Source organism: Panthera tigris, chromosome B3, assembly GCF_018350195.1.
Source record: "Panthera tigris isolate Pti1 chromosome B3, P.tigris_Pti1_mat1.1, whole genome shotgun sequence".
NCBI classification, from domain to species: Eukaryota; Metazoa; Chordata; class Mammalia; order Carnivora; family Felidae; genus Panthera; species Panthera tigris.
The window spans coordinates 62,357,767-62,426,528 of record NC_056665.1 but is presented as its reverse complement, the minus strand read 5'-3'; the positions used below and the strand labels follow the sequence as shown (position 1 = coordinate 62,426,528).

The following is a 68,762-nucleotide window of genomic DNA, read 5'->3' as shown; positions in this document are numbered from 1 at the left end:
TTTCTCCAGAGTCTGAAGTTTGCTTGTCTGCTCCCCCAATGGACAGAGGCTCTCTGAGGGCAGAAATGGTATACCGAGTGCCTCCAGATCCCCCGGCCCGGCATAGTGCCCTTATAAACTACAGACCCTCCCCAAGCGCTCGCAGAGCAGATACAGGAGGGAATAACCCGCGCTATCCTGTGCGTGGCTGTGGGTGTCCTATGTATGTGCTTTGACTGTCTTTCTCTCCACCCAGAAACACACCGCAGCGCTGAGTAGTGGTAAAGGCCCCTATGAGGGGTAAAGAAAGGACCCCTGTCTGGGGGAAGTGGGAGACACCATGTCTCTGTTACTCCATGCCACCACTAGGGGACAGCAGAGTCACAAATCCTGATGAGGTGTGGGCTCTCTTCCCCTTCTTCCCTCCAGCTCCCCAGCTCCTCTCCCTCAAGTCTCTGTAATCCCCAGACTAGAGAACTCCCAACTCCGCCATCTTAGAGAAGCTATACAGTTGTAGAAGCCTTATTTTATTGACGAGAAGTGCCAGAGAGATAGCACCACCTGCCCAGGCCACACTGCCTTTTGTGTCACAGGTGAGACTAGGAGCCAAGGCGCCTGCCACCCAGCTGTGCACTTTCCTGCCCCTCACCCCCAGGTGGCCCCCAAAACATTGTTTCCGCAGATTCTTCGCTCTGTGCCCTCCTCTTCCCTGCGCTGAGGCGGACCCATTGTCCTGGCACCTCAGCCATGGGTCCTGGTCAACAGCTCTTCCCTGGCTCCCTTTCGGGTGGCCTGCCAGCTGGGCCCGTGGCCACACACCTGGAGTGGGCTGTATTTGGGTGGTATTCGTGGTCCGTGGTATACATACCCAGAGCCCATCCTGAGGACAAGATGGCTGCAAATCTGGGGATTGTCACTGAGGAGGAAAGAGGAGAGAGGCCTGCAAGGGAGGAAGGGACTCTCTGGACCACGCACCAAGACTAGGAGCCCAGATCTGACAGAGACCCCACTCCTGGGCCTCATTCACTGTTTCCAGAATGGCTGCCCCTGCCCAGGGCTGATTAATAAAACGTAAGCACTCCAGTCCTTGCCCTTCCTCAACCTTGACATAAGATGGGGCAGAGTGGGATGGGGGAGTCCAAATTAACTTCACTTTCATTGACTGTATGACTTTAGGGCAGTCCCTTATCGCTCTGGTCCTCATCTGTAAAATGAGGTGTACCTACTCCTCCAAGTCATTGGCAGATGAAAGGAAATGACACGTCTTATCTATATCTGGAACAACACGCCTCCCAGAGTCAAGCTCAACATAGTTTTCTTCTTGCCTCTGGGAACCGTGATAGCCACCTCGTGGATGCTACCACTACAGCATCCTTTGAGGGGCCCCAAAGGCTGCCTCCTGTCAGCCTGCTGGGATCTGAACACACTGAAGACTTCTGAAGTGTGAGGCCCACTTGTGACCCGATAGGGAGATCCTGAGGCACCCCCTCAGCATCCTCTCTGAGCCTCCCTTCATGATGACCCCTGCCCAGCAAATCCTGTAAGGCCAGGCTCCTGCCCCACCCCCTGCAGGGAGTTCACCTTGACTGCTCCCCTCCCTCATGCCTCGTCCCCTCTGAAGTCCCAGGCTCTGGCTGCCATCTCTGGCCAGCTAGCCCCGATGCTGCCAGAAGTAGTCCCCGTGCTTCACCTGCCTCTGGATCCCACCAGGCCCAGTTCCAGGCTCACATCCCAGTGTCTGGGAACCATTCCGGGCTGGGGCCAAACCCTTAGAGATCACTGGGGCCACTTTCCCCACTCTGGGTGGGTGGTTGAGTATTGAGGAGGAGGGCGGGCAAGGCTGGATTACACGAGCACCCAGACAATAGGCAGGCGACCCTCCAAATAGGGAGAGGCAAGAGGGTGGCTTAAAGCCTCCTGGGTTTCCTTTCCTGCAAACCCACTCTCCATCAGGGCCATTCCTGGCCCAAGAAACTGCTTTCCTGCCTCCTCCTGACCTGAGATCTATGCAAGGCGATGCAAGCCTCTCAGGGCAGACCAGGCCCAGCCCTGGGTGGGGAGGACTCAGAGTACATGAATTAGGGCCAGGACACGCTCTGGGCAGGCTGCAGCCATGGGGGCAGTCTGGGCCTCGCCTTTCCCCAGTACACACATGCCAGAGCAGGGTGGGGCTGAAGCCCTTTAAGGCATCAGGAGGCAAAAGGCTGATCTGGGGACCCACTCCTCCATTCTGCTTTCCAGGGCACACCCAAGGCTGGGACATCACATGCCTTCCAGCTCCTGGCCCAGCAGTGAGAGATGAAGCCCCGGGTTCTCCCTTGTTTGGGGCTCTCTTCTCCATGACGGGTGCAAAGGTGACTCACAGCGTTCTCCCAGGACCCAGGACCCACCCCTGCCCCCAACCCCTAGCCCAGAGCTGCCCACAACCAGAAGCTGAGTGCCAACCTGTCAAGAGCTGGCCCACAACGTTAACGTTAACAGGGTATCTACTGCATACTTGACCTGGCCGAGGCAATGAGGGAACCGAGAGGCGAGGATCCAGACTCCACCTTACCGGCACTTGCCAACACCAGGCCATGTTAGCCTGAAGCCAGGGCAGCACAGGGCACGGGCCAACCGAGGAATTTTCCAGCTGAGCCTCAAGGGGATGAGGAAGACTCAGCAAGGGGGTGGTTGTGAGAGGGCATCCCGTGAATGCATGATGGCAAGCGCAGTGGCACAAGCAGGGGGTTGTGTTCAGATCCCGGAGGGAGGGGTCTGGGCCAGACAGAGCAGTGGGAGTCCAGGGAAGAGTGAGCAAGGGAGCTTCAGGAGGCCTTAGAGCATCAGCATGGGGGAGGGGGCATGGAGTGGAGAGGGGAGGAGCCAAGACAGCATCCAGGACTCAGGCCTGGGGGCCCTCACGAATGTGGGGAACAGGCCAGACTTGCCTGCATGCACCCAGGGGGCTCTTTCCTCTGGGCAGGCAAATAGGTTGGAATGCTGGCATGGGACAGACAGGTTCTCCCCCCACTTGAAGCTCATCACAGGGGCCTCTCATGGGGGTGAGGTGTGGGTGGGGTCATACCCTCTAGGCATAAGGAAGAGGTCTGGCCCAGTTTGGAAGAATAGAAAGAAGGAAAGAAGCCCGACAGAAGGCAGAGGGCTTGTTGAGAGGTGACCTGTCCACTGAGAAGAGGGAAGGTGCCTTTGAAATGGCCAGGGTTGACATGTCCCCTCTCCAGGTGGCATCACCCAACCTGGACGCTTCAAGGCAGGAGAGGACAACCTGGGTGAAAGCACATTCAGGGGCACCTGGGTGGCTCAGTCGGTTAAGCGGCCGACTTCGGCTCAGGTCAGGATCTCGCCGTCCGTGAGTTCGAGCCCCACGTCGGGCTCTGTGCTGACAGCTCAGAGCCTGGAGCCTGTTTCAGATTCTGTGTGTCCCTCTCTCTAACCCTCCCCTGTTCATACTCTGTCTCCTCCTGTCTCAAAAATAAATAAAACGTTAAAAAAAAAATTTAAAAAAAAGAAAGCACGTTCCATGGTCACCACAGGGAAGAGGAAGCAGCCACAGGCTGGAGAGAGAAGTACAGTGACCAGTTTTCCCAGCTTGCCCGGAACTGACTCCATTTTAGCACCGGAAGTCTTGAGTCCAGAACACCCCTCAGTCTTAGGCAAACCTGGAAGTTTGGTCACCTTAGGGGGAAGGAGGGCATTGGAAGAAGCTGGGGCTGGGGGGTAAATGTCTCAGGAGGCTCTCAGTAAAATACTCAGTGATGCCAGAAGCCAAAAGTGGTGATATGTCCCGCAGAAAGATCTCAGTGTGCGCATGGGCAGGAATGATGAAGCCAGGAAGTCAATAGCTCATCAGTGCTAATACTGACAATGATGAGAACACCACGCACTTACAAACAGCACTGCCAAAGGCCTCACACCTGTGATGTCATTTGATCTCACTGAGCCTTGAAATCTGTGAATTAGCCAGGGCAGGTGTTATTAGCTTCTTTTTGGAGATCAGGGTCAGTGACTTGCCCAGAAGTCTCCGTGGTAGGGTGGGGTCTCCCCACTGCACCTGTGCTGAATCACTGAGGCCGATGCCCAGCCTGCACACTCTCTCCAGCCCGTGCCCAAGACCAGCCACCTTTGCCCTGTTGCCGTGAGAAACCTGTCCACCCAAACTGTGTAAAGAAAGACACCTGGTTCTCCTGCCTCCCTCCCCACCCTACAGAGCAGCCGGGGAGCAGGGTGCCTTGCTGGCTCTGCTGACAGGCATGAAGGGTCGTAGAGAGTGACATCCTGTCTTCATTGCCAGTCAGCACCCTCCCCAAGACCCCCCACCCACAGCTTCTACCACTATGGGAGACTTCCTTTGGCCTCTCCTCTCCTCAAGGCCAGAAGCTCCCCCCGGAAATGTCTCTTCTTGCTCCTCAGAGTCCTTTCCTCTATACTCGTGACTTTCTGGCAAGGAAGACCACCTCTCTCAGCCAGACAGTTCATCCAATCACTTGGTGGGCGGTCACTATCTCTAAGGCACATTACCCAAGGAAAGAGGGGACACACCCACAGTTGAGGCTCTGCTCACCTACATCTTAGGGTTGGGAAGGGGAGAAGCCACAAACAGCATCCTCTGCTGTAAATTCGCTCTGCCTTGTCCACCACTGCTACGCACATCCTCCCCTACGGCAGGCCTCCTGTCCCCCCAGACCGCTCAGCCTGTCCTAGCTTCTGTGTCCACCCCTTCAAAACAGGCCTACCTCCTCTGCCCGAGCAAGGCCTCCTTGCCTCCTACCACCTGCCGGTAGGACCTGGATCCCGAGCTCAGACCCTGACTCCGGAGATGGTGAGAACTGAAACTGGAGCCCAGGGCATTGGGCCCCCACTGCCCTCCTCAGCCCTGCAGCCCCACTGTCCCTTTGGAGGTCCCTGAGGATGCAGGCCTCTCCTTTCAGTTTGCTGCCAAAGACTGGGGGTGGAGGTGGGGAAGTCATGCCACCAGGGTCCCCAAGAGGGAAAAGGAGGATTCCCAGAAGAGGAAGGCTTGCAGGGCGGCCGAGGCCGCGTGCAGGGGTGAAGTGTGGGCTGGAGGGTGGGACGCTGCAGGCACCACACCTCTGTAAACTTCCCAGGACTCTGGCTGCCCTCTGTGCCCTGGAGCCCTGAAGGCGCACAGTTGTGTGCATGAACCCCACCTTCCTATGAACCAAAGCCCTTTGCCCATAATGTTACCAAGCAGGCTGGATATTTTCAGAAGAGCATTCCTGAAAGGAAAGACAATGTAGAGAGAAGAGGCCCAGGCGCTAGATGGGGTGGTCCTGATTAGGACTAACTACAACCTGGCTGGGTGACCTCAGGCAAGTTTCTTAACCTCTCTGAGTCCCGGCTTTTTTTTAATCTACAAAAGAGGGAGGGGGGGGAAATAATAACACCTTTCTCCAAGAGCTGATACGAGATCACTGATAGTGTAAAAGAACCTGACACAGAAATACTTTCCTTTCCACCTTGGAAATAAAGGAGAATCACTTTTTCCTTCCCTCCATGTCTCAAATCATTTTCTGATGTGGTCATGTTACTTCTGTTTTTACAGCTTTTAACAGAGACCAAATCAACATACCATAAACTGCACAAACTGTGCGATTTGTTATGTGCCCCATGTACACTCCATGAAACCATCACCACAATCAAGATAATGAACATATCCATCAAAACCAACTATCCGAGTGTCCCTTCTAATGCTTCTCCTAACCTCCCCCCAGTTCCCACCACACTGTCCCCAGGCAACCACTGATCTGCTGTCATTAGTTCACATTATCTAGAATTTTACAAAATTTTAGAATTTTCTAGACGGAACTGCACACCGTGTCTCCTTCACATCCCACGTCCTGCACTCAGTGGAATGGTTTTGAGATGCAGGCGTGTTTTGGCGTGTATCAGCAGTTCGTCCCTTTTGACTGCTGAGTGGTATTCCATTGACTGCGGGCACCGTGGTCTGTTCAGCCATTCAGCCTATTGACAGACATTTGAGAAATCCCCAGTTTTTAGCTACTACAAAGCTGCCATGAACATTCAAGTATAATCCTTCGTGAGGACCTGTTTGCATTTCCCTTTGGCATGTTACTTTTTAAAAATGAGTTTTAATGGGGCGCCCAGATGGCTCAGTTGGCTGAGCGATTTCAGCTCAGGTCAGGGTTTCACGGTTCGTGAGATGGAGCCCTGTGTGAGGCTCTGAGCTGGTAGCACAGAGCCTACTTGGGATTCTTCCTCTCTCTCTCTCTCTCTCTCGCTCTGTCCCCCTCCCCGTTCTCACTCTCTCTCTTCAAAATAAAGAAATAAAAAATTTTTTTAAAGGTGAATTTAGGGGTGCCTGGGTGGCTCAGTCGATTAGGCATCTGACTCTTGATTTCGGCCAAGGTCACGATCACACCGTTTGTGAGTCCGCGCTGACATTGTGGAACGTGCTTAGGATTCTCTCTCTCTGCCCCTCCCGCCCCCAAAGTAAATAAACTTTTTGAAAAAATGACTTTAATGCAGTTCAGGTGCAGCCAGTTCATCCAGGCCCTTTACAGGAAGGCCTGGCAACAGTGGCTGTTTTAACTCCTGCTTCCTCTTGCATACTTCCGATTCCACGTGGTTCTTGTTCTCCTTGATTGAAACGGCCAACCGAGCCCTTTCATCTAGCTGGGGGCGGGAGTGTTAGCATGCTTCAGTTCGGGCCATCGTTGTGAGCCCAAGGGCTGCCAAGGTTTGGGACTTTCCTTGGTTCTATGGCATCTCCTTACCAGACCGATGGGGTAAAGTTTCCATCCTCCCCACCTGCCCCCCACCTACACACCCACACCCACACTCACACATCCTGCTTCCACCTGCTCTTTGCCCAGATAAAGATTAGCCCATCCTCCCTCATTCCTCCACACCCTCTGCCTCTGATCCTTCCAGTGTCCCTGGCCCGTCCAGCCTCCCCACCCTATACAAATACACCTGAGGTTAGACGGAGCCTCAGACTTATTCCCTCTCCTTGCTCTCTGCTCTCAGGTAAGGATCTGCTGGCTGTGGACCGGGGACAGGAGCTACTCTCTGTGAGAGTGTGTTGTGGGTCTATGTGGCTGTGCTTTTTCTGAGGATGTGTGCATGTGTACTCAATTGGTATCTGTGCCTCTGTTTCTGTCTGCGTGGGTGTTGTCCATCTGTGTGTGTAGGTCTGTGTCTCTCATGAGCACAATGTGGGTCTATGTGCTGTATGTCGGTGTATCTGCATACGTGCCTACCCACCTGCCCTGCGGCCACTGCAGGCCCAGCTCCCATGCCTCCGTCATGCCAGGCAGAGGGGTTTCACTGAGGGCTGAAGGGATTGCATTTGTTTCCTTTCAGAGGAACTTACACACCAAACTCCTGTCCTTCAAGCATCGTGGACTGAATAGGGGAGAGAAAGTCTAAGTCTTGTCTTGTTTTTCTTAATCGAAGTTTATTTTATTTCTTTTTTTTTTTTAACATTTATTTATTTTTGAGAGACAGAGAGCATGAGCTGGGGAGAGGCAGAGAGAGGGAGACACAGAATCCGAAGCGGGCTCCAGGCTCTGAGCTGTCAGCACAGAGCCCGACGCGGGGCTCGAACTCACAGACCGCGAGATCATGACCTGAGCAGAAGTCGGACGCCTAACCGACTGAGCCACCCAGGCGCCCCTCTAATCAAAGTTTAATTGACATAGCATTATATTAGTTTCAGGTGTACAACAGTTTGTACCTTTTGGCCTTCTGCACCCACTTTGCACTTCCCCCCACCCTCACCCCCTCCACCCGACTGCCACCAACCACCAGGTAGTTGTCTGTGTCTATGAGCTCTGGGGTTTTTGAGGACTTTTGGTTTTGGCTTTGGTTTTGGCCTTTGTTTTTTTTAGATTCCACGTATCAGTGAGATCGTATGGTATTTGTCTTTCTCGGACTTATTTCACTTAGCATAACGCCCTTAAGGTCCATCCAACCTGTTGCAAATGGCAGCATTTCTTTCTTTTTTATGGCAGAATAATATAACACTATACATGCACATTTTCTTTATCCATCTATGGACACTTAGGGTGCTTCCGTGTCTGGCTACTGTAAATAATGCTGCTACAAACATGGGGTGCAGATATCTTTCCCAGCTAGTGTCTTCATTTTCTTTGGATAAATACCCAGAAGTGCAATTTTTGGATCTTGTGGTAATTCTATTTTTAATTTTTTGAGGAACCTCCATACTATTTTCCACATTGGCTGCACCAATTCACATTCCCACCAATAGTACCTGACAGTTTCCTTCTCTCCACATTCTTGCCAACACTTGTTATTTTTTACCTTCTTGATAATAGCCCTTCTGACAGGTATGAGGTGATAGCTCATTGTGGTTTTGAGTTGCATTTCCCTGATGATTAGTGACATTGGGCATCTTTCCACGTATGCGTTGACCATCTGTACATCTTCTTTGGAAAGATGTCTATTCAGATCTGCTGCCCATTTTTTAACAGGATTGGTTTTGTTTCCTCCAAGGCCTGTCTTTTCTCCTTCTTCCAACCTAGCTGGCCCTAAGGTTGTCCTTATCACTCCCTTCCCTAACCCCAACCTCATGAATCACTTCCAGACTCATTGTTCACCAAGGGGAAGGATCAAGGGTAAGGAATAACCTTGGGCATAGCTCAGAGGCTGACATCTGCTGAACATTGGTGGTATAAGTAGAAGCCAACAAAAGCAGATGACTCAAGAGGTGCAAGGGGCTGGGGCTGTTGAATTAGGGGTGCGTGTGTGTGTGTGTGTGTGTGTGTGTGAACATTTGTGCTTGCATGTTCACCAACTATATGAGTACCAGAGAGCCCTGGTGTTAGGTATTTGATCCTTTTGTGATATACTATAGTCTGGCTTGTGGGTCAGAAAAAAAATGAATGTATTGCGTGTGCACAGGGTCCAGTCTGGGGTTGTCCATTGTGACCTGTGTGCCCAAGCAAGATGAAGCCAGGCACCAGGGCACATCAGCAGCTCCATCCAATGAGAGTGCACTTGCTGGAGAATGGCTAACTGGCTCAGACCCCAAGCCTTCCACGAACTTCCAACCCTGATGGGAGGAGGTAGAAACAAGCAGCTAGGGCCCTGGAAGGCTTTCCATTCCCTTGTGCTGAATCCCCCAGAGGCCCCTACAACCCCATCCTGCTCTTCTCTGGGACCACACTGCTCTCATCAAGCCTCCCTCTCCCACCTTTATGCCAGGTGTCTATACAGGGACAAGAATCTATAGGGACTGGGTACCATGGCCTGACACATGGAAGACACACACGCATAACATGACTGACCTCGACCAAGTAGAATCAAATTAATACAGGATTGTGAGTCTGGGGTGGTTCTGGGGTCATATGTGAGGGTGTGGGGTTTAGGGACCAGTGCATGATACTTTGATGTCTCTGTCTATCCACCATGTGACTGAACCCGTTGGGTCCATTCAACACCAATGCCTGGCACCTACTCAGTGCCCAACTCCATAGTGGGTACGAAGCTATGTCAGTGGGAACAGTTTTATCCTTTGAAAGGGTTGTGTGTATACATTCCTGGGAGGGAAGAAGGAGAGACTGAGATTTGGATTACAGCAAACTAAACTTGACTTGTTGAATCACAGGTGTTCCTTTTGTCACTCCCTGTGCTTGCTGTATAAGGATAGAGTCAGGTAAGTGGCTGGGAGGCTGTGGAGTGAAGAAGGAAGGAGAGTGGTGAAGGCAGAGGCCATCAGTCAACCATATCTACTGCATGCCAAGAATGTGTGTTTGCATGAAAGTGGTGGAGGGTTCCAAAATGAAAACAATTTCTTATATTTTGTAGAATACTTTACAGTTTAAGAAACATGCTCCTACATCCTTCATCTCACTAGATCTTGAACCTCAGGGGTAAAACAGACAGGTGCTTTTCCCGTTGTACACACAAGGCCCAGGGAAATTAGGGATCATGCTCAGGCTGAGTTCGTGGAGATACAGAGGGTCTAGAGCCAAGAACTCAGCTCATGGCAGCTGTGCCCTTGGCTCTTCTCAAAAGGAACAAAAGACTATCCTGGCCCTAAGAAATAGAAATCTCATGGAGCAGATGATTCCCACCAATGGAGCACTTCAGAACACTCAGGACCCCTCAGTTTGGTCACTGCAGAATGAGCCCTCTGGACCCAAAGTGGGCATACAGGGCAGGGTCAGGATGGCCCAGTATTAGCATACTTCCCACAGGAAGGCACAAAAAATCAAGCAAGAAGGATTTCCAAGTGGGAGGAGACATGAGCAAAGGCTAAGAGCTGGGACCAAAAGGTCAAAGCAGGAATACACCAACAACCAAGGGTCTGAGCGGAGACTCGGTTGGGGAAAATAGGATTTGGGGGAGGGGATGGATGGGGAGACAAGGTAGGTCCTGTCTGGAGGTGGAAGCAGAAGATTCAGGATTTGTCATTGTGGAGTGCCTCCCTTAGTGTCGTGGAATTTGGCCTGGGTTGAGAGGGCAGACAGCTGACAGACTGGGGCTAAGAACACACACTTCCTGACTTCACCATCCGCTGGAGGACTCGGCCAGCTCTCGAGCAAATGGGAACACACAACTGTGCTTTGTTCTGATTTTCAATATATCTGTATCTCTTGTTGAGAGAAGGAGGGATGGTCAGGCAAGTGACCAAGTCTGAGGAGCCTTTTTGAGGCTGGGGGGGGTGGTGGTGACCACAAAATCAGCACCAGGGAAAGGACAGGTATCTCACTGCAGAACCAAATGACCAAAGCCGCTGCTTTTTCTCCTTTCCTCTCCCACAGGTCCGAAGGTAGGAAATCTCTCCAGCTGTCTCCCCTTTCTCCTCCCTGCTGCTATGTCCTCCAGACCTCCAGCCCCCTTCCTAGACCTTCAGGGGACAACCATGACCTTCCTGAAATGAAGAGTAGGGAGCAGGCTCGGCCATCAGCCCCGCTGGCAAGCAGGCAGGGGCACTGCGGTGTTCCTCCACCCCCTGCCGGCTGCAGCCTTCTCCTCGGCTCCTCTCCTGTTTTCCCATCTGTCTCTCCTGCTTCCTCACATCCCCTCCCCATATCAGCCTCTCTCCTGCTGCTTCCCCGCCTGTTCCATGTTTCTCTGCTTTCCTGACTACCCCCACAGCCTCCCTGGGTGGCTGGCTTGCTCCCAAACCCCAACCACACTGCAGGGCCCCAATGACCTGCCTCTGCCAGAGAAGAGAGGCTGCCCACCCCCCACCCTCCACTGGCTACCACCAGCGGACGGGGCTCCTAGGCCTGGAACTGGCCCCACTGCAAGGAGAGCCATAGAAGGGAAGGCAGGCGGGGTGGGAAGTGGCTGTTTCCAGACATTGCTGAGCCTGGAGGAGGAAGGGGCTGCTCTAACATGGTCACAGGAAGGCCCCTGGCCCTGGAGCCTGCATCTTCCTCGCCCGTGCCAAGCCTTTATTTGGGCCTCGGAGAAAGAAGCAGATTAGGGATAGGGGCAGAGATCCACCCCTACCCCCTCAGGGCTCCAGGCCCCCCAGTGCTCCAGCACCAGAAGCAAGGTGGTTGGTGTCTCTCTTCTCTTCCCTGGGCCTGTGGCAAGAGGCAAAGAAACTCCTCTGGCCCTGGAGCCTCAGGAGTGGTTCCAGCAAAGACAGAAAGTTAAGTCACACTCTTTCCGGCCTCTTCTGGCTGAGGCAATAAAGACTTGATTTTACTATTTTTATTCTTCCTGGTTTCTTGAGTCTGGCACCTACTCAGGGACAGGCATGGGCTCACACACGCACCCACTGTCATGCACACACAACCATGCACATGCACCCATATGCACGTACCTGTGTGCACAGCAGGCATGTGTATGTACCCACCCATGCACATGTACACAGATATAACTATTTGCACGTAAACGGAGAACACACTATTGTACCTACACATAGACACACACACACTGTACTTACATAGAGAACGTGTACACCCTCACTTTGCTCCCTCCCACTTTTGGTCTCCTCCCACCCTCCCACCCTCCAGACAGCTACCCTTGTCTTCCTCCTCAAATCCTGCATCTCCCCTAACCCTGCCTTTTGTTGCCTCTTTGTCCCTGGCCCTCAGTGTAAGCTCCTTTATAGCCCCACCCTTACTTGTCAGTAGTCATCCTGCAGTTCCTAGCCTGGCAAAATCTCTAATCACTCTGTAAGGGTTCCTGGGTGAGAGAAGGGAGAAGATGAGATAATTCTGCTTCTTACATACAGATGAAAGAAACCAAGGTCCAGGGAGTGGGAGTCATATCTTGACTCAAGGAATAGAAACAACTGAATCTAGGTTCCTCCGCTTTTGTCTGCTTAGTGCTCTGGCTTCATCCCTTGCAGTCCCTGCCTCCCAGCCCTCCACCGCGATCCCCTGCTAGTGCCCAGGAACCCAGAGTTCTCTACAACAGAGGATGAAGGGAAGGGCAGGGAAGAGGGAAGTTGATCTTGGGAAAGACTGGCACTGACCTCTGATTCTAACATTGTTCATTTGGCTTTCCACAGGGGCACTGCCATGGTGGTGGCCATGGCCTTGGGCCCTGTTGTGGGGAAAGGCACCCCCCTGGCCATGGTCCTGGGCACTGTCCTGGGGGGAGCCACTGCCCAGGGCCCTGTGGGCACCCCCCTGGCCATGGTCCAGGGCACTGTCCTGGGGGAAGCCACCCCCCAGGGTCCTGTGGGCACCCCCCTGGCCATGACCCAGGGCACTGTCCTGGGGGAAGCCACCCCCCAGGGCCCTGTGGGCACCCCCCTGGCCATGACCCAGGGCACTGTCCTGGGGGAAGCCACCCCCCAGGGCCCTGTGGGCCCCAACCTGGTCCACCTCACTAAGGAAGCAGAAGAAAGAGGATACAAGAATGGGGAGTGTGAGTGGGTTGCCCTGCTGACCTGGCATGGAGCCTGAACCAGAATCTCCTCTTTCTAATAAACAGCCTCCCAGAAGCCATGTTTTACTCTTAAAGAGTCTGTCTTCCTTCATATCCAACTTGGTACCCAAGTGGCCTTGTGGCCTCTAGTTATACAAGTGAGCACCCAGCCAGGCACTCTCAGAAGCTTGGTTCCCATGGTGCCCATAGCATATGCTTGTATAAGTCCACCCCTCCTTTCCTTTTCACTCTGGCCCTCTCCCATCAAACAGTCTCAACTGTGTCCTCATCATTTAACCCCATCATATACACTGACCTGGACCTGACGGACCTTCCAAGGTTCCATCTAGATGTTTCACTGTACAGATCAAAACCCCTCAACAGATCCCTACTGTCCAGATGTATTTCTCACCATTCTCTGAAAAGACATTGAATTCTCCAGCCTCCTTAACTTTACCTATTTCACCACCACCACCCCTTCCCACTCCCAGTTCAAGAATACCTTCCCTCTCAGCCAGGTGAAACTCCAGCATCAACATGAAGCCTTCCCTAAAGCCCATTAGGAAGAGAGAGGTCCTCTTTGTACACTGTCCCCTTCTGTGCAGCTTATACCATCACATGGGCCTGACCACACCCTACCCACTTAGCACCAACTTATGATCTGGCTTTTTATATCTCCAGCCAAACTGTAAGCTATTCAAGGCAGGTCCACCACTTCTACATATACCTCTAGATTCTCCCACTCCATCTGCTAGTGACCTATGCCTTGCATAGAGTGGCATTTGCACATAACTTAGGGACATCTATGTTCTAAATGCTGGTAGGTTCTGACTCTCTCCCAAGGCCCATTCCTCAGCCACGGCACCTCCCTGCATATACAGCCAGGCTGCTTGCTGTGAAACACTTTCTGTCCATCCAAATCCCACATCTGGGACTCCCTCCAATCCCCAACTCCCAGACCCCTCACACCACCCATATCTATTATTAGCCCTCTACCCAGGCCTGTCCCAGGCCCAGCCCATCATGCCTCCCCTCCCTGACAGTCGTTCCCTGATGGTAGAGGCAGCAAGTGTCCTAAAGTGAGTGGCTATTGAGTACCTTCCAGGCCGGAAAGGGGTGATTATAAGAAAAAGAGCTGCGAATTCTCTCTCTTCTCCCTCTTCCCACACCCCACACTCAGCACTTGAATAACAGAAGCCGGGCTCCACGCCTGAGGGGTGCAAACTCAGGTCCAGGTCCAGAGAAACGTGAAGAAAGACCCAACTTGAATAGTGCTAATCCCATTGGGGAGGAGGGGGTGGTTGCTGAGCAAAGCCGAGAGAAATGTGGAACTTAAACCGCCAGACCTCTCAATCCTTCGGCTTCCTGCACAGTGAAGTGCGGGCGTGGAAACTTCTCCCTCTTTCCGGCTGTAAGAGTGCGTGTCAAGTTGTGAGGCTCTCTGCACGGTGCCTGAAGTCGCGCTTCCTGGTCCCTTACGGGAAGACCGATGTCCCCCTGGGAAAGGCCAATGTGCAGACTACAGCCAGACAGCTGGGCCCCTCTAACAGCAGCTCTCAGACTTGGCCTGGGTAGAGGGGCCCACCACTACCAGTCCCGGGGTCTTAAAAGACTGCAAAGCCTCCAGCGCCAGGCCGCCGCGCGGGGAGAAGCCTCTGTCCCCACCCCCGGTGCCGCGCCCATTGGCTGGGCTCTTGTCGGCCCCGCCCACCGATCGGTCCGCCTGGCGCTGACGCATGCGCGGGAGCCCGCCACCGCCGCCGCTTCAGCACCAGCTCCCGGACAGCGGCGCCGCCCACGGGCATGGACGCTGATAGCGGCAGCAGCAGCAGCGGTCCGGCTCCCTGCCCGGGTCCGGATGAGGAGCAGCAGCCCAAGGAGGAACCCTTGGCCCCAGACGGCAGCTCCCCGGACAGGTAGGGCGGACCGCTCCGCAGACCCGGCTCGCAGACCTTCCCAGCACCCCCGCCTCAGGTATCCCTGTAGCCGCCATATGTCTCCCTCATTCATTCCCCAGCCCCTCCCAGAACCCCTTCCACCGCCCGGAGCTACCGGCCCCCTGGCCACGCCCTCATTCTGCCGGGTCAATTTTCTCTCTCCCTGATACCCCCTACTGTCAGTCCCCGTCGCCCTCATTGCCCAATACCTGCCCCACCCACTGTTCCTACCTTACCTCTAAGGCCGGGGGTTCCTCCGCCCCTCCAGCCCTCTGAGCCCCTCCGTCTAGGCCCTGCCCCCGCATCTTCTCAGTAAGCTCCAAGCCCGCAGCCCGCAGCCCGCAGTCCGGGTTCTAGCATGTCAGTGTACTCGAAGGTGCGTGTGCAGGGTAGACAGGAGGATCCCCAAGGTGTGTGTCCTGGGGAGAGCAGACACTCGCCGCCACGCCAAGGACTGTCTTTGTACATCACTGTCAGTCTCCAGTCTGCCCTGTATGGCCGGTTGCGCACATGTGGGCTTGAGTGCCCGAGTGTGGCAGCCACCGACAGGCCCTGGAGACGCTAGGGTGGGCAGGCTCTAAGGCTCAGGCCGCGGTCAGTACTATCCCTGAAGGAGCCCTAGGCCGGTGGGACAAGAGGAACACCTTCTCTCTGAGGACCCAGATCTTGGTGCCTCTCCTCCACCTTCCTCCACCATATGTGTGAGGGAACAGCCCAGCCAGGTAGCAATATGGCGCAATTTCTGTGCCCTGCCTGGTCTGCCACCCTCAGAATTCCTCCCCTGACATGATACTGCCTGTCTCTCTCTTGCCTGGACTGAAATAAGAGGTATTATTTGGGGGCAAAAAACAGAGATGGACATATGTCTACACTGCACCAGTTAAAATGTACATTCTGTACCTCAGAGCAAAGGGGAGGCCCCACAAGTGGAGAAAAATGTTCTCTTCCCTCTATTGTCGACACATCAGCCTGGATAGATTTAGCCACCTTTCACTCTGAAAGGCACAGAGCTTTCTTCAAGGAGGTGAAATAGGATGGATGTGTTCCCTGGACCAGGGGGGTACCTGGGACTATGGCCTGACCAAGGAGCTAGGGACGGACATGACAGGAGCAGGACACAGCAGGGCAGGGGCCTGGGACCAGGAGCATCCCTAGAAGGGGCTGGAGAGTCATTTGCTGCCTTGGATATTTCTTTTACCAAGGATAAACCCTATCGAGTCTAATCACTTTCCCTGCACATGAGGATCATTCCTGGGCACAGGAACCACTTGCTCTCCTTCAGCAACTCCCTGGGACCTCTGGCCTCTCTCAGCACTTCCCCAGAGACCCTGGGCACTAAGCAGGTGAAGGGACACAGTTCAATTCAAGAAACACAAATATGTTCCTGCTGAGCTAAGGACTACTCTAGGGTTAGATACACAGTGAATAAAACTGCATGTGTGTAAGCACACACAGTCCTTTACTAATGCATTAACTACAGAGCAATTTGAAATAGTTCATTCTCTGTTTCTTTTTTTAATTACCTTTTTATTTTCCTAGTGGCATGAATTGCTCCCTCATCTGTCTAGGCCTGTCTGCGGGATCACATGGATGTCCATATGGCTATGTGTCTGTGGGCCTGGGGGTGCTGTTGATGCACATGTACATTTATCTCTTATGAGTCTTCCATGTGGGGGCTCTGTGTCTGGGGCCCTGTCAGCCAGGCCATGGCTGCTTTAGCCTTGGCCTCTTGATGAAGCCTGTGTCACCACTTTCCATCCCCCTGCCTGCCTGCCCCAGTCACTTGGGTTGCAGGCCAGCCTAGGAAGTTGCTCACCCTCGTCAGAGCGATGGAACTGAGGGGGTAAGAATAAAAGCTGCCTGGGGAGGCAAAGCCTGGGATGTTTAACTTGTATTATCACTAGGTATCCTGGGAACAGAGGGCAGCAGGAGCTGGCAGGAGAAATCTTTTTTTCTCAAAAGAGTGTGGCTCTTCTTCTTGGGAGGGTTGAGTCTGGAATGTGGAGGGTTTCAAATTTTGCCACACTGGCAATGATGGGCACTGTCAAGAAAGATGGGATTTAGAACCAGCTGATCTTAGGTCCTTGGACAGGGATAAGGGGGGTGTAAAAGAAGGGGCTGGGGCCAGGGAGACCCCCGTAGAAGCAAATCAATGGTAGAGGCTGGAATCCCTCCTTGAACAAAGCCAGTTAAAGAACGATGCAGGCTTACGAGCTTTGGCAGACTGGTTAAGGGAGAGTGTTTCCTTTCTCCTCCAGCACCTCCAAAGTGTTTCCCTTCTTGAAGAAAAAACAAAACAAAACAAAACAAAACCAGACACTCCAAGTGGAAGGGCCTGGCTCCTAGGAAAAGCCCAGTGCTCAGCGAGTGCTCTAAGGCCATGAGCAGCTGGAAAGGCCCCCTGGCTGCCCCCCCACCACCGACCCTTGGAAGGCAGGCTTTGATGTAAAGAGGGTGACCAGGGAGCACCTGGCTGGCTCAGTCAGTGGAGCATGCAACTCTTATCTTGGAATTGTGAGTTCGAGCCCCACGTTGAGTATAGAGGTTACTTTAAAAAATAAAATCTTAAAAAAATAATAATAAATAAAGAGGGACACCAAGACTAATGGCTCATATTCATGCCTTCAGGATTTAACCCAGACCAAAAACAGTGCCCAGCATGTGGTAGGTGCTAAAAAAAAGACCTGCAGGAAACAAAAAACACCTTAAAGAAGTACATGTCCACACTTATGCACATAAACCTGGCCATTTATCCAGCTTTATCCAGCCTCCCTTTGGCCCATGGGGAGGGGTCAATAAGGTCTTTTATCTGCCAGGACGCTGGCTGCTATATCAATTCTATGGGTCATCTGAGGTCTTCTTTTAGAACATCTTTGGTCAAATTCCTATTTTTCTAAAGGTTGAGTTAGTTTAAAAATAAGTATCAGTGATTTTTTAAAGTTTATTTGTTTATTTTTTGGGGGGGAGAGAGAGAGAGAGAAGGAGAGAGCCAGTGGGGGAGGGCAGAGAGAGAGAGGGTCGGGGAGAGAGAGAATCCCAAGCAGGCTCCACACTGTCAGTGCAGAGCCTAATGCAGGCTCAAACCCATGAACTGCGAGATCATGACCCAAGCCGAAGTCGAGTCGGACACTTAATGGACTGAGCCACCCAGGTGCCCCAATAAGTATCAGTGATTTAAACCATGAGATCAAATTCTGATGTAGCTTTTAGATAACAAAAAGGAACGTATTTATAATTATATATGTAATGAGATTCTCAAGGTACGGGAAGTTCTAAAATGGAGATACATTATCCGAGGTGCCTAAAGAGGTCAAACTGTAAATATAAATATACTTCTTAAATTATATGCTTCCTGAAGAACTGAGTGTGGGAAGGGGCAGGAAAGCAAATGTATCTTCCACATGCCAGGCTCCATGGCAGGCACCTCACGTATGTTGTATCAGTTAATTCCCACACCCAACGGAGAGGGGGCATTATCAACATACTCTCACTCAATAGGCAAGGATGCCAGCACTCCAAGAATTGTGTCTTTCCCAAGGCCCCAGAGCTAAAGGATGATGGAGCCAGGAGCCCACTTCAGTGCTCCCCCATTTTGCTCTCAGCATGGGGCTCATCCTTTCCCAGACTGCTATGCCAGCCAGTCATCCTTCTGGGTAGAGGAGGAAGAGCTTACCTATTCTATCCACTTCCTCTACTTGGTCTCTGGGCAGAAGCCAGCCTCCCTGGGCAATGTCTACTTGCCACCATGGTTGGGACTCTGGCATATAACCCCTTCAGCAGTGCAGCAGGCAGGGCCAGAAGCCAGGGTTGGCTCAGCGTAAACAACACAACTACACAAGTTCTGGCCAGCCAGGTGAGTCAGTGAATGGGGAGAGAAGACAGAACTCTGCCAGGGCTTCCCAGTCCAAAGCCCCTCTGGAAACCCTCCATAGCCCTCAGCTACTCTGTTCTGTGGACATCTTCTCTCGTCTTAGGTCTGGCAATCCTGCCACTGGGTGGGACTCCACCTCCCCCTGCACCCAAGGAGTGGGGCTGCGTCCATGCACTGAGAGCTGCTCTCATGAGTAATTTTGAAAGAAGAATCTATTGCCAATTCTTCCTTAACAAGTTCCTTGGGGGTCCCAACTCCCTCTCCCAACTGTGCACACTCTTACAAAGCAAACCTTCTGCCCCATGGCCCAAGGCTGGTGGAAGGGCAGCACTTGCCTCTGCCAAACCTTCCCTGAGGTTTGGCATACCCTAAACCTCACACCCCTATCAAAGCTGGGCCTTCCTCTAGGCTCCTTCAGCCCTCTGACTTCCTCTCTCACAGCACCCAACATGTTGGACTGTTGTCAACATCTCCTGCCTACCATGAGTGCCTAGAGGCCAAAGGCCCTATTCATCCCAGGACCACTATTAGCAGCCTATCTAGTGCTCAGTAGTCATTCAGCAAACATTCCCTGGGCACCTTCTGAGTGCAAGTCACTCTTCAAGGCACGAGGGCTGCAGAGATGAACAAATGCACCAGACCCTGCTCTCCTGGAGTTCACATTCCATTTGCGAGCCAGGCAATAAACATGACAACACTATAAGGTCTGGTTGGGGCAAATGCTGTGAAGAAATATAAAGCAGGGTAAGGGGATAGAGAGCTGACAGATGATTATTTAGAAAGGGTGGTCAGAGAAGGCTTCTCTAAGAGGGTAATAGTTGAACAGAGACTAAAGAGGGGCTATGAGCCATGCAGTTATCTGGGGGAGGAGCACCCCAAGCTGAAGGAGGAGAAAGTTCACAGGCTTTAAGGTGGAACCAAGATTGCAGCAGGTGCTCAATAAATGTCCGACAAGAGAATGAACAGATGACTGCAGCCGGAAGAGCACAGGACTGCAAGTCAGACCTGGGTTTAAGGCCCAGCGCTTCATGGCTCACTGAACCTATTTTCAAATCTATAAAACACGGAAAGTATCTCCCCTGTAGGGTTTTTGTGAGGAATACAGGACACCATATATGTAAAAGCACAGTGTTCAGCATGTGCCAGGCTCTGCCAATAACGTTTTTTGAGCGTGTGGACAGATGAGTGAATGAGATAGCAGACCCAAGAGGTAGGCTGGGGAGTAGCCTGCACCCTCCTCACCTCTCCCCCAGGACTAGTAATAGAACAACCCCAAGCCCACGGCTCCTTGCCTCCGACTCCTGAACAATGATGGGGCATGGGATGACCCCCGCCCCCATCACCCTTGTCTCCTCTCTCAACAGGTCCCAAAGCAAGGCTGTGGCCCCTGAGGCAAGCCCAGAGAAGAGCTGCTCTCTCCACAGCTGCCCCCTTGAGGAACCTTCCAGTTCTTCAGGACCCCCACCCACGACTTCCACCCTCCAGCCTGGGGGCCCGTCCAGCCCCTTGGCCCCTGCACACTTCACCTATCCCAAGGCACCACAGGAATACCGGGGGGACAGTTCCCTGCCAGGGCTTGGGGACCGGGCAGCTCTATGCTCCCATGGCTCTAGCCTCAGCCCTTCTCCAGCCCCCTCACAGCGAGATGGGGCCTGGAAGCCACCATCTGTGCAGCACCATGTGGTCAGTGTCAGGTAAGGAGGGGTTCAGCAGCCTGCAAGCTGCCACTGGAAAGTGGGGCAAGGCTTAAAAGTGGAGTGAGCCCCTGGGGCTCAGGACTCCTTCATTAGGAGGCAACCCAGGATGTCTCCTGCCTCTGATGGAGGAGGCAGCCTGGATGGAGGAGGAAGTAAGGGTTGGAGCTTGGGAATAGAACAGCCTGTATGGGTTAGTACCATCTTCCTCTACCTCCCACCCTGCAAGACGGCTCTGACAAGCAAGTATCTTTTCTTCTCTTCCACAGGCAGGAACGGGCCTTCCAGATGCCAAAGAGGTAGGCCTGGGCCTTCTCTGGCCCCCTAAGGGTGACTAGGCTGGTGCCAAGTTTGGCCCCACCACCCCTTCTTGTTGACTCCTAAGCTCACCACACCCTGCTGCCTTACCCAACACCAATTCCTGTGGGTTCTCTTCCTCTTTCCCAGCTATTCCCAGCTGATTGCCGAGTGGCCGGTGGCCATGCTGCTGCTGTGTCTGGCTGTCATCCTCCTCTGCACCCTGGCTGGACTGTTGGGGGACCGACTGCCTGACTTCTCCAAGCCCTTGCTGGTAAGAAAGGGTGGGACGGGGAAGGGATAGGGGCCCCAAGGCCTGGCCACCTCGACTCTGTCTGGGGCAGAAAGTTGGACGGCACAGCTGGAGTGGGGTGGCAGTGCACGTTGGGGAAATGGTACAGAGGCGATGCTCTCATCCAACAATCCAGACAGGTGGACTGGCCTTTTCTGCTCCAGGGATGCAAAGGGGCAGAGCCAAGAAGGGCCAGACGGAGCACCCCTCCTCCTGCCTGACCTTCTCTGTCCTCCTTCCTGCAGGGTTTTGAGCCTCGAGACACAGACATTGGGCGCAAGCTAGTGGTCTGGAGAGCACTGCAAGCCCTCACAGGCCCCAGGAAGCTGCTTTCTCTTTCCCCAGACTTTGAGCTGAACAGGTAGTAGGTTCCCACCTTTCCACTGTTGAAGCGAATGGGGGAAAGAGAGGGGGCATTGGGTGACCTCCCCAAATGCAGGTCAGAGGGACTTGCTGGGATCCCCTGGGGAGTGGTATCTGGCCTCCTCTGAGCCCCTACCCCTTGATGGTGCCTGGCATAGATTTTCTCTCTACCTCAGCTCAAACCCCCACACCACTCTGAGCCCCACACCCTGGAGCAGTGCCCAGGAGGGCTTGGTCCGGCCTCGAAGGATGGTGGAACCCCTGGAAGACAGAGGGCAGGAGGACTTCTTTTGTGGTCCCCCTGGTAAGCTGCAGCCTAGCCAGTTCTTGCCTTTCATGGTGGTCCCCTTCCTACCTACTAGAACAGGAGGGCTCAGGAGAACAAATGTGGGCAGACAGAAAAGGAAGGAGGTTGGTTGGCCATGTTCAAGTCAAGGAAGTTGGGTTACAGCTGGGAGGCTGAGGCAGGTCTCGGGTACTCCAGCCACACAGGGTCAAGCTGGGTGGGGGTGGAGCACCGGATCAGGCAGCCTGGCACAGGTTTCAGACTCCTGAGACTCTGAACCTCATATGGCCCTGGGTAAGCGTCTTCCCTCTGGTGGGCCCAGGACCTGATGCCAAAGAGCTGAGCTCTGGAAGGGGCGGGGGGTGGGGTGTGTTGCAGAGAAGAGCTATGCACAGCTGGTGTTCATGTCGACCTCAGCGGGCAGCCTGTGGAACCTGCACGCCATCCATTCCATGTGTCGCATGGAACGGGACCAGGTGAGCAGACTGGGGAGGTGCCAGGGGTTGGGGGGGGTGGGGGTGGGGCAGGGACATCAGGGACCTGATCTCAAGGAAATACAGCTGAGCCAGGACTGCCAGGGTGGACAAGGGAAGAATATTCCCTGCTTAGAAAATTATTCCAACCCTGTTGAGAGGCTCCAGGTCGGGGTGGAGAAAGAAGAGTCAACTTTTTATAAGAGCCAAGACACAGACTATGTGGAGCCTGGGGATTTTCAAAAGGTCCCAAAGAAAAGCTTCAAGAGCTGTTGAGGAGGACCCAGCCCAAGGCCCCCAGCCTCCATCAACCCAAGCAGTGCCAATCCAACCATGCCAACTGGAAAGCCATATACCATAACACCTGAAGAAAGATTTGCTGCTAAAAACAGTGTGAACACCACTGAGTAGCCCAAGGCACTCCATACAAGTGAATTCAAAGTACCAAAAGACTCCTTAACATGCGCCCTGGAGTCAGATGCCTAAATTCAAGGCCAGTTCTAATACTCCCTAGCTGTGTGACTGCAGGCATGTTTCTTAACCTCTCAGTGCCTCAGGCTTTGCATACATAAAATGGAGAAAATAATGGTACTTGTCTCATAGGGATGTTGTGACAGTTAAACAAGATAGAATTTGTCATAGTGATTGGCAATAGAAATCTCTTTTTTTTTAATTTTTTTTCTTTAACATTTATTTATTTTTGAGACAGGGAGAGACAGAGCATGAACGGGAGAGGGTCTGAGAGAGAGGGAGACACAGAATCTGAAACAGGCTCCAGGCTCTGAGCTGTCAGCACAGAGCCCGACGCGGGGCTCGAACCCACGGACCGCGAGATCATGACCTGAGCCGAAGTCGGCCGCCCAACCGACTGAGCCACCCAGGCGCCCCAGAAATCTCTTAATAAATGTTACTGTTGTCACCACGATCTCAGGCCCAAGGCCGTACAGTACAGTCAGTTGGTGACAAAATGGGGCCTCTGATTCCCCAGGCCAGTGCCCTCCCAAACTACACCAGCTGTTGTGATGTGTTGTGTCAACAGCAGGGGGGAGAGAAAAGGAGACATGGGGTCTGTAAAAGAAACAGCCCTGGCCCTAAGAGGGTTTAAGCAGACCTGTGGACAAAGGTGGGGGGCTAAGGCTTGGCACTGACCCTGATCCTGGAATGTTTTGGCCTCACTTTTCCCATCATTTGCTTCCAGTTCCCTGGACCCTTGACCCCTCTGTGGCTGGCACTCCACTGGCACTCCTGGCTCAGGCAGTGAAGAGCTGGGGTGTGTGACCTGCAGGGGTCCTCAGGGCAGGAACTCTCAGGCTGAGGCCTCGGGCAGCATCCCTGAGGCTCCTCTTTGATGGAGTCAAGATGTAGTCCGGAGCCAAGTGCAGCTCTGAGACAAGCCACTTCTACTGGGCTGGGGAGATACCTCTCTGCCTCTGCCCTATAGCCTGAAAGGAGGTGAGGGGGCCTTGGATAGGGCTGGGGAAACCTGGGCCCCTGCGTTGCTCCTGAGCTCTCTCCCGCTGTGTGTGCTGTACAGATCCGCTCCCATACCCGCTTTGGGGCTCTGTGCCAGCGAACGGAAGCCAACAAGTGCTGTCCCAGCTGGTCCCTGGGCAACTATGTGGCCGTGCTCTCCAACCGCTCCTCCTGCCTGGACACGACCCAAGCGGATGCAGCCCGAACACTGGCCCTTCTGCGGGCCTGTGCCATCTACTACCACCGCGGTGCCCTGGTGCCCTCTTGTCTGGGCCCCGGGCAGGACAAGCCCCCGCACTGTGCCCAGGTTCCCACCAAGTGCTCTCGGAGCAGTGCCGTCTACCAACTCCTCCACTTTCTGCTGGACAGGGACTTCCTGAGCCCCCAGACTGCTGACTACCAGGTGCCCTCCCTCAAGTACAGCCTGCTCTTCCTGCCCACTCCAAAGGGTGCCTCTATGATGGGCATCTACCTGGACCGCCTAGCCACCCCCTGGGGGCTCTCTGACAACTACACATCCATCACTGGCATGGACCTGGGCCTCAAGCAGGAGCTGCTGAGGCACTACCTGGTCCAGGACACAGTGTATCCCTTGCTGGCCCTGGCTGCCATCTTCCTCAGCATCGCCCTCTACTTGCGCTCCCTCTTCCTCACACTCATGGTGCTGCTGGGGGTGCTGGGCTCCCTCCTGGTTGCCTTCTTTCTTTACCGTGTGGCCTTCCGCATGGCCTACTTTCCCTTCGTCAATCTGGCAGCCTTCGTCCTGCTCAGCAGCGTCTGCGCCAACCACACCCTCATCTTCTTCGACCTGTGGCGCCTCAGCAAGAGCCAGCTGCCCTCTGGGGGGCTGGCACAGCGCGTGGGCCGCACCATGCACCATTTCGGCTACCTGCTGCTGGTCTCGGGCCTCACCACGGCCGCGGCCTTTTATGCCAGCTACCTGAGCCGTCTGCCGGCCGTACGCTGCTTCGCCCTCTACATGGGCACGTCCGTGCTGGCGCACCTGGCGCTCACGCTGGCCTGGCTGCCCTCCGCCGCCGTGCTCCACGAGCGCTACCTGGCCCGCGGCTGTGCGTCCCGGGCGCAGGGCCCGTGGGGCGGCAGTGCGCCCCGGCGGCTGGCGCTGGCGCTGCACCGGCGGCTCCGCGGCCTTCGGAGGGCGGCGGCCAGCACCTCGCGCCTGCTCTTCCAGCGCCTGCTGCCCTGTGGGGTCATCAAGTTCCGCTACATCTGGATCTGCTGGTTCGCCGCGCTGGCGGCAGGGGGCGCCTACATCGCCGGCGTTAGCCCCCGTCTGCGGCTGCCCACTCTGCCGCCGCCCCGCGGCCAGGTCTTCCGGCCTAGCCACCCCTTCGAGCGCTTCGACGCGGAGTACCGCCAGCAGTTCCTGTTTGAGCGGCTGCCTCAGGGCGAGGGCGGCCACATGCCTGTGGTTTTGGTGTGGGGCATCCTGCCCGTGGACACTGGCGACCCGCTGGACCCTCGCAGCAACAGCTCACTGGTGAGTGACCCTGCCTTCTCTGCCAGCGGTCCCGAGGCCCAGCGCTGGCTGCTGGCACTCTGCCACGAAGCTCGGAATCAGAGCTTCTTTGGTGTCCAGCCCGAGGGCTGGCCCACGCTGTGCTTCATGGAGGCCCTCCAGCGCTGGGTGGAGAGTCCTGCTTGTGCCCGCCTGGGGCCTGGCCTCTGCTGTGGCCACTCAGGCTTCCCTTGGGCACCCCAGCTTTTCCTGCACTGCCTCAAGATGATGGCTCTGGAGCAAGGCCCCAACAGCACCCGTGACCTAGGACCCCGCTTCAATAGCCAGGGCGGCTTGGCTGCCCTGGTTCTGCAGTTCCAGACTAACTTCCAGTATAGTACAGATTACAGCCAAGCACACCACTTCTATGCTGAAGTCAGCCACTGGCTGGCAGGGGAGCTGGGCAGAGCACCTCCCGGCCTCCACCGGGGTTGGTTTACCAGCCATCTGGAGCTGTACAGCCTGCAACACAGCCTGAGCACAGAACCTGCTGTGGTGCTGGGCCTGGCTCTGGCGCTGGCGTTTGCCACACTGCTGCTGGGCACCTGGAACGTTCCGCTTAGCCTGTTCTCTGTGGCAGCGGTGGCAGGCACCGTACTGCTCACCGTGGGGCTCCTGGTTCTACTCGAGTGGCAGCTCAACACTGCCGAAGCCCTCTTTCTCTCTGCTTCCGTGGGCCTCTCAGTAGACTTCACTGTCAACTACTGCATCTCCTATCACCTGTGCCCACACCCCGACCGCCTGAGCCGCGTGGCCTTCTCGCTGCGCCAGACCAGCTGTGCCACAGCTGTGGGGGCCGCGGCCCTGTTTGCGGCCGGTGTGCTCATGCTGCCTGCCACGGTGCTGCTCTATCGCAAGCTGGGCATTGTCCTCATGATGGTCAAGTGCGTCAGCTGTGGCTTTGCCAGCTTCTTCTTCCAATCTCTGTGCTGTTTCTTTGGACCAGAGAAGAACTGTGGGCAGATCCTCTGGCCTTGTGCCCACCTGCCATGGGATGCTGGGAATGGGGAGCCTAGTGGGGAAAAGGCAGGCCGCCCAAGATCAGGGCCAGTGGGAAAGGCACCCGGATCCTGCTCGGAACAATACGAGCTACAGCCCCTGGCACGGCGCCGGAGTCCCAGCTTTGACACCAGCACAGCCACTAGCAAACTGTCCCACCGGCCCTCGGTGCTCTCTGAGGATCTACAGCTGCATGATGGCCCCTGCTGCCCCCGGCCCCCACCGGCCCCTGCCTCCCCAAGAGAGCTGTTCTTGGACCACCAGGCAGTCTTCAGCCAGTGCCCGGCCCTGCAGACCTCCTCCCCCTATAAGCAGGCTGGCCCCAGCCCCAAAACCCAAGCCAGGCAGGACTCCCAAGGGCAGAAGGCTGAGCCCGTGCAGGCCTCACCAGAAGCCTCGGCCCACCCTCCCAAGCCCAAGGCCATGGAGCCTCCTGATTGCCTCTGCTCCTCAGCTAGCACCCTGGAGGGGCTCAGCGTCTCTGACGAGACCTGCCTAAGCACCTCCGAGCCCAGTGCCCGAGTGCCAGATTCTGTGGGTGCCTCCCCAGAGGACCTGGACGAAACAGAGCAAACGGTACCTGAGCGGGGCCAGCTGAATGAGAAGCGAGACACCCTATGGCTGGCACTGAGGGAGACCGTGTATGATCCGTCGCTGCCTGCCTCCCACCAGAGCAGCTCCTCCTGGAAGGGCCGTGGGGCACCAGGGGATGGCAGCCCTGTGGTGCTACCCAACAGCCAGCCAGATCTGCCAGATGTTTGGCTACGCAGGCCCAGCACCCACACTTCAGGCTACAGTAGCTGAGGGAGGCCCAGGAAGGCAGGACTGGGGCACAGAGCCTGTCAGAGGTGACAGGAAGGGGGCAGCCCCAGACTGGAGCCTGATAGTGTCTGCCCGCATCAGCATGGAGAGGTCTCACCCTCCAGCTGTGGATTTTAAACCCTGCCAGATGTTTCAGCCTTGGTCCAGACTGCTACTTACTCCCCACATCTGGAGGATTCAGTGGAGAGGGTCTTTGGAGAGAAATGTCAAGCTCTCCTTGTAACTTGCTGAGGTCTCATTTGTCCCCATATGCCAACCAGGACCTCTGGAAGGGGGAGGGCCAGATGTGTAGCTCCAGGTATCAGGGCGAGGCTGACCCAGCCCCCAAGCCAAGTGGGACGAAGGGACTCAGTCCGTGGAATCCTGCCAGGGCACCTCACCAACCAGAAGAGCCCTAGGGAGCCTCAGCAGCCTCCAGGGCCTCACACCTTTCAGGGGCTCTTCAGCAGGACACTTCCTTCTCTTTGGAGAGCTTCTCTGGGCCGGAATTAAGCGACTCTTTCCTGAACAGCCCTACCCCCTCACACTCCCCGGGCTGACCAGATATTTGCCAGGGCCTGGCAGAGACGGCTGCTGGGAATGAAGCAGGAGGAGGAGGGCTGGTCAGCCTCAGAGTGTCTCTCAGTTACAGGACGGTCCCTCGTGAGGAGCTGCTCTGGTACACGAAGCGTGCTCTCCCCTGTGAACAAACAATAAGAATCCTTTACATCCTGCATCTCTTAGTTTACAGAACACTTGCACACCCACTTTCTCCTTAGTCTCACCATGTCACTATGGGGAAGCCTGCGGTTAGCCAGGTCCTTCTGCCCCCGATTTATAGGTAAAGTCATTGAGAGTAAGTAAGCTTAAGCGATTGACCCACAGTCACAGAACTAGTACAGGGGGAAGCAACTTCCCTGGCTCACTCCCCCCTGAAACTTCCACTCTCCTGGCTCCCTGCCCCAGGGACATTGGCTTGTGGCTAACTTGACCCTTCACCTCTAGCACCCTCTTACGACCTGCCTTCACAGGTGTCTCTAAGTGCAACACTCCCTTCCTTCCTCTCTTTAGACCTCTGTCTCCAGAGAGAGCTATACTCTGAGCTGGCTGCAAGTTGCTCCGCATCTGCCAAGTGCTTCCCTTCAGATCCACTGAGAACCTATCGGCTATGGGGCATCCTGGCTGATCTGCTTCCCAGGTTCAGGGGCATGCTTCTTCCATGGCCACAGTGTATGGAGAGCCCCTGTCAGGAGAGGCACTGAGAGTAGTAGAGGTTGAACGGAATTCAGTTAAGGCAGGACCCCAGGCCTGCCCCCTTTTGGGAGTGCGTGAGTCTAAAGCTATTCCCCACGTCAGGGTCCCCAGTTTCCTAAGGACATGTCGTTCTGGGGGTTCTCAGCAGACCAAAAGGTGACTCCTCCTCCCCAAAGCAGAGTCTCTCCGCAAGGTTTTTGAGCCCACGTGAGAGCGATGGCACTTGGAGCACATTTACTTGAACACCTACTCTCCTACGGTACTTCGGGGAGACGGAGGCATGGAAGGAAAATCGAACATCTGCCCTCAAGGAGCCTGCCCTCTAGCTGGGGAAACAGCTCACATAGACACACAGGAGCGATGGGTCACTGACAGCACCATGCAGGGCATGCTGAGGGCCAAATGCCTGTCACCATTAGTATCGCTGGAGGTCAAGTACCCAGGACTGGGTAACCAGGAAGGCTTCCAGGAGGGAAACAACTCAAGCTGGGCTTCAGAAGTGCAAGTATCTCAGACTGGAAGGGACCTTAATGATCATTTATTCCAGCAGTTTTCTTTTCTTTTGTTTTTTTTTTTAAGTTTATTTATTTTTGAAAGAGAACACAAGGGGGAGGGACAGAGAGAGAGGGAGACACAGAATCTGAAGCAGGCTCCAGGCTCTGAGCTGTCCGCACAGAGCCCCACGCAGGGCTCGAATCCACAGACTGCAAGACTGTGACCTGAGCTGAAGTCGGTCGCTTAACCGACTGAGCCTCCCAGGCGCCCTAATTCCAACAGTTTTCAAGCTCTGTAGCCTCAGGACCCTTTCTTCAAAGAATCCTTGTGTGAAAACACAGCATATAAAACATAACAAGCAGTGACTCTAGTGGGTTCTGGGTGGGGTATACAGAGCCAGCTGAGCTCCCCTTTTTACTGTGCCTCTCAGACAGGCCCTGGGGAACCCCTCAAGTTCCTGGCAGCTCCACAGAATGTAGCATGAAAACCACTGATCCAGGCCATCTTACAGATGAGTATCACAGACAGGAAGGGACTTTTCTAGGGCCAAACAGTCTGTGACCACGCTGGAGGCAAATCAAAGGGCATTTTTGGTTTTGTGTTTTCTTTATATCGTTGAGACCTACCTCCCACCCCAAGTAGCCCAGAAGGGGAGCAGGAACCCGAATGACAACAGGAGTTGTGGAAGAGAGAGAAGACCGTGGGCAGGAATTACGGGATATGTCGGCTCCTTTGCAAAATAAGAAAATCAAATCCACTTGACCCCTGACATCAGGAGGAGGAGGAGGCAGTGACTAGGACCTAACTTGGACCCGTCCCCCGGGAGGTCTGCTGGGACCACTCTGTCTTCATGTCCAAGTGAAATTCCACCTGTCTGGCCTGTGGCTGTTCATCAGGGTCTTGGCTTCTCTACACCATGGACGTGTCCTCCTGTTGCCACACATCCAGGCCGAGAGAGCCCTGGTCTCATCTGGCACAATCAGCCAGGGGGAGGACAAGGTGAGCCTTTCCTCCTGAGCATAAGCAGAAGTCTGGCCTTGATTCAAAAGAGAGACCAGCATTTTAGTTGCTTCTGAGCAGCTCACCAAGGCTCTTCTGCCCTGTATTGTGGGAGGGCAGCAGGGATCCAGACCAAAAGAACCTGTTCCCCCACACCCTCTCTTGTGTCTTGCAAGAAGAGACATGGTGTCTAGGACTGGAGCTTCAAAGCTTTTTCTGACTCCGTTAGAATACGGAGGGGTGGGTGGGGCAGGCATCGAGGATTTGGGCACACCTGAGGACCCTACTCGGGGATTTCTGGGTCCCATTCTTGCAGGCCACAGCCACAAAACCCTACAGGAAGGCAGACAAGCCAGAGTAGTTAAGGTACCAACTGGATCTGTTCTTTCTACCGCCGGGCCCAAAAGACTGGAAGAACCCAGTGGTGACCTAAAACATCACCTTACACCTAGAGGGACCCATACCAACAGCATTCCACATTAGTGAGTAACCCAGCTTGCCTCTCCAGCCCCAACTGTGGAAAGCAAGATGTAAAGCATTTCCAATTTCCTTTGAGTTTCAGCAGACCTATTCACTTTATTAATATTATCAGTGGTTATAATGAGTATATGGCTTAGAAGCATGCTGTGAAGCAGAGGAAAACCAGTTAAAGCATTTATGTTTGCTCTGAAAAATTCAAGAAACGGTTTCTTAACACGGAGACACTCTAAAATAGAACTACGTTGATACCCATTTGGGATTTAAGGTCATTTCTCCTATTTGTGCTACAGATCCTTGAACTCACACTCAGAGTATGAGTATGCGTGCTGTATGTTTTTAAAATGTAACTTGGTATACTTTGTTACTATGGAAAAACCCATCCTTCCATGGCTCTGGTGCTTTGTTGACAATGTTAGAGATTGATCTGACCGGCAGAATCTTAGATTTTACTGGCACATGGCATAACTGATACCATGATATTTAGGCAATATCCCAACTTGAGCCCGATTCTGAAAGAGACATCTCACAAGAGATTTATAAGCCAAACTTCCTCAGCCCCCTCTAACTCGTTCCTTTCTTCTCCCAGTGCATGAAAGGGCTGGGAGGGGTCTCGGGAAAGAAGATTCATTTGGTTTACAACCTTCACCCGTTTGTCCAGAGAGTTTCTGATCTTTCCTTCCATGGTGGCCTTATCTCAGCCCTTGATAATACACGCAGGCAACAACAAGCTCTCTGACACCCATGCCATCCATCAAGATTTCATTTACTTGGGGAGAAAAAAACAGGCATTCCTCACCCTTTCTACCCACACCCTTGTTCCCAGGGAAGACTATACCTCAAGGTCTGTAGGTGTTTATGCTTAGGAGAAGAAATTGTAACTCAGTTCAGTGGAAAGATGAGAAACAAAAGAAAGCCACCATGTGCTATGTGAATGGTTGGTTGTCCTAAAGCCACTCTGTGCTGAAAAGCCCTGGAAGGACCTTAAAGTTATACTCATTATCAGGTCTCTGTGTGATTATTCACATTATACCTCAACATAGGAAAAAGATCAGGATTTTACCAGATTCACAAATATCTAATAAGAGCTTCAGTACTGCTAAAGAAAATCATGCAGCTGGGCAGATTGGTGTAGATTTGAACTCGTGACCACCAGACTTCACTGGACCCTCAGCTCTGCCTACCTTGTTTCCATTCTAGTTACTGGTTTCCATTCTTTGTAATGACCATTTAACACTTTCTCTTGCTTCCTCCAACATCTGAGACAGAGAATTCTGGAGATCTGCAAAGGACCCCCTCGAGTATTCAGCATAGCACTACTCATTGTGTAAATGTGAGGAAACTACTTGAGACTAAGGAAAGAACCATTCAAAATGATTAGAGGGAACAGCAGCCAATAGTCATAGAGGACTGGAATAGTGCCTGTTCCCATCAGCCAGACTTGAAAACATCATAATTTATGGAGCATTGGTTGGAGTTCTCAGAAGGGTCTTGCCTCAATAGTGGGGATTCAATTAGCCCTAGTTTATTTATTTTTTTATTAGCCCTAGTTTAAACACTGCTCACCCCATCTAATAATTGTTTCCCATCTAATAAATTTTAAAGCAAGACCTGAAGGGATGAAACTGTTTCTAAGTAATGTAACTGTATCCCAAAACAAACATCAAGAATATTCACATGAATACAAAAATAACCAGCCACCAAAACCAAAATTTACAGTGTGTGAGGCCTAATAAAAAAAAATTACTTATCACGCGAAGAAGCAGAAAAATATGACCCATAGTGAGGAGGAAAATCAATTGACACTGACCTAGAACTAACATCTATGTGAAAATCAGCAAAGACATTGTTATAGTTGTATTCCCTTTATTCATATAACTACGTAGAGACTTGGAATATGTTTTTAAAAATATACAAATTGAACTTCCACAGCTGTCTGAGATGAAAAAAATCACTGGATGGAATTAACAATAGTTTAGACACTGCAGAAAGAAGACTGGTGAACTTGAAGACATGGCAATAGTAATTGTCCAAAATGAAACACCAAAAGGAAAGATTTGTAGAAATGAACAAAGAGCAGGGGCACCTGGGTGGCTCAGTCAGTGAAGCATCCAACTCTTGATCTCACCTCAGGTCTTGATCCCAGGGTCATGAGTTCAAGCCCTGCACTGGGCTCTGTGCTGGGCGTGAAGCCTACTATTAAAAAAAAGAAAAAAAGAAATTAATAAAGAGCTACAAGGCATGTAATAGGAAGAAAGTTGGTCCTTTACAAATATCTAAAATTATGAAAAAATGTAGGCGTCAACTAAAAATGGGTGAGAGGGCACATTGGTTTTTGTTTTTGTTTTTGTTTTAATTATTTGTGGAGGTGGGTGAACAACAACAAAAAAGATTTTGAAAGTGCTGCTCCAGATTCCATCTTCCTTCCCCTTTTCTGTATGACTTTTCTCCTTTGATCATCCCCTCTCCCTCTGAAGCATCCTTCTCTTCCTGCCAGCCTGCTTGTTCCCATGGGCACATGTATCCACTAGTAGCTGCATCTTTGAAAAAACCCTTCCTTGACCCCCACAACCCACCTCCAGTTATTGCCCAATTGCTCTACTCCATTCACAGATTCTTTAATGTCTACACCTGCCATCCCTGCTTCCTCATCTCTCATGTACCCCTTAACCCACCTTGATGTGGCTTCGCTCAGATCTACCTCTCCACCAGAGTTCCTTTTGCTATACTTGCCAATGACTTCTTTACCAGTTATTCTCCATAGTTTGCCACTCCCTCCTTCGGCAGTTTAAGACTTCCTCCTCCTGGCTTCTAAAACACCACCCTCTTTTTGTTGTCTTGTCACCTCTGTGGCACCTCTTTATCAGGTTTCTTGGTTGGCACCTTATCATTGCCACTTCTAAATGCTGCTATCCCTATCCTTGGCCCTAAGGCTCTCTGTATACTCCTTCCCTTGGAGATCCCATTCAGCTTTTATTTTATTTTTTTAAATGTTTATTTATTTTTAAGAGAGCGTGAGCGAGGGAGGGGCAGGGAGAGAGGGAGACACAGAATCTGAAGCAGGTTCCAGGCTCCAAGCTGTCAGCACAGAACCTGACTCGGGGTCAAACTCATGATCCTCCAGATAGTGACCTGACTGAAGTCAGACGCTCAACCAACTGAGCCACCCAGGCACCCCCCTGGCTTCCCCCCTCCCCAAATATATCCATAAACCCATGACTCCTAAGAGTCTATCTCCAAGCCAGACTCTCCTCTGGGCTGAAAGCCTATTTCAAACTGCCTACTTGACAACTCCACTTGAGTGTCTGAGAGGCATTTCAAGTTTACCTTGTTCAAAAAAGCTCTCAATCTCCCAGGAACACAAAATAGTGACTCTATCCACAGTTATTCAAGCCTGGGAGTTATCCTTAAGATCTCCCTCTCCCCTGCCCCTCCTTCTCCCGTATCCAGTCCAACACGGAGTCCTGAAATCCTACCCTCCAAAAGCTGTCTTAAATGCGTCTGCTTCTTTTCCATCACTGTGGTGTCTGAATGGGGTCTCTGATTGGATGGGGGCCCCCAAATGTGGGGCCAGTGGCATGGGCAGTGAAAGTGATGAAGTTTAGGGTGATGGGGGGTTCGTGGGGTCCGGAGCCGTTGGCCAAGAAAGAGTTCTGGAAGATGTCTTTGGTGCAAAAAGGTGATTTTATTAAGGCACAGGACAGGACCCGTGGGCAGGAAGAGCTGCACTGGGGTCCTGACGGGTCACTCACTATATACCCTCAGGTCAGGCTTAGAGTAAGTATCTAAGGAATTTTGGAAGCAAGGTTTCCAGCACCTTGAAGGACTAGCTGTTGCTAGGGAAATGCCATTTATTACCATTTAATAAAACCTCAGTCATGAGACCCTTCTGATGTATATCAGGGGGCCATGAGCTTGGAGTATGATTGCCAGCGTATATCTTGGGGCGTTGAGATAAAGGAAGTCGACTTACAGGGTCCTCTAGGTTGGGATAATGTTAAGCTAAGGTTCTCTTTGTTCCCAGCAAAGTGTCATCCTTGAGGCAGCTGAGCTCCTAGAGGGAGGTCACTCTGCCGATTTCAAGGACTTGACAGTGGGCTGTAGGCAGTAAGGGAATTTAATTTTTCATTTGCCTCAGTTTCCCACCTTACCATGGCAAGCACTTAAGCCCCTTTCCTTTGTTCTTGGGTAGCTGGGACTGTCCAAGGAACATCACACATATTCCACCTGGGGGGCAGGTGTGCTGGCCTGTATTTTACCCTCAACCTACCTCATGCTCCCTCATCAAAAGGATTCACCTGAGGCAGAACGAAGGCACTAGAAGGTGATGGAATACACCGCAAAGGAGCAGTGGGCAGGACAGCAGAGGGGCTTTCTGAAACAAGGCAGTGGGTGGGGGCTGTTTTTAAAGGCAGAAGGTGAGGAGGTGTATGGACTATGGAATTTTCCCTGCTTTGGTAACCGTGCCTAGTTGTAAGCAGCCCATTGGGTAGTTAGGGCCTATGGATATTTTGAGGTGGGTGGCCTGACGGGCTGGTCAGGTGGTTGCTCTGGGCCCTTTCCACATTCTCTCTCTCAAGGCTGTTTGCCTAGAAGCGGTCTCTACAATCCTCACCGCTACCACCAGCCTTGCGGCCAGGCCACCATCATCTCTCATTTGAATGATTACAGTAGCCTCCCAGCCATCTCCCTAGTTTTGCCCTTGCCCCCCTTCAATCCATTCTCCATGAAGTAGCCAGAGTGAGCTTTTTTTTTTTTAATTTTTTTTTAACGTTTATTTATTTTTGAGACAGAGAGAGACAGAGCATGAACGGGGGAGGGGCAGAGAGAGAGGGAGACACAGAATCGGAAGCAGGCTCCAGGCTCTGAGCCATCAGCCCAGAGCCCGACGCAGGGCTCGAACTCACGGACCGCGAGATCGTGACCTGAGCTGAAGTCGGACGCTTAACCGACTGAGCCACCCAGGTGCCCCCAGAGTGAGCTTTTTAAAATATAAATTGAATAACACTCTACTGCTCTAATATTTCAATGACTTCCCATTACTCTTAAGGATCAAATCTAATCTCTTTACCTTTGGCCTGTAAAGCTTGCTATTTGGCTACTTATCTCTCCGGCTTTATCTGTACCACTTTCCTCCTCTGTGTCAGCCTTGCTTGCTCAATCCTGCTTTGGGACTTTGCATTTGTCCTCCCTTCTACCGACCCCACATTGTTCATCAGATTAACTCCCACTCATCTTTCATTAATCAAACATAAGTGTTTTCCCTCACTATTCGATTTCAATTGGGTTTCCCAGGCTTTTGCTGCCATAGCAGTGTAGAAAATGTTGAGGTTCAGAGCCAATGGCCAAGAAAGAATTCTTGAGACATCTTCAGTGCAAAAAGGTGGTTTTATTACAGCACAGGGACAGGACTTGTGGGCAGAAAGAGCTGCACTGAGATTGTGAGGCGTGGCCGATGATACACTTTCAAGTTGGGAGGGGTTAGGAATAGCACAAGCCTCCAAGGTATTTTGAAAACCTTGAAGGTTTCCAGGATCCTGAGGCTAGGAAAAGTTAATTTATTACTGTTTAGTAAAATCTCAGCCATAAGACCCTTCAGATGTATATCAGTGGGTCATATTCTTGGAGGATGATTGCTAACATACATTTGGGGGGGGGGGTAGAGATAAAAGAAGTTTCCAAAGGAATTTTTATATGTTAGAGTAGACGTACAGGATCCTGGAGGTTGGGTAATGTTAAGCTAAGATTGTCTTTTGCCCTTAGCAAAGTGTCATCAAAGCAGCTGAGTTCCTAGAGAAATGTCACTCTGCCTATTTCAAGAACTTGTCAATGGGCTATCGGCAGTGAGGAAATTTAACTTTTCATTTGCCTTTGTTTCCCACATCAATTGTACATTGTGCTTTTCCTTCATAGTTTTACTACAGTTGGTAAATATGTATTTATTTGGTTTTCTTCCCCCACTTAATTGAGGTGTAACTAGTGTTTGTGTGATTATTTGTTTATCATTTTCTATATTGTAAACTCCAGGAGGGCAGAGCCAGTCAGTCTGGGTATTTGTTGCCCCACCCCCATCTGTCCTGTTAGAAGAACGGTCTGGCACACAGCAAATGTTCAATAAATATTTATTGAGCGAAATGAATGAGTGCTTTAAGAGCTTGAGTACCCTCCCCTATTCTCTAGGAGTAGCTCTGAATCTCTTCTTAAAATCTGGGCAAGTGTTGGGGTACCTGCCTGGTCCAGTTGGTAGAGAATATGGCTCTTGATCTCAGGGTCATGAGTTCAAGCCCCAGGTTGGGTGTAGAGCTTACTTTTTTTAAAAACGGGCCGGGAATCTCCATGTGTTATTAAAGTTAGGACTGAGGGCAAGTGCCTGAGGTATTTCTGTCCACAGATCCTCTTTAAACGTCACCTACCACTCACCACTCTCTGCCTATCCAAATGCTCTGCGCTGTCCCAATCAGCATTGCAATCTCCCTAACAATCATGGACCAAATAAAGAGAAGGATTGTGACATGGACTCTAAACGTGACCGCATTTGCGTCTCAAGCCAGGAATATGACGCCCACAGCTCATTGCTCCTTCCAGGCCCGCAGAGTGCACCACTTCCCTCCCCTGCCCAGACCTGGGGGCTCCAACACCCAAAGCCTAGGAGCCCAGGCTCCGGCCATTCTTTTGACCTGCCGTACAGCATGGCAGCCCCCAAAGGCGTGGCCCAGGGCACTGATAGACGTACAACATGGCCGCCTACAGGGAGCACACCGCACGCCCTCCCGCCCGGCCACCGGAAGTTTCCATTTGAAAGCCAGGCGGCAGACCGGGTTGCTGGTGCGGCAGTTACTGCGGAGCAGCTTTTGAACCAGAGCGACGAGGGCTGCGAGTAGGAGCTACAGGCGCCTGGGTTCGGTTGTCCCGGGGCGAGAGACGGGGCTGGATGTCGGAGGCGGGCGGGATGGACTGGGAATGGAGAATTTTCTTTCTCCCGACTTCTTACCCGGGCCCGGACAGGCCAGGTCGCCCTCTCCCGGGGCCTTCCACCTGCTTGGGCCCCCTGGCCCACCGCAGGCTAACATTCGATTCGCACCTTCCAGGGCCCAGCCTTGCCGCCTCGTTACGATGACCAGCGTGGTTAAGACAGTGTACACCCTGCAGCCCCCCGCTGTGCAGAGCAGCGGCCTGCCGGCAGGTGGGTATCAACGCCGCCCTGCGGACTCGCGGAGGTGGTCTAGCCTAGGAGTATGAGGGCTTAGATCGGTGGCCGGGAAAGGGGGAGGGCATTCCATTGGCTCTGACAACCTGCTAACTCCCCCGAAACCTGGCTAAATTGCTGATTGTTCCACAATTTATTTCCTCAAGCTAGGAATCCCTTGTTAAGCAATTGCTCGTTTTGTTTCCAGAGTTGGGCTATCTGGCTGGACCCGATTTGTTACCTGGGAGAAGAGAGGAGAGTCTGATTCTTAGAGGCCCCAGGGTTCACCCACGTCTAGTTCACATTTGTAACTGCACAGTGTCTCTTATGTAGTATGTTCTCAGTGTTTGTTGGGTAAAATGAGGGAGAGGGGCCAGGCCTAGCTGGAGTTTTCCACAACCTTGGGAGAAGAGAGGATTAAAAACAATTTTTGATTCCTTTGACATCCTGCTTTGTGTTACTGGGCTTGTGGTTGGAAGTCATCTCCTACAATCTGCAGTTGTCCAGTTGAGTAATCTGGAGAGCGTAGCATATAATAGACTTCAAACATCAGAACCTGTTGTGGGAGATTTTGAAACAGCTTTATTAAGACTCGTTTCCAGGAGACTGCCACTGGTGGGTGAGCAGTAACAGGATTGATCTGTGAGGTAAACAGGCTTGTCTCCAAAGGCTTAAAGGTTTTTGTTAGTCTCATGTGGCCTCAGAACACCTAAATGGTAACCTGGCTTCAGCAGGACTAGGAGTCTCTGGGGGAGCTGGAGCCTGGCCCCTTTACCCTGCCTTTCCCTTGGAGAACAGTGACCATCCTTGGGTGGAAAATGACGGGCTCTCCCCAGACAAGTTGGGAGTTTTCATCTCAGTTTTCTGTCCCTGTCCCAGCTTTATGATCATATATGACCAAAACAGTTTAACGTTTTAAGGCGATCTCCTAGGTTTTTTGTTTTGATTTTGGGCATCGACTCGTTTCTAAGTTTTAGTTTTCCAACTAGGTAACATACACATGTTAAAAATCCAAAGTTAGAAAACAATCTGCGGTGAAGAACGAGTCTCACTTCCTTGACACCAGCCACCCAGTTCCCCTCCTTAGCGTCTCTCATTTCAAGAAGACAGTCTTTGTTAAATCCTGCTAAATTTTTCCTACAATGCAGCCCTTAGGTTCTAGCAAGTACGGATTATTGGATCTGCTTCCAGTCAACGAAGAGTTGTTAATTTTGATCAATTTACTATTAAGACCCTTTCTCATGGGATATATTTGTTACCGTGTAGAACTTCATACCTGAAATAGGATGTTCCCCCAGGATTACCTTTTACTTCAGACAAAGACCTGGGGCACCTGGCTGGCTTACTTGGTAAAGCAAGTGACTCTTGAGCTCAGTTCTGAGTTCAAGCCCCACATTGGGCATGGAGCCTACTTTAAAAAATAAATAAAAACAAATAAATAAAAACATGCGTACTTCAGAGACTTCAAAAAGAACCTTTTTTTTTTCAACATATGAAGTTTATCGTCAAATTGGTTTCCATACAACACCCAGTGCTCATCCCAAAAGGTGCCCTCCTCAATACCCATCCTCCACCCTCCCCTCCCTCCCACCCCCCATCAGCCCTCAGTTTGTTCTCAGTTTTTAAGAGTCTCAAAAAGAACCATTTTAATCTTTGCTTTGTGGGCACGAGAATGGAATATAGGGTATAAGTGCCCAGTGAGTGTACCTATAAATGAAATCATTTGTCAGCCTGAGAAATCATATTTATTCCAAACTATTGTGCAGCTAAAGTCATCACAACAAAATCTGTGTCAAATACAGATACCAGTTTCCTAATGCCTGTGATCCAGTGCTTTGTACCTCGTTTCTTCAACTTGATTTGTTACAGCCCTTAATTTAGGTCAAGCTGAAGGAGCCATTTTACACTGAGCAAAGTGAAAGTTGGTTTAAATTAGAAAATCCGTGGGGGGAGAGGTGGAGAGGCAGCGTGTAACTCCAGAACATGTTACTTGAACTTGCTGTGGTCTATAAATGGTGAAAAGACTGTGTGGTGGAGGGCTGGCATAGGGACTAGGGGGAAATGCTCCTCTCTGGGGCAGAAGCGTGTCATGGCAGGGCCACTTCTCAGGTTATCTGGCAGTACCCTAGCAAGATTGGAACAGAATGTCAACTAGGGAACCTCTACACTTAATGAATAAACAAAAGGGCTGAAGTAAAGGCAATCATCATGAAAAGGGGAAAGAAGGGGCACCTGGGTGGCTCAGTGGGTTAAGCGCCCAACTTTCAGCTCAAGACATGATCTCACGATTCATGAGTTCGAGCCCCATGTCAGGCTCTGTGCTGTGTGCTGACAGCTCGGAGCCTGGAGTCTGCTTAGGATGCTGTGTCCCCCTCTCTCTCTGCCCCCTGCCCCCCTCTTGCACATGCTTGCTCACTCCCTCCCTCCCTCTCTCTCTCAACAATAAATAAACATTAAGAAGTTAAAAAAAAAAAAAGTGGCGGGCAGGGGAGAAGACTAGAGGAAATCATTCAGAAATGGTGTATGAAATATCATCAAGTGTGAAGTTCTGAAGTGTTCTATATGTTCTGCAAGCGGGTACCAAACCCCTGTTAATATGCTGGATACTCTCTAGGCGCTAGGGACACAAAGACATCTCAGAGTATTTAGGGAGACTGGTCAAAACAAGTGTGTGGCAGTTCAAAGAGAACCTCATAGCAGCTTGAGTGTAGCCTTGGGAGAGCAAACTGAATGCTTAGGAGCTTAACAAGGTGGTTCGATTCCACTGGAGATGGATGAAGGATTCAGCTGTGTTTTGCCCTGCTGACGGCCACACTGGCTCGCATTTGGCTCTTTGCTTGTATCAGCCTCCACTTTCACATCTGTGCCCTCTGGCCGTTCACTTTGCTGCACCATCAAGCTTTTGGCTGTCCTCAAACACATTGCACTGTCACATTCGAAGAGTTTTAGTTTCCATCCCCGATTATTCTCGAACTCTTATTCTTCTGAATTGATCTCCACGAGTTGTGGTTGGCCAGAATGAAAATCCAAGTGTCCGACGACCTGGAACAGAACTGTTTGTTATAGAGTCGCAGCTATTGGGTCATGGTGCTTGAGTCTTCACCCGCTTGCTTTCCTTTGCAGACACACAAACTCGAGCCCCTTCGAAGAGCCTCTTACCAGTGAAGTCCAAAGAAGTGGATGTTTCCAGGCTTCATTCAGGAGGTGCAGAGAACGATGTTACAAAAATCATCAAACCAAGACGAGAGAACGGGTGAGAGTCAGAGCATTGGTATCCAGTGAGAACCTCTTGCTAGAAATTACTCAGCATCAAGATTTAGAAAGTAGGGTTTTTGAGAGCACAGGGCAGCGGGAGTCAGTGACCCAAAGCAGTCGATCAGTTCTGAAGAGGCCCAGCAAGGGTTAAGATAAGAGGTACTCTTTCCTCTCTCACCACTTGCTCTGAGTGTGCAGACAGCAGTACTGTGGCCAAACACCAGCCCTAAGTGGTGGTCGGAGTGGGTGGGGCTGCTTGCTAGCCTAGGTTGCTGGTCTGAGCACAGTCCAGCCCAGGGAAGTGTGTGCCCCTCCCTCTTCTCAGTTCCCATAGAAGCAAGGTTGACATGAGATAATTACACCGTTTTGAGCAGCAGCAGGTCTGTCGGGTGGTCGAGGTGGTCAGGAGAGGAGCCCATTCCCTATTAATAGTCTGGGCTGAGACAAAAGTGCAAGGACCCTCAGAGCTTCTCAAGCGTCTGCTGTTTGCATTCTATGGAATCTCTGGTTCTTTCCTCAGAAAACCAAGCTCTTTGTTCTGCCTTGTTTACCACACATGTAACAATGCCACAAGTCTCTGATTTCTCTGTTGTTTCCTTTTTTAATTGAGGTATGTTAACACACATTATATTAGTTTCAGGTGTACAATATAATGATTAGGTATTTGTGTATGTTGCAAAATGATCACCACAATGAGACTAGTTAACATCCGGTTTCTTTGTTTTTGCTCCTCTAGGCAGGTGAAAGCTGCAGACACTGCCTTTAGGAGGAACATCAGAAAAAGGTGAGCATCGGGGTAAATGAAAGCTGGCCACTATTTTGGGGTGGTGGATCTCAGTCGCGTACCTCAGAATCGCTCATGGGTTCTTGTAATGTGTTATAGTCTGGGTGCCATCCCAGAAAGTTGAGTGGAACTTTCAGGGATGAAGCACAGCCAAGTTTGAGAACCACTGTCAGGGCAAGGATCAGTGATGCTACCATCTTGAGAACCAGACGAGCTTTCTGGGCTCCATGCCAGGACCACTGCTAATTGGAAATCAAACCCAGCTAGATAGCCCATCAATAGGAGCGTGAGCCTTCAGGATAGGAGGCACTGCATGTGGTTAGTGACTTTGAGATGGAGGTGATGGTGGTGGTGTTAGAATCCTGGGGAAGGATCCATCTCTCTGTTTGAGGCTAGCTTGGATGTTTTGCAGTCCTGAAGACAGAAATAGTGCAAGCTGGAAAGTTTGTAGAAATAGGTTCTGATTCCAAATCTAATTCCAGATAGGTTCTAATTCCAAATCTATAATAGATTTGGGTATGTCTTAAAAGTTCTGAAGATAGGAGCACATGGCCAGCTTAGTTAGTAGAACAATGCGACTCTTGATCTCAGGGTTTTGAGTTCGAGCCCCATGTTGGGTGTGGAGATTACTTAAAAATAAAATTTTTAGGGCACCTGGGTGGCTCAGTCGGCTGAGCATCCGACTCTTGATTTTGGCTGAAGTCATGATCCCAGGGTCATGGGATCAAGCCCCACGTTGGGCTCTGTGCTGACTGTAGAGCCTGCTCAGGATTCTGTCTGTCTCACCCTCTGCCCTTCTCCCCCGCTTGTGCTCTCTCTCTCTAAAAAGTACAGGGAAGCCTGGGTGGCTCAGTCAGTTGGGCGTGACTCTTGATTTTGGCTTAGGTAATGATCTCATGGTTCTGAGATCAAGCCCAATGTTGGGCTCCGTGCTGATGGCATGGAGCCTGCTTGGGATTCTCTGTCTCCTTCTCTCTGCCCCTCCCCCATGCTCTCTCTCTGTCTCTCTCAAAATAAATAACCAAAAAAAAAAAGTAAATAATAAAACCTTAAAAAATTTATGAAGATAAAGTACTATTCAAGAAGGACTCTGAGGGCATCAAAAAGAGAGGTTGATATTGATCATAATGGCTAATATTTATTAGGTATTTACTGTGTATCTGTAGCTGTGCTAAGAATTATTACATGTATTCTCTCTCCTTTTTCACAATAATGTTATGAGATGTGGGTATTACCCTAATTCTAGAAATGAGGAAACCAAGCCTCAGAGAGGTTATGTAGCTTACTGAAGGTCATAAACTATTAGATAATGAAGCCAAGATTCGAACTCCTGTTTGTGTGACCCTATAACCCATTTTAACCCCTCCACTGCTTCATACAAGCACAATTATCATTACAGCTACAAGCCACTGAGCAAGCAGAAATCAGAGGAAGAGCTCAAGGATAAGAACCAGCTCTTAGAGGCCGTCAACAAGCAGCTGCACCAGAAGTTGACTGAAACTCAGGTGAGAGACCCACCAGACCTCTGTCATCACTGCACTGGGGAATGCATGGAATCCCGAGAGACGGCCCATTGGGTGGGAGCAAGCTTGCAATGCCCAGGTGCCCAAGGGCAGAAGGGGAAGACACCGGGTGTGGGCTGTGGCTGTCCAAGAGTAAGGGCAGCAAAACCACCCCCACAGAGTGGAACAGGCCTCATCTGTCTGCATGGCACCCCGATAGGGAGAACTGAAGGACCTGACCCAAAAGGTGGAGCTGCTGGAGAAGTTTCAGGATAACTGTTTGGCAATTTTGGAGAGCAAGGGCCTCAACCCAGGTAAGAGACGGTACACAGTTGCCTTCAGAGGAGTCAGTGCACCTGCCGCCTCCTGGGCTGATTGTGGACTGGCTGTCAGGAGTCCGGCATGGCATCAGCTGGTCCATTTAGTGCAGGGGTTGCTTAGCAAAACCCTGAAGATTTGGAGGAGTTTTTCTTTCTTTTTTTAAAGATTTTTTTCTTTTTGTTTTTAAGTCATCTCTGCACCCAATGTGTGGCTTGAGCTTATAACCCAGACATCAAGAGTCATATCCTCTACCGACTGAGCCAGCCAGGCACCCCTGGAGAAGCTTTCCTTTGTTCCCTTGTGATGTTGACTTAAACCAACAGAATTTCAGATAGTTGTAGAGAGAGGATTATCTCTTATCTGAACACTTTGTGCCATTCATTTGATGCTAACAAGTATGATCTTGCAAATAGATCAGAAATATTTCATTTCTTTCTTTTTTTTAATTTAAAAACTTTTTTTTTACGTTTATTTATTTTTGAGAGAGAAACACACACACAGCGCAAGCAGGTGAGGGGCAGAGAGAGGGGGAGACCCAGAATCCAAATTAGGCTCTAGGCTCTGAGCTGTCAGCACAGAGCCCGACGTGGGCTTGAACTCACGAACATGAGAGATCATGACCTGAGCTGAAGTCGGATGCTAACCAGCTGAGCCACCCAGGTGCCCCACATTTCTTTCAAGGCAGATAGCAAACAGGGTAAATTTCCCAGGTGGGAAAAGATAGAGGTGACACTATTTCAAGAGTTCCTAAACCTGGCTGATCAGCAGAATCACAATAGTTAAATGTGACTTTTTTTTTTAATATTTGTTTATTTTTGAAAGAGAGAGAGAAAGACAGGCAGACAGCACATGAGTGGGGGAGGGGCAGAGAGAGAGGGAGACACAGAATCCCAAGCAAGAGCCAGGCTCCGAGCAGTCAGCACAGAGCCTGACGTGGGGCTCGAACTCAAGAACTGTGAGATCATGACCCGAGCTGAAGTTGGACACTTAACCCACTGAACCACCCGGATGCCCCTTAAATGTGATTTCTATTCTGACCCTGTCCCTAGAAAGCAGAGTCTGTAGCAAAGAGGGGCATAGAAAAAGGAATTGCTGAAAGACTGTACTCAGACTGAGTTGAGGAGCCTGAGAATACCAGGTAAAGGGGCCCAGGCTTCTTTGAATTCAGGGACACTGGCTTTGAATGCTGCTGATTAACCTGTGCATTTTAGTATATATTCTTTATAATCACCGTATATGTTTTTGTATAATTTTAATTTGCGATATATGTGCACTACTTTTACCAAAAATAATAATTTATTAAGCCTGAAAAGATTTTTTTTTTTTTTAAAAAGACACATTTATTCAGCATCGTGATCAGACTATTACATTTAGCAATCAACAGCATGGGTGCAAAAAAAAAATCTACATTAAAACCCTTTGTTGGAATGCTTTACACTTTCCACAGAACAAAAACTAAAATCACCTATGTTAAACAATTAGTCACAAATACAATCCTCGAGTTTTTGTCCATACACACGAGTATTGTCTAATAAATGTCTTCTTTGTAGCAGCTAGGCCCTGCCACCACTGTGCTTGGCTGAGTTCACAAATCTGTTGTAACCTGTAGCTTCCCTGTCACTTCTGTGGCTCTCCCCTCCTGCTAAGCTTTGTTTCCTGGCAGTAATTAAAACCTTCTGCCACTGCCATAGCTACTGCTGTTGCTGGAACCATCATAGCCACTTTGGTTTTGTGGTTTGGCAAAGTATTGGCCTCCACCACCGTAGGGGCCAGAGCTTCTGCCTCCAGAATTTGAAGACTGACTGTTGTAATTGCCAAAATCATTATAGCTTCCGCCACCTCCAAAGTTGCTTCCATCGATACCAAATCCGTTATAGCTATCCCCACTGCCACCATCCACCATCACCTCGACTGCCACCAAAGCCACCTCACCCACTGAAGTTTCCTCCACAGCCAAAGTTGTCATTCCCACCAAGAACACCTCCACGACCACCACCAAAGTTTCCAGAACCACTTCGACCTCTTTGGCTGGAGGAAGCACTAGCCATCTCTTACTTAGATGAAACTTTCCTTACTTTACAGTTGTGGCCATTCACAGTATGGTATTTTTTGAATGACGATCTTGTCTAGAGTCATGGTCATCAAATGTTACAAAAGCAAAGCCTCTCTCTTTTTGCCACTGCCTCGGTGAGTCATGATTTCAATCACTTCAGTTTTCCCGTACTGTTCAAAATAATCTCTTAGATGATGTTCTTCAGTGTCTTCTTTAATGCCACCGACAAAAATCTTTTCCACAGTTAAGTGGGGACCAGGTGTTTGAGAAGCTTCTCTCGAGACAGCCTCTTTGGTTCTACAGCTCTTCCATCCAACCTTGTGTGGCCTTGCAGTCATGGCTGCATCTGTCTCTTCCACAGTGGCCTACGTGACAAACCCAAAGCCTCTGGAGCGCTTGGTGTTTGGGTCTGTCATTGCCACACAGTCCGTGAGCATTCCCCATTGCTCAGAATGGCTCCTCAGACTCTCATCCATTGTCTCAAAGCTCAAACCTCTGATGAAAAGCTTCCGTGGCTTTTTAGGCTCTTTGGGATACTCTGACTTAGACATGACAGCGGTGTGGAGCTGGGAGCTGTGGACAGCGGAGCGGAGGGGAGACTTTAAGGATGCTTAAAGGCAGCATCCACAGGCAGAAAGCCGGAAAAGCTTTTAAAAATAGTTTTTTGTATTGTCAATGAAACAGAAAAATCCAACCTTTGCATTTTCTCTAGACAGATTTTCTGCTGAGCTGAAGAGAAAGCAGATTGAACTTTTGACCATATCCAAAACTAGAACAGAGGGAGGTAAAATAAAGCTCGGAGGGTGGGTGTAGGTGACCCTGCCAAGGTGAAAACTCAGGAGACAGTCAGGGACCAGACACTCAGAGAAGTTTCCCTCATGAGTATTCCTATACTTGTCCATGGAGGGGTTTTTATTTCTGTTTAAGGTGCAGTTCCCTAAGCAAGCTGACTCTGTTGTTTGTATCAGTTTTAGGCAGTGAGACCCTGGCGTCACGGCAAGAAGCCACCACAGATCACACGGACTCTATGGTGAGGGCATGGGTGTGAGTATGTGGGGGCCAAGGGACCACGGGTCTCTGCACAGCTAAGAAAGTCTCTGCCATGTGCCCAGCAAACCCCAGGAAGCAGCCTTTGTTTTCCATGATAGTGGAAGAGAGCCGTGGATATGTACTCGAAAAGCATATTTTACTTGGAAGGCAATTTTGTGCTTACAGATATGAGTGAGCCTGAGTTGAAAATATGCTACTTTGAGACACATAATAGGATGAACCTGTAGAGAGAACTTTCTGGTTTTTCTGTTCTCCACTTTACCAAATTTCTCCCCTTACCCATTTACTGAGAACTGTATGATGGAAAGGTGCAGCCTGAATTAAAATCGGCTTCTCTTTGGTTCTCTCCCAAAGTAGGAAGGTAGTTGTTCAGGGTTAAGTCTTTTGAGCTTCTCTGACTTCTTCACCAGGAAGATCAGTGGTCATATTAGAATAATAGAATACTCGAGATGGAAGCCTTCCTCCAGTCCCACAGGCTAGTAGTCACCTCTCCGGTGGCTACTGTGTTTGGACCACATTGGCTGTGTAACATAGAGCACCCGGAAGTGGGGTGATCTGTCCATCCTGTGGATTGAGTTCCTCCGGGGTGCCCACTAGAGAGCCTGCCACAAGTGGGGCACTCAATAGATGACTGAGCTAAGGGAAGGCTTGTTAGCAATCATCTAACCAACTTTCATTTTATATAAAGAGATTAGTTTATATAAAGCAAGTTTCACCTATCAATAAAGATTTGTTATCACACTGTACTTTCCTTTTAGTTGCTACTGGAAACTTTGCAAGATGAGCTGAAGCTTTTTAATGAAACAGCCAAAAAACAGATGGAGGAGCTACAGGTGAGAGACAGATGTCACCCCGAGTCAGGATTACCATTTCCTACCACAGTAGGTGGATCTGTGGAGGACTCTTTCTTATTTACCTATTTATTTATCTTTAACAAACCACTTTTTAATGATAATGGATTTACCGAAGAGTTACAAAGATAATACAGAGAATTCCATTCCCTTAATGTTAACACCATATATTATTGTAGTACATTTATCAACATTAAAAAACCAACATTGATGCGTTACTCTTAACTAAATCCTGAGACTTCATTTGTTTTCACCACTTTTTTTCAACCAATTTTCTCTTCTAACGACGCAGAAATGTTCACAGCTACAGGGCTTGAGGCAATGTGCAAACACTAGATGGCTCAAAGTTAGAGGTGGGCCTGTGCAAACTGTGCTCTGGAAACTTGGTATCTCAAGGAAACCTGGAATAGGAAACCCAGATTCTTGGGTCTGGACTTCTTTGGACTGGTTGGAAGAATCATGGGATAGTACACTGGAACCTAGAGGATTTCGTGGCCCCACTTTAGATATAGGAGAGAGACCATCCCTAAAATGAGCACAGATGTACAAATTTAAGGTAGAAAATACAATGTCTGTCAGTATTCTAATGGTCTTCCTCAATGGAAGAGAAGTATCATGTCCTGAGATGGTATTGTCTCCCATGTGAATCAAAGTTTTGTGGGTGTTTGTCTTGTTTGTTTCTTTTTGAATGTCTTTCCATGCAGGCCTTAAAAGTAAAGTTGAAGATGAAAGAAGAAGAGCGGGCCCGGTTCCTAGAGCAGCAGACATTATGTAACAGTCAAGTGCATGATTTTACAACAGCCCTTGAGGAAATGGAGCAGCTATTGGAAATGTGATGAAAAGCAGACCAGCTGGCTCCCTCTTGGGGTTAAACTCTCAGAGGAAGCCACTTAGGACATCTGCTTCTTGGCCATGACCTTCTAGGACTCACCATCCCCAGAATGAAAACAGTTTCTGCAGTAGGATTAAGGACAGTTGATGCCGGAATGGCGGTTCCTCCTTAAACAAGTGTTCCCAGCCTTTCAGATTGGTTGGCTCTCCTGAACCTCACATGTACGTAACTGAGGCCTACAAAGAGGGGGTGCCTGGAAGCTTGGATCAACCTTCTACGCAACAAAGCAGCAAGCCATTAGAATCAGACCAAATCAGTCATAGTCAGAGGATCCCAAAGGTAACATTCAGATGTGTAGGAAGAAAGCCTTAATTGTACAGAGGAGCACAGATGCTCCACAGGAGACATCACTGAGAAGCCATGCTAGACTTTCTAACTTGGAACACATTCTGTCTCATCCCGGTTGGGCTCTATACCTCATTGTAAATCATTGAACTTGAAGTTACTTAAGATGGCTTAATAAATGGGGGTGAAGGTATAGATAGCAATAACACCTACCTGAAACCGTACACCTTGGAGCTTTTAATCTAAATCACTTCCGTTTTTGGGGTTTGGTTTTGGTGATTTTTACGAAGTGCTACTTTTAAAATAAATATTTCTATAACTGTCCGGACTACACACTGAGAAATGGAAATAGCCTTTTAATTTAAGTATGTCCACTGAACACTCTTGAGCTAATCTAGTTAACACAGTCAAGACACTGATTTAACCCAGAATATTTTTCTTCTACTTAAGTGCCTTGTGGCTAGCCCTGCCGTCTTCCAGGAGCAGTAGCCTTCTGAGGGTGTGCCCTTTTAGAGCAGTGGGTGCCAGACTCCATCCACCAGGCATGTGTCACTAGCTGCCTGTGTCTTCCCTATATTCTTAAGCACGGTCACGGACTGCTGTTTGCACAGCCAGTCCTGGACCTGGCCCCGTGGATCCTTAGTCAGCTGAAGTCCGTGGCAGGCTTCCCTGCTGGCTTACTAAAGGCACAGCTATTTTCATTTCTTAGTTGATCGAGGCAGACTTTGGCTTTGACTGTCTTCCTTTTTTTTTTTTTTTTTAATGTGTATTTACTTTTCTTTAATGTTAATTTCATTTTTGAGATAGAGCGTGAGTAGGGGAGGGACAGAGAGAGGGAGAGCAAGAATTGAAGCAGGCTCCAGGCTCTGAGCTGTTAGCACAGAGTCCTACGCGGGGCTCGAACCCATGAACCATGAGATCATGACCTGAGTGAAGTCAAACACTTAACCAACTGAGCCGCCCACGCCTCCCGGCTATCTTCCATTTTTTTTCCTGCATCTCCCAGTTTCTTCACCAAACTCCCACCTACTCTTGAGCATTGAGTCTGCCACCCAATCAAAGCAAGTAACACCCCCACCCTAACTTTCAGGGATGGCTAAATTTCTTTGCCTTCATACAAAAACATTCACACAGTTGGTTATGTCCCAAAAATTATGAAGGGGAAACCCAGTTACATAATTCTCACCAGTGATAAGGACTGAATATTCTACCCATTTTCAAAATGTTGACAGTTTAAAAGATTGTTTATCCCAATAATTTGAAATTGGCATTTCTGGCCAAAAAAAAAAAGTTCTACTTCTTGGAAGGAGAGGAGGGGAAACTCAGCTGTGGGATCCTTACCTCCTTGTCAGCCCTCCCTAGTTAACACCTAGGAATGTAACTCAGTGGCTGTTACTCATCTTTCCCAGCACAGAAACCCCATTTACTCGTAGCTTGGGCTCCCAAGGGGCTTTCACCTCACTGTTCTTTGCACTCCCAAATGGCGTTTCTGCACTCTTGCCTTTGCCCGTTCCCTCCAACCTCTGCTCCATCTGCCTTTTGTACATGTGGAGGTGTTCTGGGTGTTTGATCTGGAGCCTGGATGAATTCATATATGTTATATTAACTCAGCAAATTGTGATCTGTACCCTCCACTTTGCTGGATGCTATAGGAAACTTTAACTCAGCATGGCATTCTTAACCTCAAAGATGCTTGTAATCTATTTGGTAAGACAACGTGCTGGTGACATGTAAGTTAAATAACAAGCAGCAATACTTTACTAACAGGGTTGTGTGATAGAGTTGTGTACTCTAATAATTAACCCTGGGCTAATTTGGTGGAAGAAGGCTTGATGGAGGAGGTAGAATAAAGATTGAAGGAAGAGTAACATTTGGAGAGGCTAGCTAGGAAGTTAAGGACCTTCCAGGTTGGTGAACACGTGGAGGTCTGGGGAGAGTAGCAAGCTCAGGCCATGGGAGCCTCACTTCCTTTCCCCACTCTTTGCTCTATGCCCTATGCATCTCTTCTGCCTGGCTGTTCCTGAGTTCCAGCCTTGTGTGGTAACCCAATCATCTAGTAAATAAAATGTTTCTCTGAGTCTGTGAGCTGCTTTAGCAAATTAAACCTGGGGAGGGGGTATCATTGGAACTTCAGGGGGAAAGAGTCATGAAATGTCCAGATGAATCTTGGAGAAATGAGTATGGGAAACTAGGCTTGTTCAGAGGGTTCAAGATGAGAGGGGATTATGTCTGACCCTTAAGTGAGCACTTGTAATATGCCATCCATGGTGTTTTTACATGTTCCTCATCGTACTTCTTAGGTAGTCTTCATTACCATCACAAGGTAAACACTATTACCTCCTTTTACAGCCAGGGAAATAGGCACCGAGAAGTTAGGTTGGTTTGCCCAAGGTCAAACAGCAAGCAAATACTGGAGAAAGATTTGAGCCAGGGAATAGTGGGGGCAGGGACGTACATGGTGTTAGTAGAAGTCATGAAGATCCTTAAATGCCAGGCTAAGAGGTGTGGATTTTTGTCATCTAGGCTAGAAGTTTCCAAACTCTCCCTAGTGTCTTAGTAATATTTATGACACCTGAAGAAATACTTAATGGTTCTATTTTAAGTAGTGAGATCCATCAACTTAGTAGGTATTTGAAAAAATAATGCACATAAATCTAAGAGAAAAATTTCATTGCTTTTTTTAGTTTATTTATTTACTTAAGCAATCTCTACACCCAATGTGGGGCTTGAACTCGTGACCCCAGGAGCAAGAGTCACCTGCTCTTCCCATTGAGCCAGCCAGGCGCCCTGTGTTTCATTTTTAACTAACTATAATTACTAATGCAATCATCAGTGCAAAATGAACAAACTTTTAAGAATCTCTAAAAGCAAGGAGTTTTATTAGAGCCCAAGTAAGAACAGCTGCCCAGACATCATGCTTTTCACAGGGAAGGTGCTCCAGAGAATGAACAGTTTTTACATTGAACAGTTTTTGCGTTGTTAAATTTTTTTTGCATTTGGTAAAAGCTCAAAAGGTAATAGCTTAACATACAGGTATGAATCATGAGTTTTATGAGTTTAATGAGTTTACTGTCAAGGAGCACAGAGAGTAGGAATATTGATTGATATCTTAAGAACAAGATATTTTTCCTTTAGGGCTTCAGATGTACAATGTATGCTTGGTTGGCCATAAATCAGGCTTATATGAAGGTTTATATGAAGTTTATGTACATGCTGATTTATAAATCTAAAATGTCTTTCCTTATGTTTCAGGCTTTTAGAAAAGCTTCTTCTCTCACCAGAACGTTAGGCACTGCTTAACTTCTCAAACCGTGGAATCAAGTTGGACACTACCACCTTCATTCCCTGTTTGACACTGAAAGGAACCTAAATGACCTAATGTTGAAACTGACCTACTTCAAGCTAGTAGTAACTATATTTTCTAATAGATGTCAAGTATCACTGTGATTCACCCCAAAGCTTAAAATATCCATGGTATCCCTCTGAGTTTGCTGCCCATGGGTACCTTGGCTCACATTCTGGAAACCACAAATCTAGGCAATATGAATCCCTGAGAAATTTTCAGCAGGCAGTCATCGTACTATTTTAGAAAAATGAATCCAGCATTGGTGTTAAAGATGGATGGTGGGATTGAGACAGGAGTGTCAAGGACATCAGGAAAACAGAAATGAAATGTGTTAGGGCCATGACAGCAAAGGTGTAAGGGAGGATTTGAAACACAAGAAAGCTACACGAAACACAGATGACCCTTGAACAAGGCAGAGGTAAAGGACACTGACCCCTCTCCCATGGGTGCAGCTGAAAATCTATATCACTTAAAAAAAATCTTAGAATTTTTATTAGGTGAGATGTATTTATTTTAAGTAATCTCTACGCCCAACATAGGGCTCGAATTTACAAGCTTGAGATCGAGAGTCACATGCCCTACCACCTGAGCTAGCCAGGCACCTTGAAAATCTGCATAGAGCTTTTGACTCCCCAAAAACTTTATCAATAACCTCTTGGCCTAACCAATAACATAGTTGGTCAACACCCATTTTGTATGTTTTATGTATCAATACTGTATATTTAAGGTAAGCTTGAGAAAAGAAAATGTTATTAAGAAAGTCATAGGAGAAAATACATTTACAGTACCATACTGTGTTGAAAATCAATATATAAGTGGACCCATGCAATTTCAAACCCATGTTCTTCAGGGGCCAACTCTAATGTATGGCACAAATTGTGGGGGGAAGAAATGTACATACTTAAGAGGTTTTCAGCAGGGGTGACAGTAAGAATTCTTTATAAAATAAGAATGTGAAAACTTCAGTTTACAACCCATCCCTAGCCAGATGGGTATGTGTTGGAATCCCAGCCCAGGCACTAAAAAGTGGTCTTTGCAAATTACTTCTCTTAGTCTCATTTCTTTTTTTTTTTTTTAAGTTTAATTTTTTAAAAAATTTTTTTCAGGTTTCTTTTTTTTTTTTCAATATAATTTATTGTCAAATTAGTTTCCATACGACACCCAGTGCTCATCCCAACAAGTGCCCTTCTCAGTGCCCATCACCCACTTTCCCCTCTTCCCCACCCCCCATCAACCCTCAGTTTGTTCTCAGTATCCAAGAGTCTCTTATGATTTGCCTCCCTTCTTCTCTGTAACTTTTTTTTTCCCCTTCCCCTCCCCCATGGTCTGTTAAGTTTTTCAAGATCCACATATGAGTGAAAACACATGGTATCTGTCTTTCTCTGACTGTCTTAGTCTCATCTCTTATCAGTAGAGATAATACCTGTCTTGCTGGATTGTATTTCCCACACCTAACCTAACAAAGATTATATCAAAGTTCAAAATTTATCTTCAAATGATTCCCTTAATAATCTTGCTCTCAACTTCCACTATAGTGCTGGCTCTCAGTCTCTATCCTTGGTGCACGCTTTTACCATGCCTTTGTAACCCTCAGATATTCAACTTCCTCTCCAATAGACACTCCCAACTTTCATCCCTTCTGGCTACTGTCCATCTTCTGTTCACAGGCAAATTTCTTTTCTTTTCTTTTCTTTTTTTTTTTTTTTTTTTAAGATTTTATATTTGGGACACCTGGCTGGCTCAGTTGGTAAAGCACATGACTCTTGGTCTCTGGGTTATGAGGTCAAGCCCCATGTTGGGTGTGGAGATTACTAGAAAATAATGGTTTTTAATGTTTATTTTTGAATGAGAGAGAAAGACAGTGTGAGCAGGGGAGGAGCAGAGAGAGAGGGAGATGCAGAACCCAAAGCAGGCTCCAGGCTCCACCTGTCACAGTATAGAGCCCAACGCAGGGCTCAAACCCACCAACCACAAGATCATGACCTGAGCCAAAGTTGGATGCTTAACTGACTGGGTCACCCAGCACCCCATTTTTGTTGTTGTTGTTGTTGTTGTTTTAAAGATTAAAAATTTTTAACATCGGCCTGGAGCCTGCTAGGGATTCTCTTTCTGCCCCTCTGAATCGTGTGCATGCGCGTACACACCATTTCTCTCTCTCAAAAAAAAAAAAAAAAAAAAAGGAAAAAAAGAATTCTACTCCTGGAGAAATTGAAACTGCGATTAAGTCTTGATCTGCTGTCCTGGGGCAAGTGACTCCACCTTGGGCCTATGGCTTCCTTGTCAACACTCCCAACAGCCTTGCAGTGGTGGTATTGGTGGTGTTTTCATTTTCATGAAAGGTGGTATTGTTTTCATTTCATTTCATCTTCATCCCAGAACTCAGGGTGCTAAACTACTTGAAGATGAACTGTTCAGGGCATTGGTCCACCACGTTGGTGGAGGAAAACAGCAAAGGGGGGGGGGGGGGGATAGAGGCTTAATTCCATCAGCTCTCCTCTTCCCCTGTTAAATAACAAAAATTCAACTGAGTAAATTTTAAAGATCTAATTGGCTTTATTAAATGTCTCATGACAAGGGCAGTATCCCATCTAGCAAATAGAAAGGAGCTCCATAGAGTTGTAGAAAAGGAAAGGATTTGGGGTACCTGTGTGGCTCAGTTAAAGCCTCCGACTTTTGCTCAGGTCATATCTCACAGTTCACAAGTTTGAGCTCCGCATCGGGATCCGTGCTGACAGCTCAGAGCCTGGTGGGATTCTGTGTCTCCCTCTCTCTGCTCCTCCCCTGCTTGCATTCTGTCTCCTTCAAAAATAAATAAACATTAAATAATTAAAGAAAAGGAAAGGTTTTTTAAAGTAGCAATGGAATAGGAAAAGGAAATTATTAGCAAAGAACGATTGTTTCAGGAAAGGTCTATCCTAAGGGGAAAACGAGGGGCCTATCAATAAATTGTCTAGAAAATTTCAACACTAGGATTTTCAACACTAGGAAGTTCCCATGATTGGGTGGTTAAAGGTTACATTCTTGGGGAGGTGAAACTGCCTAGTTTAGGCAGTCATGGTTTAGTGACTTAGAGCCTTAAGTGGCTCCACTATGGCTTTGGGTTTTCTTTTTAATACTTGTAATACACTACTCTTCCTTTTCTGTATCCTCACCCCCAACCCTGTTTTTAAAAAGTCCTGATTGCTGGTTTGTTTTTTGGGTTTTTTTGTTTTTTGGTTTGTTTTTTGTTTCCTTCTTTCTTTTGAGAGAAAGAGAGTGTGTGTGTGAGCCGGGGAGGGGCACAGAGAGAGGGAATGAGAGAAAGAATCTCAAGCAGGCTCCGCACTTCCAGCACAAAGCTCAAAGCAGGGCTCAACTCACAAACCATGAGATCATGACCTGAGCCAAAATCCAGAGTCCCACGCTTAACCGACTAAGCCACACAGGTGCCCCCAATTGCTGTTCTTAAATAATTTAGAAGACAGCAACTCTTTCCCACGAAACTCCAAAATCGAGAAACCCTGTGACGTAATAAAACAACATTTATTGACTTCTAACAGTGTGCACACTGGAGCCAACACTTCTTAGCCGTCCCATGGCTTTAACGATTTATTTCCAAGCACTGGGCATCCCAGGCTGTTTTAACACTTCCTTTCCTGCAGAGGAACTACAGACTGCTACTTCAACGCGGAGTAGTGAGGGACTACTCCACTCACAAAACGCCTTTCTTGCTCTTCTACTAAAAAAAAGTCCCAACCTAGGAGCGACTTCATCATAGCGGTTCCGGCGCCCCCACCACCAACCCCACCACGGCGTAGTTACGCGGAAGGTCACCGCTGATTGGCTCGTGTTGTGGCCAAGGCCAGCTTGGCGTTCCAGCCGGCAGCAGAGGGTGATAGGCTGCTGGAGACCCACCCCTCGCCGATTGGGCGGGGGCAGCGAAGCCCGGGATTGGTGGAGCCTGCGGGGCGGGCTCCGCGCCCCTGCCTCTGGCGCTCTGCCTCAGCTTCCAGTGCAAGGGCGAGATGGCGACCGCAGCTTGCCTTCTGGGACGGCGCGTCGCGAATTGGAGGCTGCGGACTCCGCTGGCGCCGCTCGCCAGCGTCGTGTCACAGCGGGCCCACTCCCTCTTGCCCGTGGACGATGCGATCAACGGGCTAAGCGAGGAGCAGAAGCAGGTAGGGAGCCCGATCCCCTTCCGGGCCCCAAGGCCTGCTGGCCAGGCCGCATCGCCCTGCTCCGTGGTCGCCTCGACGTTCTCTGCCCGGCGCCCACCCTGCTGCCGCAGTGGGAGCGCGAGAGCGGGCGCTGGTCTCAACCTCACTTCTGTGGAGGCAGCAAAGCCTAGCTTTCGAGTTAGATAAGGAGTCAGAGAAAAGAAGGCTGCTGGGAGACTGATGGTGTTTTGGAGGAGGATTGGCAGAGCCACTCGAGTGTGACGGAAAGATCCTTAATCTGTCTAAAGTCCACTTACATCTGAACACTGCCTTAAGACTGTGGTTCTCAAGCCTCGTTAATCGTCATCATCAGGGAATCTTTGTCCAATACACACCTTAGGGGCTTTGAAATGCAGAGTGTAATCTGCTGTAATTCTTCAGCCTACTGGGTCAGGGCACAACGCCGAACTGTAACTTGAAAGGTCCTTACAGAGGGAGCTGAACTAGAGCCTTCCTGGAAGAAAGTGACTTTATTTGGATGCTGGCACAGAATTCCCCAGGAACCTGATTCTCCTGTTAAGCAAGTGCCTGAGCTTCTAGAAACGCCAGCCAGCAACCGTTTGGGTTTGCAGTCAGTAAACAGAGCTTTGAATCGCCTCAGGCAGGAAGGGGTTAAATCCTGGCTCTCAAACGTTTCTGCCAATAGTTTCTAATCTCTTTGGGTATCCTTTTTGTCAAAGGCTCAGGGGCAGAAAGCCTGGCATGTGCCAGAAACTGAAGAGGGTGGGCTGGAGCACAGTGAGTGGGGGTGAGGAAGGTACTGGAGAAGGCTGGAAGAGTCAGGAGGGGTCAGCTCATGCAGGGCCTTAATAAGCCTGAGTAAAGAGCCTTCCTAGGTATAATGAAAAGGCATGGAGTGATCTTATTTAGGGGAGTGACATTTTAAAAATACTCAAGCTGTCTGGGTCACCTGGGTGGCTCAGTTGGTTAAGCATCCGACTTCTGCTCAGGTTGTGATCTCACAGTTGGTGAGTTCAAGGCCCATGTCGGGCTCTGTGTTGACAGCTCGGAGCCCACAGCCTGCTTTGGATTCTGTGTCTCCCTCTCTCTCTGCCTCTCCCCCGCTTGCACTCTCTCTCTCGCTCTCTCAAAAATAAATAAACATTAAAAAAATTTATTTTTTAACTGTTTAAAAAAATACTCAAACTGTCTAAGCTGAGGACCTTAAAAGACATAAAGATCATCTCTGGGAAAGTATAAACTAGTATGCCCTCTAAGTTTCAATCTGATGCTGTTTGGTGGGTTGTTTGTAGCCTGTTTTCCTGAATGTGTCCTCGATAGTGAAGATGCTGTTCTTAGTGGCAATAGTGTAGTGTTTCAGTGGCATCTGTCCACCTCTTTCCTTCTAGCTTCGTCAGACCATGGCTAAGTTTCTTCAGGAGCACCTAGCCCCCCAGGCCCAGGAGATTGATCAGAGCAATGAGTTCAAGAACCTTCGAGTGAGTCATGATGCCCACGCCAGAGGGTGGGGGGGTGCAGAGCGACAAGGGGGCAGCTTGGGGGCTGGGCTAGTCTGGGCTGGGAATCGAACCGCTACCTGGAAGAGCTCACACAGTCTTGTGGTAAATGTGCTCCCAAAGAATGCAGCCCCTATCTGTGAAGCGTCTGGGTCTCATTCCAGATGTGCCAGACACCTGAGACTGGCTGCCTTCTCACAGCTCACTGCACTCCTTTCTGTTGGCAGGAGTTTTGGAAGCAGCTGGGAAACCTGGGGGTCTTAGGCATCACTGCCCCTGGTGAGTATAGTTTCCTTCCCTAATGAGAACTCACATGCCCTTTTGCACTGTTCCCAAAAGAAACAGGAGAGGAGGGGAAAGATCATGCTGAAAGAAACTCAGGGGCAGAAACTTCCTCTTGGACCTGAGAAAGCACCCACAGAAGACTATCAGCCCAGAGAAGAGTCCACTCTATTCCTTTAGGCAGTGACATCTGGAAGGCAAAGAGATGAGGCCAGTGCGGTGATGGATGAGGATCAGACTCTTGAACTCTGCATGCTTACTAAGCTCCCCCAGGTGATTTGGGGAGTTTAGAAAACTCCATTATCACGCAACTGTCTTGCATGTCTTACTGTCTCCTCTACTCCCTAAGTTCTACTCTACCAGGAGCATCTAGGCAGGACCACTCAGGACAGGGGTGTCCCTGTGGGGACTGCCTATGTCTTGTGCCCACAGCTGACCCTGGAGCTTATTTTGAGAGCCTCCCCGTGAGGTGGCCAGATGATGTCTTTAATAGGCTCTTCCTGGCCTGCCCATTGTCCCCTATGGGTCTTACTACTTGTTTCCAGGAGGAGAGAGCACAGAGCTGACGGGCTTCGGTTTGGATGTTGGCCTCTGAAGGAGAGGCCCAGTGGGGCTTGCAGTACCCAGTGAAGAAATAAGCCTGTGGTCTTACCTGCCGAGGCCTGGACAGCCCACGCTGCTTCAGCTTGTACTTATATTGGACCAGAGGCAGAACACAGTTCTTACATCCCCCTCTTGCTGCTTGGAGACAATTCCTGGGATTTGAGCTGATTTAAGAGTAATGACAAAATGGAAGACTTAAAAATTTAGACCCATCCTAATGGAAAATGGTAGGAGCAGGGCACCTGGGTGGCTCTGTCAGTTAAGAGCAGGACTCTTGATCTCAGGGCCGTTGAGTTCAAGCCCCACATTAGACTTTGTGCTGGGTGTGAAGCCTACTTAAAAAGTAAAATGGTAGAGGGGAAGGCCACTGGAAACTCCCAAACAAGACTTCCTTCCACTGTGTCTTGGGGGTTTAAGAGCCCCCCCCCCCCAAGAAAGCCAGTTCTGGTGAGCTCTGGTTTCCACCTTGTTGTCCTGGTGGCTCTGTCCAGTGTCACCCACCTGTGGTCTTTCCTTCCCAGACTGAAGAGAATTGGGCTAATCTTTCCCGGAGCCTAGGATGAGCCTGACTCCTTGGTCAGAGTAAACGTGTGCAAAGAGTCTTTTATTTTTTTCTTAAGATCTTATTTTATTATTTAAAGTCATCTCTATACCTGTCGTGGGACTCGAACTCATAACCCCAAGATCAAGAGCCGCATGCTCCACTGACTGAGCCAGCCAGGCACTCCTGTGTGCAAAGAGTCTTACCAAGATTTACCCAAAGAGCAAGGCTGGGGGTGGGAGGGTGGTAGCACCAGATGGTCCAAACCTGTCGATTTGGGATCAGTTGCCAAGGAAAAGCCACGTTTTCTGGTGAGGAGTTCTGAAATTCACTAGCTGTGGCTCTCGTGCTCCCGGATACTAGTTTTGCTTTTTTGTTTTGTTTTAACTTTTTTGAGATAGAATTGACCTGTAACATTGTGTGAGCTTAAGGTGTTCAATATATCGATTTGATAATCCTGCTTTATTAAGTCTAAACACCTGTGCTATGAAATCTCACCTTCCTCGGGCCTTTTGCACATGGCATTCTTTGCTTGGGACCTATTCTTAGTGCTCTGACCCTCCCTCTCTGTGTTTCTTGGTTAACTCCAGGTCCTCTTCCATTTATTCATCTGCCCTTCCAAGTAGCGGGTGCTCAGGCTCTCTTGTCTTCATCAAGTGGTCTATCTGGGATAATGCAGGCATTGCAATGACTATTTCCTGAACCACGCCTCAGCTGACCAGAGGCAGCAGACAAAACCAGTTCTGTGAGCTTGTAAATCAGAGCGCACGGCATCAGCCTGTCAACCTTGCTAGGGGTAACTGGGAATGGGTGCTGCAGAGTATGTTCTTTGCTGCCAATAATCATTCCTGTGAACATCCCAATTTAATCTGGGCTACCTTTTCCACTCTACTGCATCACCTCCACTCCCAGCTCAGTATGGCGGCTCTGGCCTGGGCTACCTGGAACAAGTTCTGGTGATGGAGGAGATATCTCGAGCTTCTGGAGCAGTGGGGCTCAGTTACGGCGCTCACTCCAACCTCTGCGTCAACCAAATTGTGCGCAATGGAAATGAGGCCCAGAAGGAAAAGTATCTCCCCAAGGTGAGGAAATGGGAATGGAGAAACACGCCAGTGTCACAGGGCCACCACCAACACTGAGGCACCCTCCCCTGTCGGCAAGGGCCGGTCAGACTTGCTCCCTACAGTGTGCTGCCCTCAACCGGGTACAGTGAGGAAAGGGTCAGGGATTTGCTTTAAAATAATTCGGTAAGAAGAATTAAAACTAGGACCAGAAGTCCTGAGTCGGTCCCTGGACAACATTTGCAGAGCATTCTAAGAAATGCAAGACCAGGACTTGCTTCCCTTGTGAAGGGAATGGGAAAGCAGAGATATTTTCAGTTTTGTAGACGGTGGGCTTCTCTTCTAGGACTTTACCAATACCTGGTCTGAGATGCGTTTGAAGGGGTGTCATGTGCACAGGTGAAAGCAGGACAAGTGAGCTCCTGTAGGGCACTTCTGAGTCATAACCAGCCCTTGCGGTTTCCCTTGCAGCTGATCAGCGGCGAGTACATAGGAGCCCTGGCCATGAGTGAGCCCAACGCTGGCTCTGATGTTGTCTCCATGAAGCTAAAAGCAGAAAAGAAAGGTGAGGCACCTCTTGGGAGCTTCTGGAGTGGGAGCTGAAATGGACAGAGAGACAGACCTCCTCAGGGTGAGGGAGTAGTAACCAGGGGTGGCCGCTGCTGGGTTTCCAGAACTGTTTCCCAGCAGCAGGTCTATGAACCGAGTGGTGAGACAGGCCACCATGGCTTGAGCAAGTAGCTAACTTCCTGTCCTTAGGCGATCACTACATCCTGAATGGCAACAAGTTCTGGATCACCAATGGCCCCGACGCTGACATCCTTATTGTCTATGCTAAGACTGATCTGGCTGCTGTGCCAGCCTCTCGAGGCATCACGGCCTTTATCGTGGAGAAGGTGAGTGGAGGACAGTGCATGATGGGAGGCTTTTGTCTCCTGACGGTGGTACCAGAGATGGCTCCCTTCAGCTGGTGGCAGACACAACCAGCATGTGCTCTGCCAAGGCTCCCTGAGGCGGGGGTGAGGCACAAGAGCTGACAGAAAGGAGGGTGGCCAAAGTGGAGCCCAGGATGGGTCAAGTCAAAGAATGGTGGAGCCTTCCGTAGAGCTAGGCCACACAAAGCAGTCCAGGAAGATGAAGACTGAAAGGCAACTGGCTTTGACAACGAGGATGTCATTGGTGGCCTTGGGGAGAGCAGCTCTGGAGACCACAGCATGAATGAGAATGCAGGTGGGGGGGTGACCGAAGACTGCGGCAAAGCAGGGGGGAGCTAGAGCTGGAGTTGGAATGAAAAGGTGGGCATTTGAGTTTGTTTTGAAGATTGGGAGAGAACTGAGCAAATTATTTGGTAGAGAGAAAGGAAAAGAGGAGAGGGAGACATTGAAGTGTGTGGGAGCAGGTGAGCAAGGCCCAACTGTGAGCCAGGAGAAAGAGGTAAGGCCGGGTTACAGGTGATGGTGGAGGAGCCATCTGCCTCATGACCTCAAGGTGTGAGGGCTGGGAACCACAGGAGTGGGGGATTGGGGAGAGAATCCCATGAATGAGTATCATAAAGGTTTGCAATACCCTCCACAGAGAAGGGGCTGACCAGGTTTGAAGAATAGGAAAAGTGAGGGTCCAAAGGGCTGGCTGAGGTTGGAAATCTCAAGGTCCTGTGGCACCACTCCTGTCAGCCTGTCCATCTGACACTCTCTGCTAGTCACTTGGGCAATGCACTCGGAATCTGATTAGCCAGGCCAAAGCACATAGATGGCTGAATTGATCCTGGGTGGGACTCGGGTACAGAGGCAAAGGAATTGAGTGGGCTGCAGAGAGGATCTTGGAAGTGCTCTCCCCTGAGGAAAGGAAACAAAGGCAGCAAAGGTCAGGGAGCACCCAGGGAGTGAGTGTTTCACTGAGAAAGAACCGCTCTGGTGAGAAGTGGGGAGAATGCACCTAGCAGCAGGGGTGGGGGGGTGTTAGGGCCAGAGCGTCAAGGAGTAGAGCAGTCATACAGAGTGGGGGCCCTGAGAGTAGGATGCAGTGTGTTGTACAAATTCAGGGACTGGATGGGAAGGCAGGCGTTTCCCAGGAGTCTGCCTTTTACTAGCCTTCCTTGGGGACTGGTCTGTAATCAGGCCACCTTTTATTCCTATAAAGGGTATGCCTGGCTTCAGCACCTCCAAGAAGCTGGACAAGCTGGGGATGAGGGGCTCTAACACCTGCGAGCTAATCTTTGAAGACTGCAAGGTTCCCGGTGAGTCTCGAATGGACAAACCCCTGTCCTGACCCTTTCATAAACCGAGAAAGCCCATCTCTGGGTAAGAGAAGCTCACCATTGTCAGCTTACCGATGACATGCGTCTAGGCAATGGGCCTCCCACTGCTCCACTTGCCCTTTGGCCTGTCCGTGTGGGACTCGGGCTGCCGGGCAACTGTCCTTCTGGCCAGAGCTGTGTGCCTGACCATGGCTGCAATGAAGGGTGCTTCTTCCTCTATGGATAACACACTGTGCAGGGTGGGATTCCAGTGTCTGGAACAGACAGGTAAGATGTGCCCTCACTCTCTAATGTCCTTCAGACATCCTCGTTTGTGTGTGTCCCTGAATAGTTCCTGTGAGGTAGGCGTGAACGAGGCTAACAACCATTCAAATAAACTGATGGAAGCCAGACTCAGTGAAAACCTGGCAATTCGAGTATTTTCACCCCTGAAGTGTAACTGAAAACATGACACATCATGGGAGAGCCAGCATACCCATCATGTGCTAATGAGACATGATTAATGGGCATAGATTTGATGGCCAGCTAGGTGTGCTCTGTGCCTCAGCCATAGACCATCCCTTTCCCCGGTGACCCAGGACCCCAGAAAAGGATGCTTTGGTTACAAGGAGCTCTAGGGAGCAGGAGTAATCAGTACAGATCCTTCTGTGTCGGTAGGAAACAACCACCATCATCAGGCAGGTCAGTGGTGTCCATGCTGTTCTCTGTTTCCTGTTCACACCTCCCAAGGCCATCCAGTGTCCTGGCTTCCAGGGTGGAGAGGCGTTCAGCAATTTCTGTATTGTATTGTATTGTACTGTATTATAAGTAGGCTCCACACCCAACATGGGGCTTGAACTCATGACCCTGAGATCAACAGCCACACACTCTACTGACTGAGCCAGCCAGTAGCAGCCCCTAGCAGTTTCTGTAACTAGCACTGAATGACCCATCTCTTGGACAAAGACTCTTCCATAGATCACTTTTGTCAGGGTGAGAGGGGATGATACTGGAGCAGAGCAGACTCAACCTGGGGGACACTAATTCTCGCCTTTATGGGCATGGATAAAAAGAACTAGGGAGAGGTTCCATGGCAATTGAGGAAGAGAAGGGGAAGATCTAAGGATGGGGACTTTGTGTCTGGTCTTGTGGATGGTGTGTGTGTGTGTGTGTGTGTGTGTGTGTGCACGCGCATGTGCCTGATGGGTTGGCGGTGTGGGGGGAGAGTCCCTCTAGCAAGCTCTACTTCTGACTGGAAGTGGTAAACTTCATTCTTTTCTCTCACTCAGAACCCTACTTGAGGTCAGGTGACATTTTAGTGCCTGTGTGAAAGCTAGGTACCAAACCTAGCAGCTTTTATAAAAGCGAGGAGTCTGGGAGCGCCTGGGTGGCTTCACTCCATTAAGCGTCCGACTTTGGCTCAGGTCATGATCTCACGGTTCGTGGGTTCAAGCCCCACATTGGGCTCTGTGCTGACAGCTCAGAGCCTGGAGCCTGCTTCAGATTCTGTGTCTCCCTCTCTCTCTGCCCCTACCCCACTCATACTCTGTCTCTCTCAAGAATAAATAAACATTAAAAAAAATTTTTTTTTTTTAATGAGGAGGCTGTGAATAGCCTTCTTCCCTCTGACCAGCATTTTTCCTGGCAGCTGCCAACATCCTGGGCCATCTAGGTAAGGGCGTCTACGTGCTGATGAGTGGGCTGGACCTGGAACGGCTGGTGCTGGCTGGTGGGCCCCTTGGGTGAGTATGAGGCTTGGCAGAGCTGGGCTTTTGGCAGGCGGTACCATCGCCGACTTCCCTTTGGGGGCCAATGGGAGCCGCCTCCTGGAAGATGCACCTTCTTTCCTGGAGATGAAATGAACAAACGTCCTCCTCCCATATTTAATTTCTTCACAATGAAGGTAAATATTATTATATGAGAGACAAAGGGCCTAAGGGACTATCCTGCTTAATTAATCAGGCTGGAACAGGATGCCCAGGCTCTACGGCCTGCCTGCACAGAGGTCCTGCCACTCTATCTGGTGTCAGGGAAAGGGGCCTAAGGCCTGGGCAGTCAGGGCAGTGACTGAGCAGGGATGATAAGAGTCCTCATGCTCCTTTTCTCCTCCCTGGGACTCCAGTTCCTTGTCTTACCAAGCTATATCACTCCAAGCCTTCCCACGTTGGCATTTTGCCACCCCAGGTGGCAATGGGGATACAGCAAGGCACCTCCCCGGTGTCTTTCTCTTTCCTGGCAGGCTCATGCAGGCTGTCCTCGACCACACCATTCCCTACCTGCACATGAGGGAAGCCTTTGGCCAGAAGATTGGCCACTTCCAGGTGAATGGAAATGCTTGTGCTGAAATGTACTTTTTTCATTGGGCTCAAATTTTCTTTAATAAATGAGCAAGAGTCTCATTTATTACTGTCTCTTGCCACCAACATGAGTCTGAATGCTTGGAATGCAGGCCTCGGCATGCTCCCTGGCTTTGGAACTTGTCGGGAGGGTGATCACAGGTCCCCTCACTTCCTATTTGAGATCAATGAGCTAGACGTCGTAAGGCTGCAAGGTGAAGCGTGCAGATTGTAGGCAGGCAGGGGGAGAGGGAGCAGCATTTCTAGTCACACCTCCTGGTCTGAAGCCACCATGGGATGTTAATGTGGGTTGCCGTAGGTGGAGGGCCATTTCAGTGTGCAGAGTCCATAGCGACGGCAGCTCTCTGGCCATCCCTGTTGTCCTAGGCAAGTGCTGTCTCTCTCTGTGCCCTGGTATCCCCGTGCCTGGCTATCAGGTCACTACTGCTGACCTGCTTGTGGCAACTAGGGGGAGCGTCTGAGAGGAATGTGGCTCCAGCATGTTGACTTGTGACCTTCCTTTGTCCCCAGCTGATGCAGGGGAAGATGGCCGACATGTACACCCGCCTCATGGCGTGTCGGCAGTACGTCTACAATGTTGCCAAGGCCTGTGATCAGGGCCACTGCACTCCCAAGGTAAGGGCCGGCCGTTGGGACTCCCTCCTGCGGGGCCCTGGCAGGGCCCCGCTGACCCAGAGCCTCCTCCCATAGGACTGCGCAGGGGTGGTTCTTTACTCGGCTGAGTGCGCCACACAGGTAGCTCTGGATGGCATTCAGTGTTTTGGTGAGTGGCCCCCACTCCCTACTCCCAACCACAGAAAGAGGCTTCCTCTTCACTCACTCTGTGCTTTGGCTGACTGCAGTGAAGCTGGTACCCTTAGGCTCCCGCCCCAGGTACTAGGAGGACATCTTAAAACAAATGGGGAAAAGTGCTAGAGGTCAAGCTGTTCCTACTTTCAGCAATGCCCCTTCTCCTCCTTCTGGCCTGGTCCTGTGAACCGTAGGAAATGGGGAGGGAGATAAGCCTCCGGGGCTAGATGGCCTTGTTTCACTGCTGCACAGTAGTTAAGAGTACACACCTGAGCCAGAAGACTTAGGTTTGAACCCTTGCTCTACCACTGCCCGGTTTTGTGACTCATGCAAATTACTTAACTTCCCTGGCTGGACCTGGCACCCAGTAAGTACTCCGCAGTAACTTTTTGCCCCCCTTCCCAGGTCTGCCAGTGGCTCTCCCAACCTTTGCCTGGTATCCTCAGCACTCTGGATGCCCTTCCAGCCCCATGCATCCATACCCACCCACCCCTTCCCCCCCCACCCCACCCCGCAGCCGGGTACTCCCCACATTCTCACCAGTGTTAGCTGCTTCTCTTCAATCGGTCTGTCCTCCTCTGGCGTGTTTCTATAAACTTGGCTTTCTATTAGCTTTCCTCACTGCCCATCACCCTTTATTGTCCTTTCTTCTCTGCCCAAACCCTGGCTGCAGGTGCCAATGGCTACATCAATGACTTTCCCATGGGCCGCTTTCTGCGAGATGCCAAACTGTATGAGATTGGGGGTGGGACCAGTGAGGTGAGGCGACTGATCATCGGCAGAGCCTTCAACGCAGACTTCCACTAATCCCGACCCTTCACCCCTTTTCCCAGCACCTCGAGGCCTTTCTTTGGAAGCAGAGATACAGCGGCTCTCCTGCTGCTCAGCTGCCAAGTGCTCAGGCCTCAGAGCTGGGCCAGCCAGCAAGGCCAGACACGGCAAGATGTGGGCAGGCATGGGGTGGAAGGGGCATTTGTAGCCACACTTTCTGGTCTGAAGATTCTGTGGGACATTAATGAAGGCCATGGCCAGTGGAGGGCCTAACTGAAAAGTGTTCAGTGGTTTAAAATGGACTCAGCAGGAAGCCTTCTGGCTCTTCCAGGGCTTGTCGGGAAGGCTTTGGTGACTCTCTAACTTCCGGGCCCTACATTCCCCTGGGTGGGCACTTGGGGGCAGGCAGGCAGCCACCCCTTTTTTCAGCTACACTTCTAGCAGGGAGCCCAGGACACAAGAAGCATTGCTCTTCTCCATGTATTTGAATCTGGTAGCCTCTTCTTTCTGGGGGGAAAAAACCTGCCAAAACCTAGCCTCTGTTTCTGCTGATTTTTAGAGGCATCCACTCCCAGCAGCTGCTCTGTTCCCCCGGGGCTCCATTTGTTAGGGCTGAGATCACGCCATGTTGGGGTGGAGCTTGGGGAATAGGCATCTCAGAACACCTGTGCTACCTGGACTCCACCATGGGTCAGAGGTCAGTGTGCTTGGGAGGGATCGGCTCAGCACGGGTCTCTGTGGCAGCACCTCTGAGCCCTTGAGCACTGCTCTGTCCAGTCCTGGCCGGATGACAGCCCACAGCAAGCATGGTTGGCGGCTCAACTCCAGCCAAGGCTGCCTGTGTACATTTCTCTGGACACCCTATGGCTATTTCTGTTACAACAGAACAGTGGCTGCTGCCATTTTGTATTAAACATACTGAGAAGCAAACCCATCTGCTTCTAAACTGATGTTTTTGGGGAAAAGCAATCTACTTGCTACTGCCTCCTGTCTGCCTCTAGCCCTATGTCCTTGGCGAAGGGCTAGTCCGGGTGCTACCCTCCTGCCCTTCAGCCTGCTCACTGGTGATGTGGGACAAAGAGGTGGCATCCGCCTTTAGGACAGAAGAGGTTTTAACCTCCCTTTCCCAGATCGCCCAGAGAGGTTAACAGTCTTGGAGCTAGAAGGAAGCTTATAAGTTTCTGGACACCATCTCCATGGTATTTAAGAAGATCAAGACAATTTGATTTTCTCAAGGTCAGAACTGAAGCTAGAATCCAGATAAGCAGAAATGAGAATGCCAGCCTGCCCCCGCCCCCCCCCCCAAGCTGCAGTCAAGAGTGGAATGGGCTTGGGTTGTTCCACGCTATCTAAATTCCTTAAAAGAACTCGTTTTCTTGGCTTTCAGCCCAGGGGTGCCTTTCTGACTTTTGGTCCTGGCCTGTAGCCAAGTGCTGTTCCAGCCTGATGCTTGAGACAGGTGGAGTTAGCGCCTTACCAACCCCAGCCCAGTTCCATCCTAAGCAGGGGGAGACCCAGGGCTTGGGGCACTGTCCTCTTACGTCCCCACCCTGCCCGTTGTTGTGTTGGAGATGAATGTGGCCAGAACACTGGTCTTGCTGGGTTTAAAGTGTAGCTGGAACAGTCTAGAGACCTTCAGAATGTGACAAAATGGAATGTTTCCTCGTCTGTGTGGGTTAAGGAGCCCTGCCACCAACGTGGGGAGAATGTGATTGTTCTCCTGATGGTCTATGTGAATTAGAAAAGAAGTGTTTTAAAATAAAGGCAAAAATAAATAAATAAAAGGGTGCAGCCTGAGTCGTGAATGGAAGAGCAGGGGGCACTTCCACTTTGGTTCTGGTGGGAGTTTGAGGTTCACGTGCGTTCTGTAACCATAAAGCCAGCTGCCAGCACTATTCCTTGCTAGGGCTGCTGCTAATTCCACTCCAATTTTAGGCAGGTCACACTATCAGCCCAGCTCCCCTGTTGCCTACCCTCCCATTCTTTGTTTTCCTACTGTTTGTCCTGTGGGATGGCAACAGAAACTGAGAATGGTTCTCCAAGTGTTGTCTGGAGACACTGTTCATCAGAATTTGGCAACCTGTAAAATGCAGATTCCTTGATCAACCCCAGACTCAAGCACATCTCCAGGAGCAATTCTGAGGCTTGGGCAACCTTTTAAAATAACTGACCTGGGGCGTAGAGGACACTTCCCCAGAGGCCTGAATCCTCATTCTAATATCATCTAGTAATAGTTGCTTGCCTATGTAGCACTCTTATGTCCCCTTTTGACATATCAGCTCCTTGGTCTTCGCCACAACCCAGGGCAGAAGACAATGTCGCACAGGGCCACCTTCCGGAAGACGGAGAAGGTGAGTGGCCCATGGGCACCGAACACGGTGGTGAGCTAGCCACGCCCAGGAGCGAAGTGGCGCCAGAGCGGGTGTCAACGCCTTGCGAGACTTGGGGAGGGGAACCCTCTTTTTGATTTGGCAGCAGACGCCCAGTCTGCGCCCCGCCAGGCAGAGCCAGGAACTAGACCCCAGGTGGCCGTTGATCGCGACCCCCTCGGCTAGGGCAGGTCTCGGGGCCTCCCTGTACCCACTTCGCGGAGGGACAACGTTTCGGAGAGCGAGAGCGCGCTGCCGGGACTCGCAGACTCGGGCTGGGGCGCGGCTCTGCAGGGCCTGCGTGGAACTCGCCTGACCTCTGCTGGACGGCCGCGGGATTACAGGCGCGCTGTTCTCGGGGCCTTGGGCCGGGTGCTTAGGACTAGCGGCTCCCAGTCTGATTTCAGGATGCAAAGGACTCAGCGACGTTTTTTTGGGTGTTTTTTGTTGTTGTTGTTTTGGCAAATGAGGACATGATGGGGAGCGGAGGAGAAGCTGGATATCTACCTTGTATAGTTGCATG

General features: G+C 50.3%; 3 protein-coding genes and 1 pseudogene across 3 annotated transcripts; 3 read left to right on the top strand and 1 right to left on the bottom strand.

Moving 5' to 3' along the window:
* Window positions 1-14,625: 14,625 nt before the first annotated feature.
* On the top strand, window positions 14,626-26,830 carry DISP2 (dispatched RND transporter family member 2). The gene is made up of 8 exons (XM_042987719.1): window positions 14,626-14,738; window positions 19,995-20,324; window positions 20,594-20,623; window positions 20,772-20,895; window positions 21,159-21,274; window positions 21,453-21,580; window positions 21,941-22,038; window positions 23,570-26,830. Exons 1-8 carry the CDS (start codon window positions 14,626-14,628, stop codon window positions 26,828-26,830), a joined length of 4,200 nt encoding a protein of 1,399 aa, XP_042843653.1.
* A 9,790-nt stretch (window positions 26,831-36,620) lies between these two features.
* On the top strand, window positions 36,621-48,553 carry KNSTRN (kinetochore localized astrin (SPAG5) binding protein). The gene is made up of 10 exons (XM_042989154.1): window positions 36,621-36,929; window positions 37,141-37,235; window positions 40,362-40,491; window positions 41,230-41,277; window positions 42,677-42,782; window positions 43,000-43,093; window positions 45,866-45,937; window positions 46,122-46,183; window positions 46,962-47,036; window positions 47,759-48,553. Exons 1-10 carry the CDS (start codon window positions 36,742-36,744, stop codon window positions 47,888-47,890), a joined length of 1,002 nt encoding a protein of 333 aa, XP_042845088.1. The 5' UTR covers window positions 36,621-36,741; the 3' UTR covers window positions 47,891-48,553.
* LOC122239240 lies at window positions 44,767-45,706 on the bottom strand (annotated as a pseudogene).
* Window positions 48,554-55,200: 6,647 nt separating the features above from the next.
* On the top strand, window positions 55,201-66,150 carry IVD (isovaleryl-CoA dehydrogenase). Its single transcript, XM_007081777.2, has 12 exons — window positions 55,201-55,734; window positions 57,123-57,212; window positions 57,458-57,509; window positions 59,569-59,738; window positions 60,189-60,282; window positions 60,477-60,613; window positions 61,857-61,953; window positions 63,602-63,695; window positions 64,193-64,274; window positions 64,821-64,925; window positions 65,001-65,073; window positions 65,773-66,150. The coding sequence occupies exons 1-12, from the start codon at window positions 55,582-55,584 to the stop codon at window positions 65,904-65,906; spliced, it is 1,281 nt and encodes a 426-aa protein (XP_007081839.2). The 5' UTR covers window positions 55,201-55,581; the 3' UTR covers window positions 65,907-66,150.
* Window positions 66,151-68,762: the final 2,612 nt, after the last annotated feature.

What these genes read in the sequence shown, in the direction of transcription:
- IVD (XM_007081777.2), top strand. Translation starts at nt 55,582, where the DNA reads ATGGCGACCGCAGCTTGCCTTCTGGGACGGCGCGTCGCGAATTGGAGG. An exon ending in TAAGCGAGGAGCAGAAGCAG is followed by an intron (nt 55,735 to 57,122) that starts GTAGGGAGCCCG and finishes CTTTCCTTCTAG; the next exon opens with CTTCGTCAGACCATGGCTAA. An exon ending in AGAAGATTGGCCACTTCCAG is followed by an intron (nt 64,275 to 64,820) that starts GTGAATGGAAAT and finishes CTTTGTCCCCAG; the next exon opens with CTGATGCAGGGGAAGATGGC.
- KNSTRN (XM_042989154.1), top strand. Translation starts at nt 36,742, where the DNA reads ATGGCAGCCCCCAAAGGCGTGGCCCAGGGCACTGATAGACGTACAACA. An exon ending in GAGCAGCGGCCTGCCGGCAG is followed by an intron (nt 37,236 to 40,361) that starts GTGGGTATCAAC and finishes TTTCCTTTGCAG; the next exon opens with ACACACAAACTCGAGCCCCT. An exon ending in AACAGATGGAGGAGCTACAG is followed by an intron (nt 47,037 to 47,758) that starts GTGAGAGACAGA and finishes CTTTCCATGCAG; the next exon opens with GCCTTAAAAGTAAAGTTGAA.
- DISP2 (XM_042987719.1), top strand. Translation starts at nt 14,626, where the DNA reads ATGGACGCTGATAGCGGCAGCAGCAGCAGCGGTCCGGCTCCCTGCCCG. An exon ending in CACCATGTGGTCAGTGTCAG is followed by an intron (nt 20,325 to 20,593) that starts GTAAGGAGGGGT and finishes TCTCTTCCACAG; the next exon opens with GCAGGAACGGGCCTTCCAGA. An exon ending in CCAGACTTTGAGCTGAACAG is followed by an intron (nt 21,275 to 21,452) that starts GTAGTAGGTTCC and finishes TCTCTACCTCAG; the next exon opens with CTCAAACCCCCACACCACTC.